This window comes from Stigmatopora nigra, chromosome 20, assembly GCF_051989575.1.
Source record: "Stigmatopora nigra isolate UIUO_SnigA chromosome 20, RoL_Snig_1.1, whole genome shotgun sequence".
Classification (NCBI taxonomy): Eukaryota; Metazoa; Chordata; class Actinopteri; order Syngnathiformes; family Syngnathidae; genus Stigmatopora; species Stigmatopora nigra.
The window spans coordinates 3,127,302-3,189,720 of record NC_135527.1 but is presented as its reverse complement, the minus strand read 5'-3'; the positions used below and the strand labels follow the sequence as shown (position 1 = coordinate 3,189,720).

Sequence of the window (62,419 nt, the reverse complement as noted above, 5' to 3'; positions counted from 1 at the left end):
TTTTCTTCCTCCATTTTAATTTCAAGTTGCTCTTCTTTCTTTTGGTCTGGAGGAAACTCGGGCTCCTCCCCTTCGAATTGTCTGATTTCTAAAACTTGCAAAGACACAAAGATAAATTATATAGTCATACTTCTGACAAAATTAATTGGCTCCAGAACTTTTTTCGTAACTTGAAAATTTTGTAAAAAGAGGTGTACTATACATATATAAATTCTCAAATTTTTTACACGGTGTCAGGCCTCCGACGTGACTGGTGGCTGGGTGTTCCAGTCCGACCAATCACTGGCCCAGCCCCAACGAGCGGAGTGGCGCCAGGTGGAGGCAATCAACGTTCTGCCAGGATATAAGGCCACCCGAGACCCAACCAGCTGCCGGATCGTAATCTCAGCTCGCTGATGTAACCTCACGTATAGACCATTGTTCTATGTTGATTCATTTGCCCTTGTATGCCCAGGAATCACCAAGTCTGGGACCAGCAAAGGAGAACAACAACCCAAGGATAATCGACCAGGATAGGAGGAGGACGACCAAGGATATTGACAGGGTTGGACAAGAACTAGGCAAGATACAGACTAATAGAAGGAGAAGGAACTGCCAGGATTACTACCAGGACACGGACTGAATATAGTTGATGATTGAGCTAATTTCAATAAAGGTGCACAAATAACTGGACTTCTATCTCGCCTGCTTTGGGGCCATTACCAGGGTCATAACACACGGTCGTCACACAACTGCTAACTAAACCCTTTAGAATTGGTAGTAGTGTCCCAATTTTGTATTAAAGATGTGAGCAAAAAAAGCGATGAGAGAAAATGAGGAAATTATTTATTAATGTTTAATAAAAAAAACACGTGAAAATGTGCCCTGCGCCGTTGAATTAGTTCCCTCGGCGGACATTAATATGGGAGACGTAATACTCGTGTTCATCTGCCAGATGGCGGCAAGAGCATTTCCTACCAGGGCCAAATGCTGTCCACTTGTACCACATTTTCACTTTTACCTGTGCCCTGTGCCTGTATGTGAATATATGTGCCACATTGCATTTGTATGGTATTTAATGGCTTAATAGGGGGAATTGCAGTCATTAATAAGGGGTGCATTTAGTTGAGGTGCACAGGTATTTAAGAATCTTGAAACATGCACAGTGGTAGTTGTGAGACAGAAAATTGAATTGAATGCTTTTATTGTGATTATAGAAGATAGAATGTGAGCGATGAAATGAAAGCCTAGGAGAGGGTAGATATGTTCTAAAGAGAGAATCAATGCATCCATGACAATATATATAATATAAATGAACATATAAGTAAATCCATTTTGCGGGATTTCGTAACCTGGATCTTCTTCGTATCACTCGAGTCACTCATTTGCATATAATAATTTCATAACCTGAAAATGTCATACCTAGAGGCGTTCGTAAGTAGAGGTATGACTTTTATAAACTGTCAATCCAACTAAAAATCCATTAGGTTAGACTGGGACCAATGTTCCCTCTAATTTTCCGTTGGTTTGGGCAGAAAGACAACCTCCCTGAGCGCACTGAGTACCAACCAGTGTGAGCGACATCATCATTGCTCGCTATTGGCAGACCAGTATCACACCTGCCATAAGCAGTTGCATGCCAATGTTCCCTCTAATTTAAATAAAACATGCTGTAAAACACAAAAAAACTTTGCAAAGTTGGCAAATCTGTCAAATGTTTAAAGTCAATGTGGCCCCCAGGCCAAAAAGTTTGCCAACCCCTGCAGGAGATAGATGAGCCAGGGGTCCCCATACAGTGACACTTTTTTTCCTTAGGTGGCAATATGCCACATCGCCCCCTAAATAGATCACAATTTGACAAAACAAGGGCTCGTCCGGGAGTTGGACCCGGCACCTCTCGTACCCTGAGCGAGAATAATACCACTAGACCAGTGCTTCTCAAATATTTTCTGTTAGGCCCCCCCCTAGCAAGAAGAAAAGTATTCGCGCCCCCCCCCCCCACTTCCCACCGTGACTATAAATAAAATCATTTTATAAAATTGTTATAAGTACAACATTTTATCCTTATTAACATTAAAGAAAAGAAAAAAAAGAAAGAAATATAGTCAAACTTAGAAAGAATAACTTTATTAATTCTTGTTTTAAGTCTGCAACAGAAAAGATTTTAAGTGCATCAATGCCTGAAATAAAAAATAAATGAGACCGCCACTGCCAGCTACTGTAGTAGACGCGCAATTACACTTTATACTAGTATGGTCAAATAAAATCCTGTTCCCCAGGGTTACACGCGCCCCCCCCGGGTATCGCACCACGCCCCCCCAGGGGGGCGCGCCCCACTATTTGAGAAGCACTGCACTGCCAGGGTTGCCCATAAAGTGACACTTTTTTTCTCAGGTGGCAAATGTACCATATAACCCTCCATATTAAATCTCAATTTGACAAAATAAGAGCGCTTCCGGGAGTTGGACCCGGGACCTCTCGCACCCTAAGCGAGAATCATACCACTAGACCAACGAGCCATGAGTGCCCTATAGGTGACACTTTTTGTTGTCAGTAGAAGCATGTGACCTATCAACCCATATAATAGATCACAATTGGACAAAGCAAGGGCTCATCCGGGAGTAGGACCCGGGACTGTGGGATCTAATCCATTTACATTCAATAACTTCGGATCAGAGGAAGCACACAGAGTCAGTCATGATGAGATTTTCTGGACTTCAGCTGTAGGAGGGGGTCTGAATAGCCAGCGCTGGGAGATGCGTCCATCCCCCAGCCTGACCAGTTCGAATCCCCCAACAGGTGAGGTAGTTTTATTAACAGAACGTCATGTGACATAGGTACAAACTTTAAGCGGGAAAAGGTGAACAAAGAAATGGGTGTGTCATGGTATATGACGCCCCCTAACTCATAGGTGTTATGATGGAAATTTCCACTAGGCTATCTAAAACTCTATCCTCGTGACTATACTGAATAAAATTATAAAGAATAATTTCTATACTCCACAATTCCCCCCTATAGTAACTTTGAAAGAATTGTCATTAAATACATCAATTTATATCCCTCCTATCCAGGTCCTAGAATACAAATATCATCAGCAGTTATTAATCAATGGGTTTGGAAAACAACAAAGTAACTTGTCAAGGCAGAGACAAAAAACTCGAGGTAATTTTAGTGTTATTCGAGAAAAAATCCTCTGCGTCCCTTTTTATGAGCGAACACAATTTTTAAGTCAAGACAAGTACAATTTCCCGGAAGACTCGACATACCGAGACTCGTCACAATTTGAAAGAGTGGGAGAATCTCCATTATGATTTGCCATGCAGTGATACTGAATGTCACTGTAAGCTACCAGCGTGTGCTAAATAGTATTTTGAATCATGACTTTCATACAGGGGATTACACACATAGAGAAAATACAGAACAGTAACAAAATCGCAAGTGAGGGAGTTGCAAATTTAAACAGAATTGAGAACCACGACCCGTGTTGGCCAAGGCTTTCATTTCAGCTATAGCACGAGTCATGTACTGGTTTCATCTGCGATGAAGGTGCAGCAGTGTTCTCCCATCATGGCACACGCACCTCCATCCTTGGCTGTTATCAGATCCAGGACCATCCGGTCCTGCAACTCCATTCCCCTTCGGGCTTTTAAATCATCTGCTATACCCTGTAGGGCCTTGACAGTTTGGGTAATGCACACATGTAACTGTTCAATGGAACTTTGCCCACTCAAAGTTGGCAAAGTTGCGACAGTATGGTTTTCTGGGGGGGTGGACCACAACTTATGGTCACGTGGAACACCGACACCCCAGATTGAATCATGTTGTTTGAATTGCACTGATTTTGATCTCTTATCGCTTACTGTTACGTTCATTACTGATAGTGTCAGGTTTAGAACCATACACATTCAATAACTTCGGATCAGAGGTAGCACACGCAGAGTCGGCTTGATCAGATTTTCAAAGACTTCAGCTGGGGGAGGGGTCGGCAGTAGCCAGCGCTGGGAGTTTGAAAGTTGAGGTATTTTGCTTCTGCAAAAAAAGAAATGATTGTAAGTAGCAGAGAATGGTTTCGATCCATTGACCTCTGGGTTATGGGCCCAGCACGCTTCCGCTGCTCCACTCTGTTTCTTCTCAATTGTGAAATGACAAGCTGACACACAAATTTAATCAATCTGACTAATCCAAGCAGACATACAGAGGCACATGACAATTCCCTCCTGCTGACTGAGCTCCTGAGGACCACTAGCACAAGCATCTCGGTCTTGGATGTGGACTGTCACATCCACGGTGAGTTCTGCAATTTACAGTTATCCATTTTTCAGTTAAGAACTTCCATTTCAATGAAAAACACAAATACAAGACGTTCGGCGGCACAATTAACATAATCAAGATAACAGCTAATAGCTAATGTTACTATACAAATTGAGCAGGAAGACATTTTTTGTTTGACCAGTATGAGATTTTGTGTGTTTTTTAAAGGTGTTCTTGTGGATTGAATGTTTGACCACACACTGGGCAGGGGAAACGTTTTTTTTCCTGTGTGGATTTGTTCTGTGATGCTTTAAATTGGCCTTCCAAGTGAATTTGTAAATACAAACTGACAAAGAAAATATGTTTAACCTATCTGGGTTCTTTTGTGTGATTTTAAAATCTTTTGGCAACTGAATTTCTGACAACAGACTGAGCAGGAAAAAGTTTTTTCACCTATGTAGGTTCTTGTGGATTTTCAATATTATAAAAACAGTTAATCATACCACATGTCAGAAAGCTGTCACAAGCATACTACCCCTGTACATCTTCCCAAATTAAAACTTTCTATAAACGTTACAAACGTATGCCGCACAATGTTTGCAGTTGTTTAAATATATAGAAATCATCTATCCTGTTTAGTTAGTCTGATAAGATTCATGTCAGAATCTGTATTGTAAGATAAATTCAACATTAACATTTTGATATTGAAAAGGGGCCTATATTTATTGCTTGACATGTGCAATTGTCTTTGTTTCATGATTTAAGATTTCTGCTGCTAAATCTCTGACGCCAAAACTTGGGGGTTATGCTTCTAAGTACTGTGTTCCTAAATTGTTTTGTTGTGATTTGGAAAAAAAGAAACATTTTCAATGTGAAATTGCCTATGACATTCTAAATTAATATTGTCGCGTATATTTTCATAGGTTAAAAAATGGATTAACTTAATACAGTTGAACCTCAGTTATCGCAGTTAATGGGGACCGAGACCACCTGCGAAAACTGAAAATCCGCGAGGTAGCGGCGGCCCTTCAAAAATGCTTTAAAAAAGCGTATCCACGTGCACAAAAGCACCAACAAACTATATGCTGTTCATTCAGGTGTTTAATTCTACATCAGAATGCAGGTGCCATGTTGAGGCATACAAACAAATCAAATACAGTATATTAAAAAACTGTAAAATATGTTGTCTGTTTACGATGACAATTGAGGGTCTAGAACACTGTTCTTACAAACAATTTACCAATTATCGATATTCAGCTTTCAAAAACAAGCAAACTTCAATTAACTAACACAATTAGCTAACATAATAGTCCGGATGGATGATCTTCTGCTGATTTTTTGCGCATAAGAAACAAGGTTATCGGAAGTTGTGAACGTTGTTTATTTTTTTGGTTGATGAAGATGTGCCTATAAACAGCCATGACGTCATCAATACGATTGCTGAATTTGACAGCTCTTACCATGTATCATCAATTTCTGGGCTCTTCAATGGAGGAGATGAGACCCTCCATTGTCGACCAGATTGTCGGGCTACGCTCGCGTAGCTATTTCCTGCTCTCAACCTGTCCAATAAACTCACTTTTCCGTTAATTGTTAACATCTTTCGCTTTTTATTCGGAACTCTCTTGGACTTTCACTTTTTCTTCGGTTCACTAGATGCACCAAGGGATAAAGATCATTTGGGAGGCATCACGAAGGGATTCACAAAACTTTTACACTTTACTTGGCGGGAAGCTTACTGTTTAGCACGAGATAAGCGTGGACTGAGAATGGGCATCGGGAGAAGCTTGAGCTGCTGTAGGGAATGGGCCAATGGGAAGTCAAGTATTCAGTTAGTATTCAGCTGGCCAATCAGCTTGCGTTTATGCAGGTGATGCTTTGCGCATACGTGCATTCATTGTGTCTTAAAATCTTGTAAAATGATGCAATTACTATTATTTTGTAAAATAATGTAATTTCTAATTTCAATTTAATATTTTTCATTATTTATTTTTTTTTTCATTAAAAAAACGCGAAGCTCTGAAGCCGCGATGGGTGAACCGCGAAGTAGCGAGATCCCAATGTACTTTCATGAGTCTATCATCCAAACTGCATGCTTCTACTTGATCTGGATCAGCAGCCCATGGCATATCCCATGTGGTCTAGCGGTAAGGATTCCTGGTTTTCACCCAGGTGGCCCGGGTTCGACTCCCGGTATGGGAAACCTCATACTATGTGGATGGATTGAGAGCTATTGAACTACTATAATTTCCAGAAACAAATCACTACTGTTTTGCACAAGCCTTTCCCACTTCTAACCGAGTAGATGTCTGTTGCTAATGATGTGGTATTTTAATGAGTCTATCATCAAAGCTTCATACTTCTACTTGATCTGGATCAGGATCCTAAGAAATATCCCATATGGTCTAGTGGTCAGGAATCCTGGTTTTCAGACAAGTGGCCCAGGTTCGACTCCTGGTGTGGGAAACTTTGAATTAAATGTCTGGACTGCACCTCTATACTTTCCGGAAACAAATCCCAATTGCCTATTACCTGACCTCTCCGAACTGAAATCCCCCACCTGAAACAGACTCTCTACCATTCCTATGTTCATTCACCCTGAATGCCTGTGAACTTGATGGGAAGAGACTTGTTGATATCTATTGGAGCTACCATCCTATGTGGGCCGGATGGCCTCACAGTGACTTTACCAAATGGCACAAAGATTCTGTGTTCACAACCAGTATGAACTCATGGACAACGGTCCTTTGCAACAAGAATTGGAGGTAGCAACAGTCTATTGGTCACGTCTTGAACCTGAAGCTCCGGCCACTGCGGGACTGTTGTCTGTTCATTACCCGTGGAAATCATTCATTGACTCAATCCGACCTCACCATTCGCCCATGGATTATTTTCATTGTCCGTTATTTTATGACACAGACGATGACATAATCTATCAAGACCGTTTTCAGAAGGTTCTTGGAACCATGCGGCTGACCAGTTAGCAAAGTCAATCGCTGGATACGTAGTAGATAATCCTTCTAATCTGGTTCTATTGGCCACTGCCCTTGACTCTGAGACTGTGCATGAGAGTTTGTCTGTGGGTGTGGTTCTGCAGGCTCAGCAGTCGGCCTCTCCAGAGGAACGGACTGTGTGGGCACATGCGGGTGCTGTAAAACGAGGGGATGGTGTATGGGTGGGTCCCATGGGATGCCCTGTACTTCCCATGGGGCCATTATCGGTGTCTGTCTTGATGGAGGCCCACTCACCCACTCCCGTGGGCCCCCAGGCAATGATGACTAAATTGACTAATCGGTGGCACCCACCTGCTCCTTTACGTCCAATACCCATCATGGGGTAACCCTTTGAACACATTCTAGTAGCTTGTGTTGGTCCCCTTCCACAAACCAAATCTGGCAACCAATACTTGCTGACTGTTATGTGTATGGCCACGCGCTATCCCGAAGCCATTCTGTTGCAAAATATTACATCCCCATTTGTAGTGAAGGCCCTGATCAAGTTTTTCTCTACTTTTGGTCTTCCACGGATTGTGCAGACAGATCAAGGGACACATTTCTTGTCGGGATATTTGCTGCAAACTTTCTTCCAACGATTGGTTGATGCCTCTCTCACTCTGAACTTGGCAAAATTTGAATTTGGAAAAGCCAAGGTTACATATTCGGGTAAGGTGGTGGGTGGTGGCAAGATCCGTCCCTTGCAGTGAAAAGTGGCTGCTATCCAGGCTTTTCCACCTCCTACCAACAGGCGAGAACTACGAATAATTTTAGGCATGACAGGTTACCACTGGGGTTTCTGCCAAAATTTCTCGTCTGTCTCCGCTCCCCTGACTGACCTGATAAGTCACTCCGTGCCATTTTTATGGTCGACTGAGCGCCAGTCTGCATTCGAGAACTGTAAGGCTCTCCTTTGCAGTGCCCCAGGCCTCAGGGCTCCTGATTTTTCTTCACCATTCTCTATTGAAGTCGATGCGAGCGGTCTTGGTGTGGGCGCGGTATTGACCCAGCAGGACCCAGATGGTTTAGTCCATCCCGTTGCGTACTTCTCTAAGAAGTTTAATGCTAGTCAAAAGTGCTATTCTACAATTGAACAGGAGACGCTTGCTCTGCTATTAGCGCTCCAATTATTTGATGTTTATGTAGGATCTACTTCAACTCCAATCGAGGTGTACAATCTGGATAAAATGTTTAACCACAATCAGCGGTTGATGCGCTGGGCGCTTGTCCTTCAAAATTATAATTTGAGTATTCATCACAAAAGAGGCTCACAAAATGTTATGGCTGATGCCCTGTCTCGGGTTTAGGAGGAGAGTTGTATCAGGCTTGTATTGGTTGATTGAGGCAGTTTGGTGGTTCAATTTCGTCAACAGGTTGACTCTTGAGGGGGGAGGTGTTACGGCTGTCAGCCTGGACACACACTGTGTAATAGGGTCTGTGGTTTCTTTTCATCTGCAGGTACATGGAGCTGTGGCTGCACCCCTGTGACAAAGCCCTGCCCAGGCCAACACCGCTGTGACTACTTCCCTATCATCCTATCTCCAATCAAGATTCACTTCTTGTCCTTATTTAAACCCTTTTATTTGTCAGTTCATTCTTGATTCTTGACTTTGACTCAATGGGCTGCCTGTGATTGTAAATGCTGAGGCAGTGGAGTCATTTTTTTTCTTTAGAAACCACATTGTTTAGTGTTGAGTAAAGTTTGAAGGCCCCAGCTTCACCTGATATTGTGAGTACGTTACTCCTTGTTATGTTTAGTATTTATGTTGACAAAGATTTTGGGGTGTATAGGGGGTCTTGAGATAAGTTTAGACACCCCGGGGTATGCATATCGTTTGTTGCATTTATACACGTAGTTTATTCCCCTGTCTAGACTTTGATTACATCAGTTCTGACAGTGGCACCCTTCGGCCTTGTTTCCTGAATTTTGTGGGTGTTCATTTGAACAACTGTCTGGGAGGGTGGTTTTACCGTGTTTGAGGGTGCCACTTTAATATCTTTTGCTTCCCCTATGTTATCCTGTAGTCCAGGTTTTGGTAGACTTTGTTGTAAATAAATTATCACTGAAGGCTACTTGCAGTATTTGTCTGACTCATCCTTGACTGAACCCTTCTGCTGTGGTAGTTGCGACTCCCTGGTATATCTTACCATCAAGGGGAGTCGTAACATGGCTAATCTCCCATATCACCCCATCATAGGTCATCTGGGAGTTGGACCCCGGACCTCTCACGCTTAAAGAGAGAATAATACCACTAGACCAACGAGCCAAGGATGCCCATACAATTACACTTTTTTCCAAGTGATGGGCATACCAGGCTCGTTGGTCTCGTGGTATGATTCTCGCTTTGGGTGCGAGAGGTCCCAGGTCCAATTCCCGGATGGGCCCGTGCTTTGTTGAATTGTGATGTATTATGGGGGTTGATATGTCACAGTTGCCACCTGAGAAAAAAAGTGTCATAGCAGGAAAGCCCCTGTCTCATTGGTCTAGTGGTATGAATCTTGCTCAGGTTGCCATGGGTCCTGGGTCCAACTCCCAGTCGGGCTCCTGCTTTGTCAAACTGTGATTTTTGGTGGGGTGATATGGGACATTAGCCATCTGAGAAAAAAAGTGTCATTCAATGGGTACATCTGGCTCGCTGGTCTATTGGTATGGTTCTAGCTGAGGGTGTGAGAGGTCCTGGATTCAACTCCCAGACGAGCCCTTGATTTATCGGGTGATATGTGACATCCGCCATCTGAAAAAAAAAGTTTAATTGTGTGGGCACCTCTAGCTCGTTGGTCTAGTGTATGTTTCTTGCTTAAGGTGCGTGAGGTCCCAAGTCTAACTCCTGGATGAGCCTTTGTTTTGTCAAATTGTTATCTATTATGGAAATTTAATATACATCTATACTCTTCATTTGAATTTGATCATTAATCAGAAAGTCGGCACTCATGATTGACTTTCCCAGGCCACACAAATTGATGTGGTGGGCTAAATTTGCCCCCCGGGCCGCCACTTTGACACATGTGCTCTGCAGGGAAACAAATTCATACGCGATGACATTGTGATGAAACTCTTAACAAAGGCCCACATGCGACTTCACCCGACCAAGTAGAGCAATAATAAGGATTTACTACTCAATGGAGTGGAGGGACCCTTACCAAACCAACACATTGTCACGCGGCCAGTTCACGGTCATAACTTTGATTGGTTTGTGAGAGAGTTATGTAACAGTCATGGCAAAACTCACAATGTGAGCAGAAGGCAACAACAAGGAGTAAGCTTGTACTTTCTCTGGCAAGTAAAAAGCCGCTTTTCTCTTTTTTGGCAGAGAAAGAAACTCAGTGGTTAAAATATTCCCCGACAAACGCTATTTCGGCCCATTTTTGTTTATTTTGTCTATTTTATGCAAGTTTCTAATTTTACACAAAAGAGTATGTTTTTCCAAAATTTCTTTTGGTGTTTTTTTTCTGAAAAAATGTTTGCTGAATTTCTTCCAACGATTGACTGTCTTCCATGATGGCTTCAAAACAGAACGAATGAATTTTGTGGATGTTAACAAAGACAGTGATGGGAATCCACAAGGCTCCTATTTATGAACGCGGGACTCTGCTCTCTCACCAGTGGTTTTGACATTTTTGTTTAAATGTCAGGGAAGAGGCATTTCCTTTTAAAACAGAATATTGGCAGTGGTGGGATTTGAACCCACGCCTCTTGAGAGACTGGAGCCTTAATCCAGCGCCTTAGACCGCTCGGCCACACTACCTTAGGTAAATCTGTAGTGGGTTTCCACAAACCTACAGCAATCAATCCCAGATCTCTGTGGGTGCAGTGGGACACCCGGCTGACTTGCAGGCAGGCGTGGCCTCAATTCCCAATGGTGCCGGTATGATTGGGAGTGCAAATGGTTGTTTGTGCCCTACGGCTGACTGGTGTTGTCTGCCTTTTGCTTGAAGTCTGGTGGGATAGACTCCAGCAACCCCCGCGAAACTTGCTAGGATGTGTAGTATGGAAGATGAATGAATGAAATTGACATTACTGTGGAGTATAGAATCTATTCTTTATACTTTTATTCAGTATAGTCACTAGGATAGTATTTTGCAGAGCCTACTGGAAAGTTACATCATGACACCTATCGGTTAGGGGCGCGTCATATACCAAGACACGCCCATTTCTTTGTTCACCTCTTCCCACCTTAAGTTTGTACCTCAGTCACATGACCCTTTGTTAATAAAACTAGCTCAACTGTTGGAGATAAGTAGGGATGTGAACTGGTCAGGCTGGGGGATGGACACATCTCCCAGCGCTGGCTACTCTGACCCCTCCTTCATCTGAAGTCTTTGAAAATCTCATCAAGCCGACTCAGCGTGTGCCTCCTCTGATCCGAAAGTATTGAATGTATATGGTTTTATACCCGACTTTTTCTGGTGCCAAAAAACCTGGGAATTCATTTCTGAATTTTTCGGACCGCGGTGGACTGAAAGCTAAAATTTCTGACGTCAGCTACTCTTACTTTGAAAGAGAGGGCATTTTTCGGTCGATCGCGGCCCGTTTGAAGAAGGAACCCGGCCAGAAAGAGGATGCACGCACAAGAGACGGTAGAGCTGTTTAAAATCAAAGTATAACAAGGCTGGTGAAAATCCCATTTTTCCTCTCGTGAAGAAATCGAAGAAAAACGTTCCATAAATGGGAAATATTTGCATATCGTTGGGGAGTATGTTTTTCAAAAAAAAAGGGAATACACAAGAAATGCGGCGAATGTACACTTCGGCCATAGGTGACGTTCGTAAGGAAAACTGGTGATGCGGTTTAGACTAGGGGGTGAAAGAATCCCTCGTAAAAGATTTTTGGAGATTGTTAAAAATAAGGGAAACCTTCCAAAAACACAGCACCTGATGAGTAAAAGAGCGCTCAATAAAAGTAATCTTCATATTAAGTATATATATATATATATATATATATATATATATATATATATATATATATATATATATATATATATATATATATATATATATATATATATATATATATATATATATATATATATAGAGAGAGAGAGAGAGAGAGAGAGAGAGAGAGAGATTGAGAGAGAGAGAAAGAGAGATATATATAGAGATATAGAGAGAGAGATATAGAGAGATATATAGAGAGATATATAGAGAGAGATATAGAGAGAGATAGAGAGAGAGATAGAGAGATAGAGAGAGAGATAAAGAGAGAGAGAGAGAGAGAGAGAGAGATAGAGAGAGAGAGAGAGAGAGAGAGAGAGAGAGAGAGAGAGAGAGAGAGAGAGAGAGAGAGATAGAGATAGAGAGAGAGATAGAGTGAGAGATAGAGAGAGAGAGAGAGAGATAGAGAGAGAGATAGAGAGAGAGATAGAGAGAGATAGAGAGAGAGATAGAGATAGAGAGAGAGATAGAGAGAGAGATAGAGAGAGGGATAGAGAGAGAGATAGAGAGAGAGATAGAGAGAGATAGAGAGAGAGATAGAGAGAGATAGAGAGAGAGATAGAGAGAGAGATAGAGAGAGAGATAGAGAGAGGGATAGAGAGAGAGATAGAGAGAGAGATAGAGAGAGATAGAGAGAGAGATAGAGAGAGAGATAGAGATATATATATATATATAGAACAAAAGAAGAGATGCGAGGGGGGGGGGGGGTAGACGAAAGGATGAGCACATGGCAGGGAGAAGATGGCCGATCAAAGTGGAGCCACAAAACAAAGAAGAGTGTAGCTCAAATGCTCATCCTCCACCAGTTAAATCTCCCCTGACGCAGCGAAACGGGGGTAGCACCAACTCAACCACGCCCTAGGCAAAGAGAGGGGGGTCGCCCCCTCAATAAACTGCACAATGCTCTTAAAGCACCACACGGTGGGGAAATAGAGAGCGAGAGCCCCAACCAGCTCAAATCAACCTCCCCCTGCACAAACAGGGAGGGGTGGGGGACTGAAAGAGACAGGCAGAGAAAGAGAGTTGACAAAGAGAGAGACAGAGAAAGTTGACAGGGTGAAAGACTGTGATGTGGATAGAGACAGAGAGCTGGGGAGAGAGAGAGAGAGAGAGAGAGAGAGAGAGAGAGAGAGAGAGAGAGAGAGAGAGAGAGAGAGAGAGAGAGAGAGAGAGAGAGAGAGACAGATAGTTGATAATATTATGATATATTAGTGACAAATTATGGGTCCTTTATTAAACACTGAAATTTATATTAGGAAATTCCTGAAATGTTAAAAAGGTTATTTTTCCTAAATTTTAATTGTGGTAATAGTGAGCCCAGAAAATGTCTCTTATTTTAAATATAACTGCCTACTTGGAGCGGATAGGAATTCAATAGGAATTCCGCTAGCGCAATTTAGCTATCCTCATAGCTAATTTAGCAATATGAGAGTGATTTGTGATTTAGATTTAAGTATTAAGAATAATCCAAATTATTAAATGAAGACAATGCAGAAATGGCATTCATCCAAATTATTAATGATATCATATGAGAAGAAAACAATGCAGAAATGGCATTGATCCGAATTATTAGGTAAATTGTACCCGACAAGTTTAGATAAAATAATTAATTTAGGATAAGCACAATTTCTATAGGATGGAATAAGATGAATATGTTTAGTGCACGAAACATGATTCATTGTTTTTTTCCAACACTAGATCAAATATGCTTTAGCGTGAGTCATGTTAATGACTATTAAAATATCACGGATTGCATTAGCATCAAATAATTGATGGCAACCAAATGCATTTAACCTAGTTCTTTTGAGAATGATTAGTGCTGATAGGACAGCAAAAGGTGGTTAGCTGCCAAGAAGCCCCAGACTGGGGATGGCGCTCTCCACTAGTGACAAAAATTGCAGACCACTGATGTCTGATTATGAATGAGTGTGAGCGTGAATGGTTGTTTGTCTTTTTGTGTTTTTGATTGGCCATCCACCAAGATATAATCAATCTGTTAGATATCAAGGTGGAAAAGGATTTAGCAAATTGGAATTGATTTCCGAAACTGCCAATAAGCCCTTTTCAGGGATGGCAACAACAAATTATGGAAACATATTTTGTCAAATGACATTTTTAATGAAAAAAGCAGTACTCCAAATGGCGAACTTGAAGTGGAGGAATAAATCTGCTATGCAGAATTTGGGAGCACTGAGAAAAAAAAACTAAGACAGTGACTAAAACACGATATGAAATTCCAAATCACCATTGATTTATAGTGATAATGGCATCCAAATTGTGTTAACAGATTAATTGACTGAATTGACAAAAGGTTCCGTATTTCATTATGAAATCTTTGCGCCTACATAACAAGGTCATCCGGACAACAAAATATGGAGAGCCTATTTAGTAGAGCATACAAAACGCCATTATTCACTACACGGTTGGAGCTGGATGATTCGACTAACCTGGCTATCTGCGTAAAAGAAAAACTTTAAAGAAATGCATTGAATTTGGGTTAGCAGAAGGAGACTGTGCTTCTCAACAGGAAACATGGAGAAGACGCACAAGCAACCCAAAATGAGAACGTCCGTACAAGTGTTGCTGACCAAACAGCAAACATGAAAATAGCTGAAAAGGAGGATTCAGATCCACCTTTGCACTGTAAGGAAGTTCTCTCAGTTGAAACGTTTGAGGAGAGAGGTAAGATAAGATTATTGACGCGATCAGACGTAATGGAAAGCATCCAATATTGATTGGAAAGATTATTGCTCGAGGAGCAATGCCATAAACCATAAGGAACATTTTATATTAGTTGAGAACATTTTATATTAATTGAGAACAAACCTTCTTACAGATTTCTAAAATAAACGATTAGACCGAAAAGAGAAACTACAATGGATAGATATGTACCTAAATTTTAATTTATGTCTGACTATTGGAAAATGTTGATTAAGAAAGACCCTAGGCACACTTAGCAAGATTTATACCACTAAACATACCCATGAATGGGTGAAAAATGTGACCACAATCCTCATCTATAAATATTTTGTGATGTTGTAATATTGATAGAACATATACCAATTGTGTCTCATCTTGTATTCGTGCTTGCTAGCAATTATTATGAAAAGCTAAGGTTCAAAATGTTAGCCGACTAGCATTAGCAAGGTAGCTCAGTCACCTTACCTGACAGATAAACAACTCTGGTACTGCATTTTGTTGATTCGAATTTAAGAGTTTTTAGATTTTTAGTTAGAGATTTTTGCACTTGTGACAACTATTAAGAGTAACCATATTGTGATTTTCTACAGGCTTCCTCATTGGAGTCTAAGCAAAGTTGAGAAACACTGTTCTGCCCGCTTGAGTATGAAGACAAATTTTATTTCAAAACAATTTCGGAAGAGCAGAAATGTGGTGGGAACGAACCAAGCTAGTATTCCCTCACTGAGATGATTCACATCCAGAGTGGCATCTCCTTCCTTGTGGAGCAGAGAAATTACCAGATCACAGAAACTGAGGAAACATCAAAATGGTTATGGCCCGTGTGGGGGTTGAACCCACGACTTTGGCGTTATTAGCACCACACTCTGACCTACTGAGTTAACAGGCCATGTTCTGCAAAATTCAGGTATTTGAATGATAACGCAAATGCAACACGTCAACTAGCTAACCACTGATGTTACGGCAAAAGTAGTTGGACAAGATAGTTTTATCTAACTTTGGAGAGGTCATGGCCCTTGCGGAAGTCAAACCCACGGCCTTAGCATTATTAGCACCACTGTGACCAACTGAGCTAATCAGCCATGTGCAAAATGACCATGATTTTAGTGTGATGACCGTAATTGCAAATGTCAGCTCGCTAAACTGTTACGTTACGGCAAAATGAATCATTGTAGGCAATCTTAACTTACTCTAGGGCAAGGGTGTCAAACGGTACAAAATGATGCAGAAGGCCAGATTTGTTCCCCGGGCTGCCTCTTTGACAACTGTGTTCTAGAGAGGCCGTGCCTGTTGAGCGGTCTAACCCACGACTTTGGCATTTACAGCACCATGCTCTGCCTAAATGAGATGAACAGCAATGTGCTGGCATTGGCTCGGGTGCGACTGTTGGGCCAATCGGCATGGAGATGCGGGGATGGACGGGCGAGGTCGAGCGGAGAGCTTGAACGGATGAGGTCGAGTGGGGAGCGGCGAGTGGAAATTGAATGTCCTTCAAAAAGGGGATCGAAATGTTTAAGTCTACCAGACTGCACTGGCATCTGAGCAAACCCACCACCAGGTTGTGATTGGTTGAGAGCTCCATCCCTCTCTATACCCGAGTATCCAAGACATGCGGGTGTCCTGGTGCCAAATGCACATATGGACACCCTTATGCTTGAACATGGTGTTCATTATTGTCAATCCACTACGAGCGCAGAAATCCAACAATAGAAAACTACTCGGGTTTCAATCGGGGGGGGGGGGGCGTTCTTCCCAATCACCCCCTCCAGGTCTCACATCAACATTGAAGTCGCCCATCAGAACAAGTGAGTCCCCCTAAAGAGCACTCTCCAGCACCCCCTCCAATGACTCCAAAAGGAGTAGGAACTCTGAACTTCTGTTTTGTGCATGCACACAAACAACAACCAGGTGCCGTCCCCTCACCCGAAGATGTAGGGATGCGACCCTTTCGTCCCGCGGGCAACTCCAGAGCCAAACTATGTCGAGCCGGTATTTCTCAACCTCACGCTCAGGCTTTTTCCTAGCTGCATCCGGGCGAGGGAAGATTTCGTCCAATAATGTTGCTCAGCATAAGAGGTCCTCTGAGCCATTCTTTGTCTAATGCCTCACAACAGACCAGTTGGCTATGGGTAAGCCTACCAGGGCTACAAGGCCCCGGACAACATTGCTCCAAAGATCACTGGGGCTGATTAACCCCACCACCGGGACACACAAACTTCACCACCACGATAAGTTAATGACTCATCTGTGCGGTAATATTAGCTTAAATTCAACATGGTATATTGTTTTGTAAATCCTGGCGCCGAATGTCTCGTACCGAGTTTTTGATTGGAATGGAAATTTTTAAATGCATGATGGATGACTCTGTGAATAGCAGGACTAACTCATGACGGCTGAGACCGAGGTTCTTGTGCTGGTGGTCCACAGGAGCTACGTCAGCAGGTGAGAAAACCCACGATTCCTCAGTATGTGTGCTTCGATTTGATGCTGGAAGGTGGAAGAAGCAGAGTGGAGCAGCGGGAGCGTGCTGCGCCCATAACCCAGACGTCAATGGATTGAAACCATTCTCTGCTACTGACAACAGTTCTTTTTTGTAGAAGCAAACTAGCCCACTTCCAAGTGTTACATTGCTGTAAAAAAAATGTTCTTGAAAATTATTGATTCTGCTAAAGTTACCTTTTCTCACTTCATATTCTTCTGATCAAAATTCCGATAGAAATTGATCGGGAATCAGACCTGATCGCATGATTTTCACAAGATCGGAATCTGACAAAAAAACTAATCATTTTTCTGAAACACGTCCCGCAAATGCTTTGACATTTTGATGAAGGCAGAAGTAATACAGTAAAACATGGTCAGGCCTAAAAATCATTGGGAAAAAGGAACAGAAAATCGTCAAATAGGAAAATTCCTTTTTATTTCATTCCATTTTTCTTTTTGTCATCTATTTAAATACTAACAACAAGTGTTTAATTGCCTTCTAGTTTCAAACACATATTTGAGAGCATGTTCTCACCAAAAAGAAAATGCAGTCTCAGTTAAAAAAACAAATGAAAAAGACAGGTAAAAAAGTAAAAACAATCGAAAATTACATCTAAATATGGGAAAAGAAATTCTTATTGTTGGGTTTATTCTGTAATACTATTATATATGTGTGTATTTAATCATTGTTGTATTAAATCATTCTTCAAATTGTCCAAAGAGAACTCAGGGTCATAACCAGTCACCAAGTCCTCATTCCAAGGACTAGTTTCTGGACCTTTACTTTAGAATGCAGACCTAGAGCACTTAAGAAGATGCTGGTGCAGCAGGATCGCTATCCGCTCAACCTTTGTGATTACTCGCATATTGTCGTAAATTTTCAACATTCTCTATCTGAGCCAATTTTGGTCATGGAGGTGACAAGAATAAAACTTGACTGCAAAACCACTCATGGCCTACAAGGAAGACAATTTCAAACTGACTGCCTCCTGAATTAGAATTGGTTTGTAAAGTCCAATGTGTTGCCAAAAGCCGGGATTGAACCAGGTACCGTTACATCCTCAGTATAACACTCCCATCTGAGCTACTTTGGCTGATTATTATGATCACCAACCAACTTGGACTGCAAATTTACTCCTGGCTTACTAGTACAATATTGAAACTGGAGCATTTCATTTAGAGAGTCCAATGGACTGACAAAGACGACGGTCGATCAGGGGAATGTTCTCCATCATTTCTTATCTGAGCAAATTCAGACCATGTTGGTGACAAGAGTAAAACTTGACTGCAAAACTACTAATGGCTTACAAGGAAACAGTTGATTTAGGACACATTTGCCTAGTGCAATGTGCTGCCAAAACCCGGGCTGGAACCAGGGACCTTCAGATCTTCAGTCTAACGCTCTCCCAACTGAGCTACTTCGGCTGATTGATAAAGAATGCAACCAACTTGGATTGCAAAACGACTCATGGTGTGACATGCTAAAGTGATTCAGTTATTAATGATTGCATGTTGGGGATTACAGTAAAAGTTGGATTGAGGACAACAACTAATTACTGTGATTATTTCTCCCTGTGTTTCAAGCAGTATGAAAATGCAGGGTGCAATATTCGTAGGCACCGCTGGGATTGCAGTTCAGATGACCAGTGTGTCGATGACCTGCTCACTAAATTCTGAGCCAGCTAAATCCAAACATTACAAACCAGGAAGAAGGCAGTGAGGAGAGGTGCTGTTAAGAAATGGAAGTTGGCAGTTGAGTACTCGTCTTCTGAGGCCAAGCTGAGATCATCAGAGAGACAGTAAAGACGTGCCAGAAATTTCCGTGTTCAGCGGAGGTGTAAAATGGTCAGTTTGGGGCGACTGAGCATACTCAACTTTAGGGAGTGGTCCCCCTACCCTTTCATTAAACAAACCTTTCCAGGCAGGTGATGCTCTCTTGTTGTGATGTAAGAGATCCACTTGGGAAACAGAAACTGGAAGCAACAAAAACACAGTAGAACACACCAGAAGCAACTTATCACTTCCATACCATAACCAGATGCAAGCTTGGGATCAGGGGCATGGCACCGGAAAAGACAGATTTACAACACACTAGTCAGATGGAATGTTACCCAACAATTTTCCAGTCCTTATTTGAGATAGGTAAAATTTTGGTGGGCTACTGATTTGTCAAATTATTATTATTATTTTTATTTTGTTTTTCGCTGGCATCTTGCTCTGCCATTAACAGCCAATTGTTAGATACTACCGTAATACCTGTAGTCATCCTAAACCAATCGTCCACCGATGGGTCACCATGGATTATACGGACCAGAGGACCACACACAGTGTCAGGAAGCCAGTGGTGTCTCATTTGTTGGACATTGCGGTGTCATTGGAGCCACATCCGTCTGATTGGGGATCGCCAAACAGGAGTATGACATACCCATGTGGAGCGCTCCTTCACAAAATAACAAGAGAACAATTAGAAGCAAAAACATCCTGTACCCTACCTCCCTCTCTTGGACTGGGATAAGCCCAATCCGGACCAGGAACCATGTCCAGGAACTACGTGTCATGTTAAGGCAGGGGTGTCAAACTCCCTTTGGTCTGCGGGCCGAATACAGTTTAATTTGAGATCAAGCGGGCCGGTAAACTCATTGCAAAATTACATAGAACTAACAACAAGCCCACTTTTTTCCTTTGTATAAGTCACTAATAGCAATAATTAGTGCAAAGAATGAGTACATTATCAAAATGTTTATTAGAATAATTTTCCTTTTACATTATGAACAAGAGAAAAATATAAGAACATAAATAAATGTCAATTCACGTTGTCTGCACGTACTAAAACACTGCGCCCCTAGCGGATAATACAAGAACTACAGATTTTAAAGATTTTTTTTTAATACAATGCAGCTTTCTTCCCCGAGCCGTACCAAACCACCAGACGGGCCGGATCCGGCCCGCGGGCCGTATGTTTGACACCCCTGTGTTAAGGTGTATGTGACCTGTCCCCAGGAGAATCAAATGCCACCTTTGGGGGATCACGTGCAGCTGCAGCAGCCTCCTGTACCTGTGAAGAAATACTAGATACAAGAGAATGCAGTTGAGACAAATATGCTGAATGTGAGAGATCTGGTAATGGAACCCCTTCAGTAAAGCCAATGGGAGAGCTTGGAGCCAAAATAATGACTACTGCCGAGTCCTCCCTAGCACATGGTACGCTTCCGGCCAATCTACATTGACCAGAAGGTATCATTTTCCTGTTTACATGTATCATGTCCATGAAGTCAATGGTGATCTCATCTCAGCCCCTGGCCATAGGGCTGTATGAAAATCACCAGGTCTTAGTTTAAGGGTCAGTTTGGCATTGTCAGCACATCAAGATACAAGGGTTTGTCAAAATTCAGGTTTGCCAGGGCAGCCGCCGGGGCCAGTTCTTGGACCAGAGACACATAGGCTGCATCGGTTTCCTCTTTTCCAATCATGAAGATTGCTTATTGACCTCCAGACAGATTTCAGAAGTAGTTAGCGCAATACAAAGGTCATCCACATACTGTAAAAGAACAGTACCTTCAAGTCCTCTGTCTGGTGGTGATCAGTCAATTCCCTGCCATGTTCTCGAGTCAAGATTATTTCTTCCAAAATGGCGTGCATTTTGGAATAAGTCAGTCCTGGGATGTCAGTGGTCTGTCACTCAATGACTTTAAGAAGTTTTAATTTTTTTATTATTATTTTTTTAACATTGGACCTAGTTAGTGAGCTACATGACCATGAGAAAGAGCCAAAGAAATGTGTGGGTCAGCTTTATCTGACATTTTGTACCACACTTTTTGTGATTTATCCAAATCAACATATGACGCTACACCTTCCAGACCCACAACAATTTTGGTGGATTTCAACTACCAGAGTGTTCCAAGAACCTTCTGAAAACGGTCAGGATAGATTAAGTCATCGTCTGTCATGAAATAACGTACAATGAAAATCATCCATGGGTGAATGGTAAGGTCAGAGTGAGTCAATGAATGATTTCTACAGGTAATAAACAGACAACAGTCCCCCAGTGGCCGGAGTTTCAGGGTCAATAGATTCTTTCTACCTCCGAATCTTGTTGCAAAGGACACATCAACCATTGTCCACGTGTTCGTACTGGTTGTGAACACGGAATCTTTGCGTCATTTGGTAAAGTCACTGTGAGGCCATCCGGCCCACGTTGGATGGTAGCTCCAATAGATATTGTGAAGTGTGAATGTATTTTATGCTTATTATTATTATGTCTTTTGGTTTATATAGTGTAGTCACTAGAATATAATTTTGCATGACCTAGTGGAAACTTCCATCATGATACCTTTTAGTTAGGGAGGTGTCATCTATCACGACACCCCCATTTCTTTGTTCACCTCTTCCCGCCTAAAGTTTGTACCTAGGTCGCATGACCCTTTGTTAATAAAACTAGCTTGACTGTTGGGAGTAGTCAGGGATTCGGCCACCAGAGAAACCGCGCCCGCGACCACCGTACCCACCATAGAACTGACTATCATCTCGGGCCTCATCATAACCCTGGAACATCTGAGCAGATTGCCCGTCTTGTTAAGTGTAATTTAGAAAGTTGGAGTTTTAACAGGGCAGAGGTCAAATTGTGTTTTGTTTTTTTCTTTGACCTTTTTCTTCATCATACATCTTACAATGGTGAGTCAGGTTATGTTTAAATCTAGGTTCGTCACCTGTCAACAAGTCTGGGTCCTTCTTCAATTCCTTTTACACAGGTTCCGGAAGACCCTCTGACAACAGCTGTTCTGAACAATATTTCACTCTCAAATATGCCAGATGGATGGAAGCCGGTGCTTTCTATCCAGTTTTTAACACATTGTTCATAGTGCACCGGACCTCCAGTTCCATCGGTGTGTGGAAACAATCATGAGGTCTTGGGAAGGCATTTTAAATTGCCTTAAATAAGGCGTCTGATACCTGGGTCAATGGAATTTCATGAGGATATCTAGTAGTTCCTGCCTCTTCTTCTATCATTTGTAGCTGATGTTGAGTGCAGGAAGCTGACTTGGCCTGTCTCAGGTCACCAAGCGCATAATTCTGTCCACTCATTAAGGCCAAGAACTTCCTCCGCTAGCCAGAGGAGGGAGTTGTTCAGTCAATGACACCACATCTATAAGAACAAGACGGTCATATGTATCGCTTTTCGTCAAATTGTGTTGTGTTTTGTTGTCATTCATTTGAAAAAGAAAAAAAAACTTGAGACCATAAAAAGTTGCTTGTCACAACACATCTAATTACAGGTGTCTAGTATAAAGTTTCCCATACCGGGAGTCGAACCCGGGCCACCTGGGTGAAAACCAGGAATCCTAACCGCTAGACCATATGGGATGTTTCATAGTAAGCAGATCCAGATGATTTAGAAGCTTGGACGATAGACTCGATAAATTGCCACATCATTAGCAACAGACATCGACTTGGTTAAAACCGGGAAAGGCTTATTGCGACCAATTGGCATTTGTTTCCAGAAAGTATAGAGGTCCAATGTTTCTTAGTCCAGATATTTAATTCTAAATTTCCAATATCAGGAGTCAAACCCGTGTCACCTGGGTGACAACCAGGAATCCTAACCGCTAGACCATATGGGATATTTTACCTGAAGCTGATACAGATCAAGTAGAAGTATGAAGCTTTGATGATAGACTCTTTAAATTACCACATCATTAGCAACAGGTTTCTACTCTGTTAGAAGTGGGAAAGGCTTGTGGAAAACAATAGGAATTTGTTTCTGGAAATTATAGAAGTTCAATAGTTCCCAAACCATCCATCTAATGAGAAGTTTCCCATAACAGGATTCAAACCTAGTCCACCTAGGTGAAAACCAGGAATCCTGACCACTAGACCATACGGGTTCCAGATCAAGTAGAAGCATGAAGTTTGGATTATAGACTCATAAAATTACATTGGGACCTCGCTACTTCGCGTTTCCACCATCGCGGCTTCAGAGCTTGGCGTTTTTTTTAATGAAAAAAATAATAATAATGAAAGATATTAAATAAAAATTAGAAATTACATTTTTCTTACAAAAATTTGAAAACAAAATATTCAATTAGAATTATTAATTGCATCATTTTACAAAATTTTAAAACACAAATAATGCAAAAATAAAATATTTCAATATTTATATATAAGGATGTTTAAGGTTCATTTACAATTTACTGATGCCCAATCCCCCTTCCCTTGCCATTGGAGGTAGTATGGCCGAGCAGTCCAAGGTGCTGGATGTGGGCTCTCGACTTTCACGAGGTGTGGGTTCAAATCCCACCACTGCCAACAAATCGTGGGCCTTGCACTCGTCTTTTGTTCCTAGTTTTATTGGCTCTTCACTAACCTGGAAGATAAAATGCAAAACCATTGGTGAGAGAGCTGAGTCCCAAACACACTAATAAGATTGTCACGTTTGCACACCACTGTGCCACTGAGTGTGCCTCAAGCTTTGTGTTAATCATAATGATTTTTTTATGAGACTTCTTTTTGCATATCAACTGTGTAACAATGTTAAATAATTCAGAGATTTATGTGTTTTAGGTGTAGGATTATAAGATTAAGTGCACACATTTCCAGTTGTGTGGCCTAGTGGTATGAGTGTTTAGTGTGTTGGCTTCACATCTCTGGGGTCCTGGGTTACTCCAATTACATCCCACATTCCAAAAACATGCATGGTAGGTTGATTCGACTGGTTATGGCTCGGAGGCAGCTGGGATTGGCTCGAGAAGGCAGGGGTTCCGAGATCCTAATGAGGATATATTGGTTCAGAAATGAGGTACGAGATGACATTTCCAGGATTTTTACTTTTAAATTCTGGATCTAAAGAATACTACAGTGTAAAAATATAAATTGTTTATGACTTTGTCAAAAAGTCTGATTTCCTACGATATGCGAGTAATCACAAAGGTTGCTTAGATAGCCATCGGCTGCATTGGCATGTTCTTAAGCGTCCTTCCAGATCCGCATTCTTTTGGTAGAAGTCCAGTAAACAGTCCTTGGAACGAGGACTCGGTGACTTGTTACGATCGCAAGTTCTCCTCAGAAAAAATGAAGAAGCTTTCATACAAAAATGGTTAAATACACACATATATAATAGGATTACAGAATGCTGTCCAACACTAAGGATAAGAATTTCTTTTCTCATATTTAGATGTACTTTTCGATTTGTTTCACTTTTTTTTACCTGTCTTGTCCAGTTGTTTTTCTTAACTTATACAGCATTTTCTTTTTGTTGATAACCTGCTCTCAAGTATGTTTATGAAACTAGAATGCAATTAAACACTTGTTGTTGTTAATATTTGAAATAAATGACAAAACAAAAAATTGAAGCTTGGAACGAGAACTCGGTGACTTGTTACGATCCCGAGTTCTCTCTATTTTGCTATGTCGAATTGTGATCTATGATGGGGTGATATGGAACATGAGGTACCTGTGAAAATATTTGTCTAAGGCATCCCTGGCTCGTTGGTCTAGTGGTATGATTCTCGCTTAGGGTGCGAGAGGTCCCGAGTTCAACTCCCGGACGAGCCCAAATTTTATCCAATTGTGATCTATTATGGGGGTAATATGGCACATTGGCCACTTGAAAAAAAAGTGTAAGCAAATGGGCACCCCTGGCTCATTAGTCTAGTGATATGATTCTGGCTGTGAGAGGTCCTACTCCCGGACGAGTCCTGGTTTTGTCAAATTATGATCTATGATGGGGTAATATGGGACAATAGCCAACTAAGGAAAAAAGTGTTACTGTATGGGCGCCCCTGGCTCGTCTGTCTAGTGCAGAGGTGGGCAAACATTTCGGCCCGGGGGCCACATCAACTTTCAAAATTTGACAGATCGGTCGGGTCAGCACAAGATATGATACATATAAAAAAACTGCATCCGTTAACAGGACATGTTAAACATAAACAGAAAAAAAGGACTGAATTATTAATGTACTCATCACTCATCATTAAAGTATAAAGTATAAAGTAAAGTAAAAAGGAATGTATTAAGAAATATTCAAATGTAATTTAAAAAAAAAAGAGAGGGGCTTTAAAACACGAAAAACTAATAAAAGTGGACAGAGCTACTGGCTTCCGGGTGACGGCGCCATCTTGGGGGGAAAATAGTATTATCTTCAGATACAAGCTTACTGCGGCATTGAGCTAGTATGTCAATTTACTTGTATCTCAAGTCAATTCTTCCCATGAAAATGAACAAAATACAAATTTATCCGTTACATCCTGAAAAAAAAATAAAACAGGATGTTACAACAGAAAAACCTCTTTATCGTTCTAATTTCCCACCGACTCACAATCGGAAACCATCTGTTGTGCTCGTACCTCAAATTTGTCTCGTATCTCAAGGAAAAAAAAATGTTCCGAATTTTCCTAGTATCTCAAAGTTCTCGGGTCAGCACAAGATATGATACATATAAAAAAACTGCATCCGTTAACAGAACTTGTTAAACATAAACAGAAAAAAAGGACTAAAGAATTAAGATAACCATCACTCATCATTAAAGTAATAAGTATAAAGGCCAAACTAAAGTAAAAAGGAATGTATTACGAAATATTCAAATGTAATTTAAAAAAAGATAGAGGGGCTGTAAAACACGAAAAACAAATAAGAGTGGATAGAACCAAAAAATATTAATTTTTAGATTTTATTTTCAACAACGCACTGGTAAACGGAACAAACAAATTTGAATGAATTTGGATTAAAATATCAGACACACTTAAACATACGTTTAACGTAACTTTACACAAAACTGAATTCTATTTTTTTAAAAATATTTTTCTTTACCTTCGTTCTGGCCGGGTTAGATGTTTTCCACGCCTCCAAACGCACGTTTGCTATTGATGGGATGTTTGCTGTTGTTCTGCGTATTCCCTTCAAAATATTCCAAAAATGATGCACACAAATGTCCTCACAATAGGATAACCCACGACCATTTGCCAATGAAAAGTATTCTTGTAGTACTAGCGATCGCTCCCCTGCTTATGGAACAACATTGCATCTGGCTCGCTCTTTCTGCCCAGACCAACGGGAAATTAGAGGGAACATTGGTCCCAGTCTAAACTAAAGGATTTCTAGTGGGATTGACAGTTTATAAAATAGTCATACCTCTACTTACGGATGCTTCTAGGTATGATATTTTCAGGTTATTAAATTATTATATGCAAATGAGTAACTCGACTTATACGAAGAAGATGCAGGTTACGAAATCGTGCAAAATTGATTTCCTTTTATGTTTTCATTTATTTTATATTTATTGTCGTGGATGCATTGATTCTCACTTTAGAACATATCTACCCTCTACCAGTCTTTCATTTCATCGCTCTAATTCTATCTTGTATAATCACAATAAAAGCATTCAATTCAATTGGCTGTCTCACATCTACCACTGTCCATGTTTCAAGATTCTTACATACCCATCCACCTCAACTAAATGCACCCCTTATTAATGACTGCAATTCCCCCTATTAAGCAATTAAATACCATACAAATGCAACATGGCACATATATTCACATACACACACGGCACAGGTAAAAGAGTAAAATGTAGTACAGGTGGACAGCTTTTGGCCCTGGTAGGAAATGCTCTTGCCGCCATCTGGCAAACGAACACGAGTATTACGTCTTCCATATTAACGGCCGCCGAGGGAACTAATTCAGCGGTGCAGGACACATTTTCACATGTTTTTTTTATTAAACATTAATAAATCATTTCCTCATTTCACTCATCACTTGTTTGCTCACATCTTTAATACAAAATTAAGATGCTACTACCAATTCTAAAGGGTTTAGTTAGCAGTTGTGTGAGGACCGTGTAAAAAATTTGAGAATTTATATATGTATAGTACACCTCTTTTTACAAAATTTTCAAGTTACGAAAAAAGTTCTGGAGCCAATTAATTTTGTCAGAAGTATGACTGTATATCATTTATCTTTGTGTCTTTGCAAGTTTTAGAAATCAGCACCCCCAATTCGAAGGGGAGGAGCCCGAGTTTTCTCCAGACCAAAAGAGAGAAGAGCAACTTGAAATAAAAATGGAGGAAGAAGATGTCACCTGGTCAACTGGTTAGGAGTCTTTTAAGATAGAAGAGGATCTGGGCAGGGCTAGTGGAGGGGCGGAGTCTGCAAACACCTCTGCATGCCCCCATACAAGCGAGGAAGCAGCGCCGCCTCGACAGCAAAAGAGAGAAGATCCATCTCCAATCAAAAAGGAGGAAGATGTCACCTGATCATCTGGTGAGCTTTTCAAGAGTGAAGATGATCTCGTAATGGATTTGATTGCAGATTTACTGTCAAAGCCCTTTTCAAGTCGGACTTTTCAAGAAAAGCTGGACATCATTAAGAATGGTCAGACAACTCCAAAGCTTGCTAGCTTTGGAGTTGACCGCTCTTTCTTAATGTCCATTTTTTTCTGGAAAAGTCTGTCAGGAAAAGAGCTTTGTGAGATAATCTGCAACCAAATCAATTTGTTTTCCTCCGTCTGCCATTGTGGTTGGAGTTTACGACCTGTGGCTGGCACACTTAGGCTTTGGTCTGCCTACCAGCAAATCATACACTGTAAAAAAGACAACGACAATCTATTCGGCAGAGTTGGTATTGTGATTTGTTTGAATATGAAAGTTAAAATAGCTGTTCTTAATGTGAAAATACACATCAGACCAATCATGTAAACCTCATGGTGTCTTAATTTGTAATTGTGAATAGCCTGACTTTGAAATTTGTGGTTGGTACAACAAAGTTAGAAAAAAGATACGGGGTTTCCCTGAATGTTTATATAGCAAGGGCAAATCCTCATGCTTTAACGGGACAACAATTCATGGACAGAAGACCTATTTCAAAGGAAGACCCTCAACTAAGCTTGTGAATGTAAGTATTTTGCATGCATCGATATGTATTGTATGAAATAATAGCTAGTGACTTGATAATAAACGTTTGCTGCTTTGACCAATGTACTACAGTAAATTCACAACGTTTGCTGCTTTGACCAATGTACTACAGTAAATTCACAACTTGGTTAGTATATGTTAACAATGCTAGGTAAACTAGCTACGGTACAGGCCTGCGCTTAATGATTGATTTAACGTAGTTTATTTAAGTCTGTACTGTTTCTGTTAAACCGTGAAGGATCGGTTATCTTCTATTGTACTGCAATTGGTTAGTCTGAGATTGATTGCTTTGGTCTCTTTCTCTCTCTCTCTTTTCTTCATACCAGGAACCTACACAAAATCGCTGTTGTAATTATTTCTACACATTTCTAGGTTTATTTGGTTTTGACTAGAGAAATATAATAGTAATAAAGTGTCATCGTGTTTGGAGTGTCAGAAATGTGTTTGAGTTGTATTTTGAGTGCGCTAAATGCGATTTTTGTCGAATGAAAATGAGCGCGCACATGCGAGCGTTTGCTAGCATGGTGTAACTTTAGTCTGGTCATGACTTGCCAAGTGTGTTGTGTGAATTTTGTATGCATTTCTGAATTTGGGATTTCTGCTTTTGCAACTTGTTCATTCTGTTGGAATTTGTATTTTAAATGTTATTTTAAGTGCTTATATACGGAGCCCTGGAGGTGACATGGCTGGCTGTGATTATTTCTCCCCATTTTCAAGGGCATACTTGCCTATTGTTATTACACTACAGTCTATGTGGGACCCTAGTTAATATTTGGCACTAATGTGTATCAAGTCAACATATATGTAAAGTGTTTTTTTTAATAATAGGGTATCATTTTCTTAAAAAGTGTTGACTGTATTTTTTTTAAATTTCTTTCAGGTATGAAAGTTAAGACCACATGCAATGCAAGTACTGCAGTTTTAACAAAAAAGCGAAGACCAAATGGGGATGAAACAAAATACACCCTTAAAAGAGCTAAACGTGGAGAAGGGAACCAAGTTCCTGAACATCCAGAAAAACAAAATGATGCCTCACTTGAGATTTAGCTTCTTCAATTTGTCAGAGAACTCGCGATTGTAACAAGTCACCGAGACCTCGTTCTAAGGATTGTTTACTGGACCTTTACCTGGACCGAGAAGGACGCTTAAGAAGATGCTGATGCAGGGGGATCACTATTCGAACAGCTTTGATGATTACTCGCATATTGTCGGAAATTTTCAGCATTCTCTGTCTGAGCCAATTTGGGTCATGTAGGTGAGAAGAATCAAACTTGACTGCAAAATGACTCATGGCTTACAAGAAAACAGTCTTCAAACTGATGACCAGCCAAATTAGAGTATATGAGCAAAGTCCAATGCGCTGCCGAAACCCGGGGTTGAACCAGGGACCTTTAGATCTTCAGTCTAACGCTCTCCCAACTGAGCTACTTCGGCTGACTGATTAAAGTAAAAACCAACTAGGACTACAAATTGACTCATGGCTTACTAGCACAATATACCAATTGGAGGATTAACTGATATTGGTCTGGTTTACAAGTCCAATGGACACACAAAGCCCGAGGTCGATTCAGGGAACGCTCTCCTACATTCCCTATCCAATTCGGGTTATGTTGGTGACAAGAGTCAAACTTGACTGCAAAATGACTCACGGCTTACAAGGAAACAGTTAGCAAACTGACGGCCAGCTGATTAAGGGTGGGTTTGCAAAAGTCCAATTTGCTGCCGAAACCCGGGGTTGAACTGAAGATCGAAAGGTCCCTGACCTTTGGATCTTCAGTCTAACACTGCCAACTGAGCTACTTTGGCTCATTGATAAAGACAACAACCAACCATCCGTTTTTGCAAACATTGAACATTACATTCCCCTTGTAGTATGTCTATCATCTATATAACTTTCTTACTCAATGTTTTCCAATAATTAGAGATAAAATAAAAATCTAGTTACATTTCTACCAATTATCCCCTTCAACATAAAAAAGATAAAACCAATTTACTGTTAATTTCAGAGATGAAGTTACCTTATTTTCACACCTGTAAAAAGAAAACAATCTTTTATATATTATTTTGTCAAATTGTTCAAATTAATGTATTCATTCAATCTGAGCAAATAACACCACTTCTTTTGTCACCTTTGAATTTGGAAGGCTTATTTTGTCAACAAAAAGACCCAAAAAGTATTTTTCACCAAAAGAGAGCTTTATTGGAACTACACAAAAGATGACATGTTTAAACGGTTTAAATGTTATATGACAAAAGTATGACATTGCACTACTTATTTATTTAGAGCAAATTTATTCTTATACACCATTTTTCTATTAAAGTTTCTTAGATCCTTGATTCTGTATATGAATTATTTTTATTAAAATGTATCATGTTTGAATAACACTCAATATTCTTATTGGATTTGCTAGCAAAAACAATGGTCAAAAACTATTTTTTCAAATTTCTTAGGCATGTCTTTAACTGTGAAGACATTTTCCATATAATTTACATCACATTATTGATTATTTACTTTGTAATTTCCTCATTCAGGCTATATTTTGGATAGAATTGTGAAGTAAATAAAATATTCAACGACAATCAATTTTCTTATACAGTACCTTGACATACAAGTGTTCCAGCAAATGAGAAATTTGAGATGTGAGGAAAATTCTCAGAATTCTTTTTGCCTTGAGATGTGAGTCGGTAGTCAATTAGAACCAATTTTGGTGGGGATTTTTTAGGACAGAAACGGACTAATTTGTATTTTGTTCACTTCTATAGGAATAACTGACTCGAGATACAAGTAATTTAACATATTGGCTCGATCCCACAGTAAGCTAGTATCTTAAGGTATTACTGCATTTGAATAGTGTGGACCGATTGACACATCATAAAGTTTAAACAAGATTTTCAGAATGCAAAATACAATTATACTTCGATTACAATGATCTTTCATACAGAAATTGATAAAGCGGGCAAAGCCGTGATTGGCCACTGCTTATCACACCTCATTTGCATCTTTTAAGTCTATCCTTACGACTAAAACTTTGGCAAGAAGATGAGCAGGAAAAGGGTTTCAGATCGTTGTGGGTAGTTGTGTTTTTAAGATATTCCTGCCGAATTGAGCAAAATCAGGCTTTTCTCCTATGCGGGTTGTTAAATCTTCTTTTCAGGTTTTTCCTAAATGTGTAGCTTTTTAATTGGGCTGTTGTAGCGAATCTGTGTCCACAGACTGAACAGGAAAACGTTGTCCAGTGTGGGTACTTGTGTGTTTTTTTAAATGTTGCTTTAGAGAATAGTTTTTACCACAAAGTGAGCAGGAAAATGGTTTTTCGCCTGTGTGGGTTCTTGTGTGGGTTTTTAAGTGTCCCTTCTGTGTGAATGTTTTACCACAAACCGAGCACGCAAATGGTTTTTCACCTGTGTGGGTTCTTGTATGCATTTTAAGTGTTCCCTTTTGTGTAAATGTTTTACCACAAACTGAACACGAAATCTTTTTTCCGCCAGTGTGGGTTCTTGTGTGGCATTGTAAATGGTGCTTTAGAGAAAAGGCTTTACCGCAAACTGAACACCCAAATGGTTTTTCACCAGTGTGAGTTCTTATGTGGATTTTTAAGTGTCCTTTTTCAGTAAAGGCTTTACGGCAAACTGAACACGAAAATGGTTCTTCACCAGTGTGGCTTCTTATGTGGATTTTTAAGTTTCCTTTTTCAGAATAGGCTTTACCGCAAACTGAACACGAAAATGGTTTTTCACCAGAGTGGGTTCTTATGTGGATTTTTAAGTATTCATTTTTAGAATAGGCTTTACTGCAAACAGAACACGAAAATGGTTTTTCACCAGTGTGGGTTCTTGTATGTATTTTTAAGCATCTCTTCTCTGTAAATCTTTTACCACAAATTAAGCACCCAAATGGTTTTTCACCAGTGTGGGTTCTTGTGTGTATTTTTAAGCCTCTCTTCTCTGTAAACCTTTTACCACAAACTGAGCACGAGAATGGTTTTTTACCTGTGTGGGCTCTTGTGTGCATTTTAAATGTTCCCTTGTGTGTAAATGTTTTACCACAAACTAAACATGATAAGGGTTTCTCATCGGTGTGGCTCTTCATATGGATTTTCAAATGAGACTTTTTCCCAAAAGTTTTCCCACACTCAAAGCATTTGCAGAGCTTGTCGCCACAAGGATATTTCTTAACATCATCAACATCATCAAAAAGCAAGTCGTTACCATCTGATAAAGGAGCAATTACATTTTCTGCTCGCCATCCTTCTGTTGAGCTGCCGTTCAGAATCCCCGCCCCTCTGTTGGTCACTCCTAGATCTTCTTCATTCTGGAAAGGCTCACCAGTTGAACATTTGACACATTCCTCGTTTTTTATTGGAGACTGCTCTTCTCTCTTGTGCTCTTGAAGGAGCTCTAGCTCCTCTTCCTTTTTAATTGTGGGCCATGCTGATGTTTTTCCAGGATCTTCCCCTTCGCTGGCCACGCTCAGATCATCCTTTTTCACAGACACACATGGTGACCAGGGAAAATGATCCTCCTCCTTTTTGATTGGAATTTTCTCATCTTTCATTTTTTGTTGAGGGAACCCTGCAAAGACAGGAAGATAAATGATAAAATATTTTCCAATTCAGATGACTGAATTGTTAACATAAATGAAAGCAAACAGAACGGGTTGTCATCCCTCCTTCAATCACAGTCCACATCCTTCCCTTACTTTAACCCTCCTATTTTGCAGTTCTGGGCTAGACTGTCTGGCATGCAGGTGCTAAGGCAGTGGAGTCTTTACTTGCTTTAGAAGACGCCCTTGTCCAGTTAAGTAAGTTTTGTTTGCCGCAGCTTCACCTTATTTGTGAGTACTATATTCATTGTTATATAGGGTACAGTGGGACCTCGGTTATCACGGTTAATGGGGCCTGGGACCACCCGCGATAAGTGAATTTCCACGAAGTAGGGGTGCCCCTTCAAAAGAGCTTAATCCCCCCGCTCTATACAGTAGACCAGAGGTGTCAAACTCCCTTTGGTCTGCGGGCCAAATACACCTCAATTTGAGATCAAGCGGGCCGGACCCGTAAAGTCATTGCAAAATTACATAGAACTAATAATAAGCCCACTTTTTTCCTTTGTATTAGTCACTAATACTAATAATTAGTGCAAAGAATGAGTAAATTATCAAAATGTTTATTAACAGAATTGTCCTTTTACATTATGAACAATATATTATGAACAAGAGTATAACTTAAGAACATAAATAAATGTCAATTCATGTTGTCTGCACGTACTAAACCACTGCGCCCCCCTAGTGGATAATACAAGAAACTACATCTTTTAAAGAAAATTCATATTTATTATACAATGCAGCTTTCTTCCCCGGGCCATACCAAACCACCAGACGGGCCGGATCCGGCCCGCGGGCCGTATGTTTGACACCCCTGCAGTAGACCATAAGGAATACGGGTAGAGAGAGTGAAATACATGTTATAACAAAAAAACTAAAATATGTTGTCTGTTTACAATAACAATTGAGGGTCTAGAACACTGTTCTACCAAACAATTTACTGTATTAAAATAGACCTCCATAAAAGGTCAAAGTGTATTAGAATAGACCTCCATAAAACGTGAAGGTGTATTTAAAGTGGATTTCCTGGTTCTCATGAAAAATGTCGAAAAAACGACTAAGTCAAACGGTGGTGTCTCAGAGAAATGTATCCAAAGATGCACTATCCTCGGAAAGACTCGGGCGAATGTTCCACTGAATTTCCTGGTTCTCGAAAATGTTCTATGTCCAAAACATTTTCTGAGTCAAACGGCGGGGCGTCAGAATGGTTCAGTCCGAAGCATGCACTATCCTCGGATTGGCTCGGTGGAAAAGCCCCGGGGAATTTCCTGGTTCTCAGAAAAATAGGATGAAAAAGAGACTATGTCAAACGGCGGTGTCTCATAAAAATAGGTCCGATGTGGTGCACGGTCCAACGATCGGCTCGGAGCGAAAGCCCCGTTGAATTTCAATGTAATATTTTTCTTTATTTTTTACTTTTTTTCCCAAAAAAACCTGCTAAGCTCTGAAGCCGCGATGTAGCGAGATCCCACTGTATTTATATCCTGATAGTTAATTCAATGATAGTTAATTATTTTGCGGTGCAGAGGGGGACTTTAGGTATGTTCAGACACCCTGGGGTATACATATACAGTGGTACCTCAACATATGAACACCTCGACATACGAGCAATTCGAGATACAAGTAAGATTTCAAGCAAATAATTATCTGTAGATACGAGACAAATTTTGAGATACCAGAAAGCCAGGTGGCCAAAACATGAGAGGCTGTTTATGATTTTAGCACACTGTCTTTTTAGCCTCATCTCTTTCATGTATGACAGATATCTACGAGCACTGGGCAGAGCGTTGCATCTTTTTCAGTATCTTTTTTTTCTGCCACTCAGCACAAATGGTGGAGTGCTCGCTACGAGTATATATTACTTCTCATTGGCAAGTGGTCATGCGTTAACCTATTGTGAGGACATTTGTGTGCATTGGCAATATTTTGAAGGGAATACAAAAGCAAGCAGCCAATCGATAGTGAAAGTCATGGTGGAGGCGGGGCAAATAGCCAAACAGGGTATCAAACTATAATAAAAGAATAGGATTAAGTTTAGTGTATGGTTGGATTAAACGTATTTTTGAGTGTCTGCATCGTAATCCATGTTCATTTGAATTTGTTTATGTTATGAAACGAGCATGTTGCCGTGCGAAAAAGTGCCCCCTTCCTCTGTCCTACTCTATCTGTCCGTCCGTCTCTTACTCCCCCTCTTCGAAATCTGTATAGTTTTTACTCTTTAAGACATTTTAGTAAAAATAAACCACTAATTATGTGTTACTTTGGTAATAGGTGGCAAATTAGAAGAAATAAAACATTTTTTCCAATTCAATATCCTGCTTTTGGTGTTTTTTTTTCAGAGGGTAGCAACAAATTAATTTCTTTTTAGGTCATTTGCATGGGAAATGTTCGTTCGAATTATGAGAATGTCGAAATATGAGCTCAGTCCTGACAAACTTCTCTGACATCTCAAATTATTAGAAACACTGAAATGCTTGAAGATAAGGTGGAGTTGAAAGAGCCCTGCTCACCTCAAAGCTGCCGACCTCCGTCGACCCCTTTCTGGAGTTTTTACGGATTGAATAGGATTCAAGCAAAATCAAAATAATGTGTAAAAAAAAATATAAAGTAGGACAATTTAAGTCGAACTGTTAATATCACGTTTTACATTAATTGCTTTTACGGGTAAATGCCAGAAATTCCTGAGAAGTTGGCAGCTCTGCATGTTATGTACTGATTTTTTTCTATCACTCATTTTAAGAAATACTATTTATAAAATTTTAATTGGTGGTTTAAAATAAACTTTGTGAAATATTAGTGGTTGAACTGGTTTAAAAATGAATTGATACTACGTAATATCACATCAGGAATACTTTTTTAAACAACCCCACGAAGAGACAGCATTGGTGTCCGCCAAATGTATCAGGCCGGTGGCCGCTACCATAAACAAGCTAGCTCTCGTTCTCCTTTAGCGTGCCAACCTTGATTCCGGCATCATTCAGTCAGAGCTTTCTGTTATTTTACCATATAATTAATGACACAAATGTATTGCATTGTCAGGAAAAAGCAGATAACTTGAGTCATGGATGCTTTTCAAGGAGGTGATCTAGTCTCTTCAGGGCAGTGAAAAAGCAGTAACTGTGCTTGGACGCACGATACCGCTGTTTGAACGCGCAAGTCCCATATACCGGCCTAAGCCTGTATTTTTTTTAATGGGGCATTCGTAATGACGTAGGCCGTAAATATATATTTTAAACAATGTTATTGAAATTGTCCAACCCTAGCCTCCTCTCTATGTAAGTGAATTGATACTCACAGATTTGCAAGAGTGATGAGGCATCGTAGCTAGCTGATGGTGGAGCCATGAGGTTGTCTGCTAGGGATTCTTCTGTTGAGCTGCTGCCACTCAAAGGCTCCGCCAATCCACTGGCTTCACTTGGACCTTTATATTCGCTACCTAGGAGCTCAACAGCCCCCGTAGGGACGTCCATCGCCTCCTCTTTAACATATAGAGGTTCTTCCTCCATCTTTATGAGGGGATACTGCTGCTCCTCAATGCGGAGTTTCCCAACAGTAATGAAATGCTCCGTTTGTTGCACTTTAATGCGTTTGAACTGTTCATTGTCGTCATCTTTCATGGGAGTCGACTCTTGGTGCTCAGTTTGATGCACTTTACCAACATCTGAAACACAAAGATCAATTCTTATTTCTTTATTTAAAGTCTTGTGTCCCCAAAATGATTCAACAAAAAAACACGCTAGCATCTTCTAGCATAACATAGGTACGCTATCGACTAGAATAACATACACTAGCCTAGTGTCATTTTAGGGCCTTATCAGACGAGGCGTCGAATGTGTTCACAAAAAAACAGAAAATATACCCACAAATGAGACTGTGCCCTATCACACGGTGAGTGAGTGATTGTAATGAGTAATTGTTATAATAATGGTAAGATTTTTTGTTTTTTTTTCATGGGAAAAGAGAAGATGCAATGTTTATTTAGACTTTTCTGCTGTCAACTGAGTGACCACCACCCTCTAAATCAATGGTGTCAAACTCAGTTTGGTTTGCGGGCCAGATTCCTGCCAACTAGACCTCATGCAGGCTGGAACAGGACATTTTGGGCCAAAAAAAAGTTATTTTACTGGCCGCTGTGACAGGCTAAAGTGAGTTAAGTTATAAATGAGTCCATGTGTGATGTAAAAATGGTTTTGGGATTGGGGGTTTATCATTCTTCGATTATTGATGCCTCCAGCCAAATAGCAAGGCTATGGAGGGGTATTCGAGTTTATGTGTCTGGACTCATGGAGCTGACACGTGGTAATCACGTAGCTGTCACGCAGGAAACATGCAGCTGGCACATGGTAAACATGTAGCTGTCACGCAGGAAACATGCAGCGGTCATGTGGGAAACATGCAGCTGATACGTGGTCATGTAGCTGGGTGTCGATAAAGCAGGGGGAGTTTTCAGGCATATCACTAAAAGTTGGCTTGAAGATAACAACAACTGACCTGTCTGATTATTTCTCCCTGTGTTTTAAAGGCAAATACATTGCCCAGAATTCAGGGGTACAACAGCCGCCATTGACAACGCCAGATGTCTGTCAATCCAAACGGGTTGGGCGTCCTGCGCAATCAATAACACTGGGAATCCACATTCATTTAAATCAAATCAAAAGCCTTTCTCATTATACAAAAGCTGCATATAACGCAATTAGTTGTGCTACTCCACTAAGTGTGTGTTTCCCAGTAAAAAAAAAATTAAGTAATATAAAAAGTCACGTCTGTGCAAGTTAATTCTAAAATATTGTATAATATAAGATATTGCACAATGTATTGCACACCCCTATATTATTGCAGAGAAGGAATTGTGTGTTGTGCTCGTGCAAGTTCAGGGGGGAAAAAGCTGTCCCCGACCAGAGTCAATTCGTCCGTGTTTTGTTAGACCTGTAGTGTCTGCCAGAGGGCAACAGCTGGAACAGGTTGTGACCAGGGGGGTAGGAGTCCCTCACAATGATGAGGTAGCAAGGGCTGGCAATGTCATCCAGTGAGGGCATGGAGTGCAGTCCATGATTTTCTGGGCGGTGTTAATCACTCTGCATGGCTTTTCCTGTCTGCTGCCGATCTTGCAGCGTACCACACTGTAATGCAGTATGCCAGACTGCTCTTCACAGTGGCTCTATAGAAGGTTACCAGAATCTTAGGATCCAAGTTGTTCCTCCTGAGTATCCTCAGGCTCCAAACCCTAATTGGCTTTTACGAATCCCGATTATTAAATGAATGCCCATATAAGATACAAACGTAAAATATATATTGGAGTCACACACGTATTTAGTTTCCCGATTTCCAAGTACTACGTATAGACCCCGTCTCCCACCACCAGATTCATTTTTCTCTCACCCCAAGTCTTTGGGGGAAAAAGGCGGGAGCGCGCCCAATCTGGCAACACTCGCTGCGGTGGGGGAAACCCCGTGCATCAAGTGAACGCACCCAGTATACACGTGAAAAAACATATCCAAAGCAGTACTATACAGAAATAAATCCATCACGCACAGTATATGTTATACAAATAAATGATCACCAAAAGTCAACTAACCTTCTAGCCTGTGAAGAACAACTTTGGCATGCATGATTTTGCCAAGAGTCGAGTGACGCGAAGGCTCCAATTTGACGCCACAAAGTCCCTCCTGGAAGTTTGCCGCAGTCTGTGTTATTCTCGCCATTTCCTTTGTTAGCCACCCACCAGGCTAGGTCGCAACACTTCAACAAGTTCCGAGATAACTCGAAAATGGACGTACTGATGTCCGAGTAAGTCACGCTGGAAAGTGAATGGATAAAGACGAAAGCGAGAAGCGCACAAAGAGGAAATTGCGTAAACAGAAAACCGTTCCACGTTTGTCATGCGTTCATATTCTACATGCATTGCATGATGGGTAAGGCAACGCCCAGCCCCATTCACGTCTATAATCCCGCCCCATTTTTTAATTCGTGTCCACCTAATCCAGGGGTCGGGGACCTTTTTGACTTGAAAGAAAAAAAATAGGACATTTATTTCAGTGAGAGCCATATAATATATTTTAAAAATGAATTCAACTAAATGTGGATTTTTCTGGTTGGTACTTGGTGAGGTTAAGCTTCATGCAAGCGTTGAGGCTTTCATCCGTTAAACATGATCGTAGGTTGGAGTTGATGTTTTTAAGATGTGAGAATGACTGCTCACATGCATATACGTAGATCCAAACATGGTCAATACAGCAATACTCACACGCTGCAGTGTGTGGTATTTGCTTGCTCGCCAACTCCGCTTTCTGTCGTGGGATTCTTTCTAAATCTTCATTCAGTGACTTGATCGTTTGTCAGTGTTCGATTATTGATTCCTTAAAGGGAACTTAAAATAATGACTTAATTGCTGATTTCCTTAAAGGGAACTTTAAAAGAATTACTTAATGACCCAAGTTGGCAAAAACTTTTTTTGTTCAATTTGTGGTCCATCATAACCCACGTTGGTCGAAAATCCTTATCCCGCTAAATTTGTATTCAAAAGGAAACACTTAAAACACACAAATGTGGCAACATTTGTTGAATCTGCCAATTGACAATAATGATGAAATTCCCTCAAGTGTCTTTTTTTAAATTAAAACGAGTCTTCCGTCAATTTGGCTGTGAATGAAAAGGAGAAAAAAATCATAAGATATATGTTGTTTTATGACATTTATTCTCCAGAATTTTCAATTAGTAGCTTTGTAAACTGCACCCATTTCGTTGTTTTTTTTTAACTAGAACCGACTTTGTTGTTTTATTGTATATTTTGTTTGTTTTGTGGTGGTTTGTAATTTTGTATTCTGGGTCTATATGTTTTCAATTTGCTTTTGGTGTCTTTAATTAAAACTATTTAATATATAGCATTGTGATGGGACGAAGCTACCTCAAGGATTGTAGTATTGACACACTGTCAGGTTCATTAATAATTACCTTCGTCCGTAATTATCAATAACTGCAGGAAGACATCTTATTCAATTATTGACATTTAATTAAATAGAAATGGATACAACAGATAAAAGCCTCCGGAGGGGAGCGTTACAGCAAGTGTCACCTTACAACTTCCGAACGTCTCCTCGAATAGACGTTTTCGTCCCATTCTTATGGTCACAAGTTACAGAGTTGTTGATCATTCCATCACGTATGAGTAAAAACAACATCTGGGACTACAATAACAATCAAAGTATTTTACTAATAACAAAAACAGGGACTAGACCTAACAACATTTAGATTAGAGTAATTATACAACCTCCTTGACCTAAGAATCATATAATATAATCATAATCATATAATCGTTACATACAGAAAAACCCGAAGTGTACGGTTACATAACGATAACAATATTCTTGTTATTGTCCGAATAGCCCTGTCCTCGTCACCAAGGGCCCACCAAATCTCAAGGACCCAGATTGGGTGGATTGTTTGTATAACCATCCTGGAACAGGCTGTCTAGGTTAAAGATGACTTGGTGTGACCTCAACACTTTTGAAAAACAGAAAGAGAATGATTTAACAAAGTAATGAATTAATACAAAGAAAAGAAAGAGAATGATTTAATAAATAAATGAATTAATATAACTATTATAATAATAAAACAGAGTAAACCCAACATTCCCCCGTTTTTATAATATGTATGTTATTAATCATTTCTTAGTAATCACTAAATGGTAATGTCGGGTGACTGTGATTTTTCCCGCCTACTCCTTACTCCCATGGCTGGTCTGAAAGAGAAAGAACATAATTATATTCGTCCAATTGGTCCTCGGATTTACCGTACTCCTGGACCTCACTGCTTTCCCCAAACCGTCCCATAAGATACAACTCATGTACTTTAGAATTTGTAGGGGCAATTGCAGTAGTTATAAGTCGGCTTAGCAAGGAGCGCAAACAGGGGATACTACATCACCCACACAATGTTAGGATAGCGGTAATTGTGCCGATAGTCCAAATCTTTAGATTTTCCAAAGGTCTTATCCCACCAATCTGACAATGCGGACGTATCTACTCCAGAGTGCTCTTGCATATTGCGGTTCAGTGTTTGCAGGCCAGTAATGGCCCTGGTGAGAGATCCACTGGGTGACACGTTGTTCGGTATGAAGGTGCAACATTGTTTTCCTAACATTGCACACACGCCCCCTGTTTCAAGGATCATATCCACCGCTATGCGATTCTGGAACGCCATCAGACTGGTAGCTGCCAGTTGTTCCTTCATGGCCACAAATCCCTGTTCAGTATAATTTCCAAGTTTTGGACATTGTAATGTAAGTAATTTATTCTATCCACATTTTTGTTTGGGGTGATTAGAAGGAAGATAGACTCCCAACCTGCTGCGATCTGATTAGCCAGCTTATACTCATCTGGTACGCCCCGGGGGATGCCAATCGCATCAATGTATGTTGGATCTCCTTCCCTCCATGCCTCTCGACGATGTCGGGAGGGTCGACCCTTCAGCCGAATTATGAGCCGCCAATTGTATCTCCTCCACTGTGGATGGAAAAACAGACATCGGTAAGAGCAGTGAGACCAAAGTACCTAGTCCTGCCGCGTTTCGGCAGGAGTCGTATAATTTATCTACCACCCCGCCACCATAGGCCAGAACGTGGTATCAGGGGTGTAGTTTGTTTTAGAACGCCGGTACACCACGTCTCATTTATCGCCCCCAGCTTCAGACCATGCCCTGTAAGGTTTAAGCAGGTAAAATGATTAAACAGTGGAAAAATTGACTTCCTATTTACCGCGTAACAGGATAAACACTGCTTCAATATTTTTTCTTGCCAAGTAGGACACGTTTTTTCATTTGTAAAAACACTTTTCCCCAAAAGGGAATGGTGATTGAGGGAGTTGTTAGATCCCATCGTATTTTCCCTTGTCTGGTAGTTTATCCTAATCCTTTGTAAGATGGTTTAGTCTCAATTGAAACCATATGGAGACGTCAAACCCAATATAAAAGAGTTCCCTATAGTTTTATGGTATTGCTTGCTGAGCAATAATCTTTTCAATTAATATTGGTGTTTCCCGTATTTTATTAAGTCAGAAAGTTTATCTTACCCGTCCCCCTCAATGTATCCCCCGTTTGGGAAATCCCTGTTTCAGAAATAATTTTCACAGGTTAATATGTCAGTCCAAGCTTTCCAATCTTGACCAATTTCTGCAACAAGGCTTTTCCCAATCTTCAATTTTCTGCTGTTAATGTACCACACATATTTCCCACCATAGAATGCCCCTTTGTATGGCAACCGGGACGTCGCCGAGTCCAAATATATATTTTCATTTTGGAAATTTGATTTAGTAGGTAATGTTAATTAAATGTAAATGTGTATGTTTCTCGGTTTACCCTCCCGTAAGAAGGTGTATCCTCAATTGAAACGCCTCCGCCTTTTTCTCCAACTGGAGAAAACAACCCTACCGTGGAAAGGAACAGAATCACAATCATCATTAATCTCATTGCCCCAAAAGCAATAATTGTTTTCAACATGACTTTTTGTCTTTGTTTAGGGAGTTTTCCTCTTGAAACGTTTCAATTTAGACAACCTTCTTACTGTGGGAAAGGTGCATCCGTGTCCCCTTTCAGTAACAAGGACCCTCCCACTTTGCGTTGCTCCGATGTTTCTTCTTTTATGCTGCTTATCAGTATCCAGTCTTCAAGAATCACCGTCGCTTCGTCCGTTTCCTGTTGAGAAGCAAAATCTCCCTCTGATAGTCTAAATTTGGTGTGTGCGTTTTTTTTCTCTGATAGATTCGCCTCATCATCCAATTGTCATTGTGTGGTGAATAATAACAATTTGTAAGGTCTACCAAACAGGACTTCATATAAGGTCCGCCAATTGTGGATGGTAGACAACTATTATATTAACAAAATGGGAGCCATTATCACTATAAATAGTTTCTGGAATTCCATATCGTGGAATGATATCCATATGATCTAATAAAAATAAAATAAAATCTATATGTATTTTTTGAAATGGATATGTGGGTATGCATATAGATTTAAACCCTAAGCCTTGTAGTGCCGTTGTAGCAAGGCCACCTCCCCCTTGTCGAGACAAAGGTCTTCCCTTGACTCAAGCCCAAATTATTTTCTTTATTGATCTTTTATTGATAGATTATGTCTCGGTGGTCTGCCAATCAAAAAACACAAAAAGACAAACTATCATTCACGCTCACACTCATAAACAGAAGAATTTAGTGTGTTCAACCAGTCTAGCATCCATAATTTCATTTTGTGGGAGTAAACTGGAGTACCCGGAGAAAATCCACAAATTCTCGAGGACGCCATGAATACCCCACATTCCGGAAGGTCTGGATCCACCCCGCATTCATTAGTAGATCCTTTAATATACACACCCCCACTCTAGCATTTTAACCGTTTGTAAAAAATTACCTTCAAGTTTCACACAAAGTTATATCCTCTTTAATGCTATCAGTTTAGCTGTTTGTTCCCCGAATTGAGGTGGGAATAGTTTCACATCTAAAGTTTTTATTTTTTACAGCCGCCATGACCTAATGGCCCCCTATCATGTTTTTGGAAAATCCCAATTCCCTCTAATAGCATGCCAATCACCTTTTAATGCGGCCATCCAATTTTGTTTCTACTTGTTTCAGGTGATAAGATAATCTCCCCCATTTGTAAAACAAATTCATCCACGCCTATTTTATACAACATGACGCCTATGGCCTTTATTACGTCGCCTTGACTCCAAATTCTATGAACCAAGATAACACGACGAATTTGTAAGCGAATTTCGCCCATCCCATTTTGTTCATAGACAACCCATCTACCTAAAGCGTCACTTGTTTCAAAACATGAAAGGCCCCACTAGAATTCGTGCATCCAGCGCCAAATAGAGCCTATTTACACATTTGTCTCAAATTTGTTTTAGATATGGGGTCCCCAATTTCCCAAAATTTCCCAGAATTCATGTACCACCACATCCTGTCAAAAACCCAAAACGACTAACATAACCTGTTTCTAAGCCAGATTCTGGAATTTGGAGAATTTCTCCTTTCCCTCCCTTATCTAAGCTTGTTATTGCCACTCGTTATCACGGTAACATTCAGGCGTATTAACCCCATCGTTGCTAAAGTTCTCACCAATTTGCATGCCCTTAAAGCCGTAAAAGCAACGTTATTTGGTTGTATCAATTGACCAATGCTTATCCAATCCGTAATATCCTTAAAGTCATCAATATGACCTGTGACAAAGCATATTTCCTCCCGCCAGGACAACAGACAATGTTCTTTCAAGTGCACTTTGAAAAACATTCCATGTTACTCCATTCTTAGGGAAAATATGCTCATCCTAAACCAATTATTTTATTTACAATTCACCTAATTATTTGGATGAATGCCATGAATTTTATCATGCCACTATTGCATTGTAAATTTCCCATCTGATGTCGTTAACAGCCAAATAATTCAATACCTACTATATACTTTGTAAATCACCTCATATGATGTTTACTTAAGACAAGAGTCATTTCCCATAGCCTGTTACCAAAAGAAAAATCTACAACAATTAAATGAGAGAAATCAACCTTTTGTTAGGCAATTCCTAATTACAAACTTTAATGTTTTAAAAACCTTATTGTCACCAATATACCATAATATTGTAAATTTTGTCATCCTGGCCTTTTTTTCTTTTAACCAGCCAACCTCCTGGATTAAAGTATTTTGAACAATCAAAATATTCTGAAATAGTATTAATATTATTTTATCCTCCAAAAGCTAGTTTCCTTTAACTAAGAGCCCTTTGAAATCCACAATTGCTCAAAAATGACTATTTTGGTCTATTTCCCAAATCCAAAGCTTTTTACCAAATCAACCTTTTACTGAACAGATTTTCTATCCTCTTAATACATTTCATTTTAAAACCCAAAATATCAATGCGAAAGCATTCGCATAACCTTGCATTTCTTGCAGCCCATGTATTGTTCTTATTCTGAAAAGTCCAAACAGAAAACGCAATTAGCCGTTAACTATGACCTCCACTCTTGCTGCGAAAACAGCATTGTTATCTTATGTTTACAAACCAGTTTTTTCCCTGTGCCCAAATACAACGCTTTTTAGAGAAGACAACCATTACAACGTCAAATTAACCCCTCTTCCGATATTCAACTACATCACAATATTTTTCCAAGACCCCATATATCCAGAATATGTATGCTGCAAGCACAACAATATGGCAAAAACCCATTTTCTGCCCTCAAGTTTGCTTCAGCACCCCCAAGGCCAATTATTATTATTATTATAATGTCTTCACGGAAGGGATCACAAAATTTTAGTCGTTTACACGGTCCGAACGCTCCCGAAAGCCCAACACAGTTAAATCGTCTGCCCCGCGGCCCACATGTTTCACTCCCATCTAATCAGCAGCCGCTGCACCAGAAACGCTTCCCCCGCAGTCGACACATTTTTTTTTTTTTTGCAAGTCTAGAGCATAATAAAAACACAGGTGACATTCCCTGCTAAACATTTAAATGATCATTTTGTATATATTCTTTTGTCTTTTTAAACACCATCTTCCCGCTAGCGGACGGGATCAAAAACCAAGCTGGAATAAGCCATCACATTGCTGTAAATTGACAGTACATATAGGTTATATTAACAAAGCACCACCAGCACTTGGAAATAACCATTCTAATTGTTGTTATACAAGCCCAAGCATCACAAAAAAACCCAATTTAATTGTAATCACAAAACGTCATACCTGGATTAACCAAATCAAATACCAGTGTCCCCATTAATTTTCTAGTTCCCTTTATTTTTGTTAAACTTCCTCCGCGCCCGTCACCTATCTCGGTAAATATTTTCCCCGTCAGCCGAGGAGGCCCCGCTATTTTTCCTTACCAAACAGTACCTTCCCGCCGCCACGGTCTTAAATATATCCCCGTTATCCGAGGGAGTCCCCACTATTTTCCCAAAATAGTATTTTTAACTGCTCCCCGGTCTTATTTCGCCATTAGTGTCTGTGGAACAAGCTGTTACACTTTTATCCACTCGCATATTATTTATAAATGTATATTACCTCTATGCATTAGTGCATATATTATCCTGCATTTTATGCATTTTAAACTGGCCAGCAAACCCATATTTATTTATCCATAAATATAGCTGTGTAATATTTTTAAAGCGCTTTGTCTTTCCAATTTTTTTCAATCCTTACAAGTTAGACGTATTTTTTGGATCGTCATCCAAACCCGCCTTACAACACGTGTTTCCCATATTTTACTTTTTTGTAGTGAGTTCGTGTGCCTCACACAGTTGACTTTATTATATTTATTATTAATGATATCACCCCTTCGACTGTATTTCCTAGGCTTATCTTAATTTTACTGCAGAAACCACACAAACACCATACAACATTTACAACATATTCGTGCCTACCCTTGAGACACAGGACACTTTCCAGCCCCAACATTGTACCTCCAGTACAATATATTCGTGCCTACCCCTGAGACACAGGACACTTTCCAGCAAAGTGCCCCACCGTACCTGCCATTGACTAGTATAAACACAGGGTTTTGTCGCCGTCACCCAGGACGCGAAACCAGCCCACAATGGACCTCACATACAATGTCCCTTTAACGCATTTGGAAACACCGTCACAACATGCAGACATTAATGTGGACTTACCCGAGATCCATCAGATATCTCCCTCCAGCAGGAAAAGTCTTCAACCGCCGAGAATCCAGGCGCCCCCGTCGAAAACTCCGGCCCACCAAGGGTTTTGAAGACGCCGTGCGCACGGTCACTTACTAGATGTCGAACAGCAGCGCCTGGGTTCTCGCTCCGGTATATTGACCTCCATGGCTCAGAAGGACCAAAATGTTGGGTTCATTAATAATTACCTTCGTCCATAATTATCAATAACTGCAGGCAGACATCTTATTCAATTATTGACATTTAATTAAATAGAAATGGTTAACAACAGGTAAAACCTCCGAGGGGAGTTTCAGCAAGTTTCTCTTACAACTTCCGAACGTCTCACCGAATAGACGTTTTCGTACGACTCTTATTGCCATGAATCAAAACAATTTACAGAGTTGTTGATCATTCCATCACGTATGAGTAAAAACAACATCTGGGACTGCAATAACAATCAAAGTATTTTACCAAAAACAAAAACAGGAGACTAGACCTAAACAACATTTAGATTAGAACAATTATGCCTTCCTTGACCTAAGAATCATATAATAATTACATAAAGAAAAACCCGAAGTGCGTCACGAGTGTTATGGACGTGGCAGAAACAATATCTTTGTTATGGGCTCCGTTGCTGGAAATGGCAGATATCCAGTCCTTGCCCGATCAACAACCCTCTCAGCTCGATACTGGGTATGTGGATGTAGCGTCAACAATCCTTGGAGAAGTCCATGTGAGAGTGGACTAGGCGGCAGTTTATGACCTTGCAACACTTTGAGAATAATAAGAGAATGATTTAACAAAGAAATGACTTAACACAACTATATTTATAATAGTAATACAGAATAAACCCAACAGGTATTAATTTACAGAATTAATAATTGTCAAGATCAGGTATTTTGCTTCTGCAAAAAAAGGAAATAATTGTAAGTTGCAGAGAACGGTTTTGATCCATTGACCTCTGGGTTATGGGCCCAGCACGCTTCCGCTGCGCCACTCTGCTTCTTCTCACACCAATCCCAGCACAAGCAGTCCAACTCCGCTCCTTTAGAGCCCTTTTCCGGTCTCTTTTCCCTATCTGCCTCCTCTACCACAACTGAATCAAATGATATACTCCTCAGAAAGCTGCCCAGAAGCCTTATAATGATCCTAATTATTTGATTCAGGCGTGCTGATGGAGGGAGACATGGAAAACAAATTTGATGCGGGCCCCTGGGGGCTGGAGTTGGGCATGCCAATGTCAACATGCATTCATTCATCTTTCATACTGCACATCCTAGCAAGTGTTGTGGGGGTTGCTGGAGTCAATCCCACCTGACTTCAAGCGAAAGGCAGACAACACCAGGCAGCCGTAGGGCACAAACTATTTGCACTCACAATCAAACCGCCACGATTAGGAATTGAGGCCACGCCTGCCTGCAAGTCAGCCGGGTGTCTCACTGCACCCTCAGAGATCTGGGATAGATTGCTGTAGGTTTGTGGAAACCTTCTATCACCCCAATTTATGGTATTGTGGCCGAGCGGTCCAAGGCACTGAATTTAGGCTCCAGTCTCTCAGGACACTCTCTTGTGATTTATTCATCAACGCTGCTTTGTCTACAAACCTCCTGGGACTTCTTCCATTAAGATCTTGATGAAAGAGGGGAGCCCAGACACACAGTCCCTTGTGCAGGCAGATTTCCTTGTGGAGCGGCTGGGAATAACTGTCCAAGGAGTGTTTGTTAGTGGCTGTCAAGTAGAGGGACAAACAATCCACTCACGTGCTGTCCTTTTCTGGAATCTCCTAGATGGCGATGCGCACTTGGTAACTAACGTCCCTGCCGGCATAGAGCACCCCGTACATGCCTTTTCCGAGGACCACTTGGTCGCCGTTTTCGTTGGTCTCATACAAGTATTGGGAAGGGAAATGTGATCATGAAATCATTATGGATGGCCATTTAAGATTTAATTACCTCTTTAATTACCTCTTTATGGTTGTAAAAATTACATTCAATTTTGAAAAAAAATGTGTTGTCATCAGCTTATGCACTTTTTGTTTAGCATCTTGGACAAGTAATTGCTCTCTAAAGAAGGGTTCTATGTCGTTTGTGGTTATCTTAGATTTTTGCGTAAAGTTAAAAAGATATCCATGAATGAGTGAAAAATGTGACCACAATCCTCAACTATAAATATTTTGTGATGTGTTGTAATATTGATAGAACATATACCAATTGTGTCTCATCTCGTGTTCGTGCTTGCTAGAAATATTATGAAAAGCTAAGGTTCAAAATGTTAGCCCACTAACATTAGCAAGGTAGCTCAGTCACCTTACCTGACAGATAAACAACTATGGTACTGCATTTTGTTGATTCGAATTTAAGAGTTTTTACATTTTTAGTTAGAGATTTTGCACTTGTGACGACTATTAAGATAACCACATTGTGATTTTCTACAGGCTTCCTCATTGGAGGCTAAGCAAAGTTGAGAAACACTGTTCTGCCCGCTTGAGTAGGAAGACAAATTTAATTTTAAAACAATTTTGGAAGAGCAGAAATGTGGTGGGAACGAACCTAGCTAGTCTTCCCTCACTGAGATGATTTTAATCCAGAGTGGCATCTCCTTCCTTGTGGTGCAGAGAAATTACCAGATCACAGAAACTGAGGAAACATCAAAATGGTCATGGCCCATGTGGGGGTTGAACCCACGACTTTGGCATTATTAGCACCACACTCTGACCAACTGAGTTAACAGGCCATGTGCTGCCCAGTGCAGGTATTTTCATAATGAAGCAAATGCAACACGTCAACTAGCTAAACATTTATGGTAAGGCAAAAGAAGTTGGACTAGATAATTTCAATTGAGTTTGGAGTTGTCGTGGCCCGTATGGAGGTTAAATGCACAACCTTGCGGTCGAACCCACGACTTTGGCATTTACAGCACCATGCTCTGCCTAAATGAGATAAAGAGCAATGTGTTGGCATTGGCTCGGGTGCGACGGTGGGGTATTATTAACTTAAATTCAACATGGTATATTGTTTTGTAAATCCTAGCGCCGAATGTCTCATACCGAGTTTTTCATTGGAATGGAAATTTTTAAATGCATAATGGATGACTCTGTGAATAGCTGGACTAACTCATGACAGTCCCCGGCCGAGACCGAGGTTCTTGAGCTGGTGGTCCACAGAAGCTCCGTCAGGAGGTGAGAATACCCACGATTCATCAGAATATCTGCTTTGATTTGATGTGTGAAGCTGGAAGCAGAGTGGCGCAGCAGAAGCATGATGGGCCCATAACCCAGAGGTCATTGGATTGAAACCATTCTCTGCTGCTAACACCAGTTCCCTTTATGTAATGGCGAACTACGCCACTTCCAAGTGTTACCATTGGTGTGAGAAATGTTCTTGAAAATGATTAATTCTGCAAAAGTTACCTTTTCTCACATATTCTTCTGATCAAAAATCCGATCGAAATTGGTCGAAAATCGGGCCTGAACGCATCATTTTCACAAGATCGGAATCTGATAAAAAAACTAATCATTTTTCTGAAACAGGTCCCCCAAATGCCTTGAAATTCTGATGAAGGCGGACGTAATACGGCCTATTTAAATTGATCTCACTCGTTCTTAACCTGCTCCTGAAGTTGTATTTTCAGACCTATCAGAAAGCTTCTTCAATTGGTCTGAGGAGAACTCGCGATCGTGATTTTAGTTGAGTTTACAGTCCAATGAACTGCCAAATTGTGGGGTTTATTCTGGGACCTGTAGATCGGAGGTGGCAAAGTCCGGTCTTCAAGAGCCCCTATCCAGTCTGTTCACCATATACCCTCCTCTACCACACGTGAATCAAATGATCAACTCATCAGCAAGATATCCAGAAGCTCTAATATGGATCCAGATTATTTGATTCAGGTCTGTTGGTGGAGGAAGTTATAGAAAACAGACCGGATAAGGGCTCTCGAGAGCCGGACTTGGCCACCACTGCTGTAGATCTTCAGGCTAGTACTGTCCCATCTGAGTTACTTTGACTCACGTAGGTGAACAAAAACCAACCTAGACTGCATATTTACACACTGATTACAGGACAATTGATCACAAATTGAGTTGTGGCTGATTTTGGTTGGTTTGATACAATCCAACAGACTGCCAAAGCCTAAGGTTGAACCAGGGACCTTTAGATTTTCAGTCAAATGCTCTCTCACCAAAGATACTTGCGCTTCAGTAGGTCAATAAAAATTAACATGAACTGTATATTGACTCTAGGGTCCCTAGTAAACTGAACTCAAATAGATTATTAGCTGATTAGATACAGGCCAAGGGAGTGCTGAAGCCCATGGTTAAACCAGGCAACTTTAGATCTTAGGTCCAATGCTTTCTCATTATGCTGTACTTTTTCAATAGATTGCAAAAATGCAGTATTTAAATTATGGACAATTATGTTTGATTTAAATGTCCTATGCTTGTTTTTTTTTCCATTTTATAACAATTTTGCCTGAATCGCATTACCTTTAGAAATACTCTGGCTGGCACCTTTGATATCTGTTCGATTGATTTGGTTGATTAGTTTTGAGTCAGCTTGTGAAACCTGAAGTGAGAAGAAGCAGAGTAGTGCAAGGGAAACATGCTCGGGCCATAACCCAGAGGTCATTGAATCAAAACAATTCGCTGCCACTCATTGAATCAAAACCATGCTTTGCTACTAACAGTCAGGTTTTTTTGCAGAAGAAAACTATCCCCCTTCCAAGTGTTACTTTGAATTTGGAATATCGAAGTTACCGTATTATTTTGTCAAATTGTTAAAATTAATGTATTCATTTTACTCTTAGTTTTAAATCTTAGCAAATAACGTTTCTATTTTTTGTCACCTTTGAATTTGGAAAGCTGATTTTGTCATCAAAAAGACCAAAAAAGTATTTTTCATCAAAAAGAGAGCTTTATTGGAACTTCCAAAAAGATTACACGTTAAATCAGTTTAAAAACATGATTCATCTTTTAATATGACAAAAGTACATTGTACCACTTATTTATTTTGAGCAAATTCAGTCTTTCACACATCATATTTTTACTAATGTTTCTCAGATCCTAGATTCAATATATAAATTATTTTCATTAAAATGTATGTTTGAATATCACTCAACTTTTCATTGGATTTCCTAGCAAATAAAAAATTTCAAATTTCTTAGGCATGTCTTTTACTGTGAAGACATATTTTCCATGTTATTTACATCGCATTATTGATTATTTACTTTCTAATTTCCTAATTTAGGCTCTACTAATTCGGATAGAATTGTGAAGTAAATAAAATCTTCAACAACACTCAATTTGCTTATACAGTAATACCTTGACACACAAGCGTTCCAACATATGATAAAATTTGAGATACGAGAAAAATTCTGAGCAAATTTTTGCCTTGAGATATGAAATATTTGAGATATGAGCACACCAAATGGTTCCAGATTGTGAGTCGGTGGAAATTTTTAACAATTAAGATTTTTTTTACCGTTGTTACATTCAGTTTTTTTTTCTCTCAGAAGGAAACCGATAGATTTGTATTTTGTTAATTTCCATGGGAAGCATTGACTTGAGATATTAGTAAATTGACATACTAGCTCGATCGCGCTGTAAGCTCATAGCTTAATGTATTACTGTATTTGAATTAAAAAAAACATTTTCAGAATGCAAAATACAATTATACTTTGATTACAATGATCTTTCATACAGAATTTGATAAAACAGGCTAAGCCGTCCTTGGCTATTGCTTGTCAAAACACATTTGCATCTTTTAAGTCAATCCTTACAACTAAATCTCCGGCAAGCAGCTGAGCAGGAAAGGGGTTTCTGACCGATGTGGGCAATTATGTTTTTAAGATATTCCTGCCACAAATTGAGCAAAAAAGGGCTTTTCTCATGTGAGGGTTGTTGAGTCTTCTTTTTGGGTTCCCTTATGTGAAAATGTTGGAACTTTAACAGCGCCTGGAAAAGGTTTTTGAATTGGGCAGCTTTTTAATTGGGCTGTTGTAGCGCATCTGTGGTCACAGACTGAGCAGGAAAACATTGTTCTCCAGTGTGGGTTAATAAGTGTTCTTCTAAGCTTCTCTTTTGGGAAAATGTCCGACCACAAACTGAGCAGGAAAATGGCTTTTTACCTGTGTGTACTCATGTGCCTTTTTAAGTTTTGCTGTTGAGAAAATGATTTACTACAAACTGAACATGAAAATGGCTTTTCACCAGTGTGGGTTCTTAGGTGGGCTTTTAAGCTTTCCCTGTGTATGAATCGTCGACCACAAATTGAGCACGAAAATGTTTTTTCACCAGTGTGGGTTCTTAGGTGGGCTTTTAAGCTTTCCCTGTGTATGAATCGTCAACCACAAATTGAGCACGAAAATGTTTTTTCACCAGTGTGGGTTACTACGTGTCTTTTTAAGCTTCCCTTCTGTGTGAATCCTTGACCACAAACTGAACATGAAAATGTTTTTTCACCAGTGTGGGTTATTATGTGTTTTTTTTAAGCTTTTCTTCTCTGTGAATCTTTGACCACAAACTGAACATGAAAATGTTTATTTACCTGTGTGGCTTCTTGTGTGCCGTTTTAAGTTTTCTTTAGTAGAAAAGGCTTTACTGCAAACTGAACACAAAAATGTTTTTTCACCAGTATGGGTTACTACGTGTCTATTTAAGCATCCCTTCTGTGTGAATCTTTTACCACAAGCTGAACATGAAAATGGTTTTTCACCTGTGTGTGTTCTTGTGTGGGTTTTTAAGCTTCCCTTCTGTGTGAATCGTTGACCACAAACTGAACACGAAAATGGTTTTTCACCAGTGTGGGTTATTAAGTGTTTTTTTAAGATTCCCTTCTGTGTGAATCCTTGACCACAAACTGAACATGAAAATGGTTTTTCACCTGTGTGGGTTCTTGTGTGCCTTTTTAAGTTTTCTTTTGTAGAAAAGGCATTACTGCAAACTGAACATGAAAATGGTTTTTCACCAGTGTGGGTTCTTGTGTGTCCTTCTAATTTATCCTTCCGTGCAAATGTCTGACCACAAACAGAACACGAAAATGTTTTTTCACCAGTGTGTGATCTTGCATGAATATCTAAACTTCCCTTCTGTGTGAATCGTTGACCACAAACTGAGCATGAAAATTGTTTTTCACCTGTGTGTGTTCTTGCATGGCTAATTAATTTTGCCTTCTCTGTGAATCTTTGACTACAAACTGAACATGAAAATGTTTTTTCACCTGTGTGGGTTCTTGTGTGCCTTTTTAAGTTTCCTTTTGTAGAAAAGGCTTTACTGCAAACTGAACACAAAAATGGGTTTTCACCAGTGTGGGTTATTACGTGTCTATTTAAGTTTCCCTTCTGTGTGAATCTTTCACCACAAACTGAACACGAAAATGGTTTTTCACCAGTGTGGGTTCTTGTGTGTTTTTTTAAGTTTGCCTTAACTGTGAATCTTTGACCACAAACTGAACACGAAAATGGTTTTTCACCAGTGTGGGTTCTTGTGTGGTTTTTTAAGTTTGCCTTAACTGTGAATCTTTGACCACAAACTGAACACGAAAATGGTTTTTCACCAGTGTGGGTTCTTGTGTGGTTTTTTAAGTTTGCCTTAACTGTGAATCTTTGACCACAAACTGAACATGAAAATGGTTTTTCACCAGTGTGGGTTCTTGTGTGCCTTTTTAAGCTTTCTTTTGTAGAAAAGGCTTTACTGCAAACTGAACATGAAAATGTTTTTTCACCAGTGTGTAATCTTGCATGAATATCTAAGCTTCCCTTCTGTGTGAATCGTTGACCACAAACTGAACACGAAAATGGTTTTTCACCTGTGTGTGTTCTTGCATGGCTAATTAATCTTGCCTTCACTGTGAATCTTTGACCACAAACTGAACATGAAAATGGTTTTTCACCCGTGTGGGTTCTTGTGTGTATTTTCAAGGAAGACTTTCTCCCAAAGGTTTTCCCACACTGAAAGCACTTGCAGAGTTCGTCACCGCTGGGATTTTTCAAAACATCTTCATCATCATCATCAAGCAAATTGTTGCCATCTGATAAAGGAGAAATTACATTTTCTGCTCGCCGTCCTTTTGTTGAGCTGCCGTTCAGAAGCTCCACCCCTCTATTGGCCACGCCCAGATCATCTTCACTCTTGAAAGGCTCATCAGTTGAACATTTGACACATTCGTTTTTGATTGGAGATTGGTCTTCTCTTTTACACTGTTGAGGGAACTCTGGCTTCTCTTTAATTTGGGGCCATGCTGAGGCGTTTGCAGGCTCCGCCCCTTCACTGGCCACACCCAGATAATCCCTTTTAACGGACTCACCTGGTGACCAGGTGAAATGATCTTCCTCCTTTTTGATTGGAAGTTGCTCTTCTATTTGTTTTAGAGGGAACTCTGGCTCCTCCTCTTTAATTGGGGGCCCTGTTTTGGTGTTTGCAGGCTCCGCCCCTCCACTGGCAACACCCAGAACATCTTTCTTCTTCAGTAACTCACCAAGTGAACAGGTGAAATCATCTTCCTCCCTTTTGATTGGAAGTTGCTCGTCTCCCATTTGTTGCTGAGAGAACTGTAGCTTCTCCTCTTTGATTTGGGGGAGCTCAACTTCCCCTTCAAGGTCAACAGACTCTTGCCCATCAGCACTAAGATCATTTCTGAAACCTGCAAGGACACAAACATAATTGATTAACCATTTTCTAATTATAAAATGACTGAATTTCTTGTTCCCAGAAATGAAACCAAAGGGAAGAGGGCGCCATACATTTTGTCTCAATGCAGTACTTACTACTGTAATATTCTCGTCAACAGCAACATGAATTGAAAACTGTTTATAGTTGCATTTTTCAAAGTAAGGCACTATTGGTCAGAAAAGTTTCTCCACTGGTAATGTAGCTCCTTAAAATTAGTCTAATCTTTTTTGAAGCCCTTTTGTTGTAAACATTCTCTTTTATGTTTTAGATTTTAATTTAATAAAAATGCTTTCACCAAAAGGGAGACATTAAAAAGCATTGACTTTTATTAAATAGCAGGTCTGTTATTATTTGGAGGATTAATGAGAATGAAATGGAGGTAAAGTCTGATTGGACACTCAATTTCCCCTAGGTACGAGTGTGAGCGTGAATGGTTGTTTTTCTCCTCGTGCTCTGCGATTGGCTGGCCACCGATTCAGGGTGTTCCTCGCCTCTGGCCTGAAGGCAGCCGGGATAGGCTCATGCACCCCCATAACAAGATTTAGCATGTCAGAAAATGAATGAATGAAGGGATCAAAAACAGGGGGAGAAGCCCAACGTAGCCTCAGCAGCAAATCTCGACTGGTTAGATCAGTGCTTCTCAATTATTTTCTGGTAGGCCCCCCCTAGCAAGAAGAAAACTATTCGCCCCCCCCCCCCCCCCCACTTCCCACCGTGACTATAAACAAAATCGTTTTATAAAAGTGTTATAGGTACATGTGAAATGTTGCACTCTCACAAACATGACAGAAGTAACAATGAGAGCGCCACTGCCAGCTACTGTTGTGGATGCGCAATTACACTTTATACTAGTACGGCCAAATAAAATCCTGTTCCCCAGGGTTACACGCCCCCCCCCCCCCAGGTATCGCACCGCGCCCCCCGGGGGCGCGCCCCACTATTTGAGAAGCACTGGGTTAGATGGTGCATTTCCAGACAATTTTCTGGCACTTGGCTGCCAGATTCAAGTATTCGGCCTTCTTGCCTTCGAAGGTGGTGTCGATCCCCTCCTCTGATGGTACTGGTAGTTCTATGAAGTGAAGCGCTCTTGCCTTGGAGGACCATACCTCAATGTCTGTGCGGATTGATGCAGTGAATATCTCTAAGGATAGTTAATATTCTATTTATTTATAAGCTGCATTTGAATTTTAGCATTAAATGTTGAACTACTTTCGCAGGTCGCACCACGGAGTGGTAGTGGGCCAGGCTTGTCCTTCGGGCCGCAACTTTGAGATCATTGTTTGATCGTTGCTCTCGTTGTTTTGTTCATCTTTATTTTTTTCCAAGATGGCGCCTTTCACACCGGCTGCCGGTGGAGGTAGCTCTGCTTACTCATGTCTTTCAGGTTTTACAGCCCTTCTATCTTTTTTCATGACATTTTAATATTTCTTAATACATTCCTTTTTACTTTACTTTGTACTTTATACTTTAATGTTTTTACAACTTTCCTTGTTATGTTAGCCTGGATTCTTTCTGCTACTTATTTTTTGGAACCATTCAGCCATGCCTACGCTCTCATACACATGGGACTAGCTGTTACAATACGCAGCAAAAGGAGCAACACTTCAATACCGGTGGATATTCGGCGCAGGACAAAAGTGGCGGGAGAAGAAGCAACACCTCTGACCAATCATTCCATCATGGGCTTCATAATTACCAGGCCAGAAACGGAGTCGAGGAGTTCTACTCTCCTACTCTTGTCTTCAGCTCCACACTTCTGAGGAACTGTGTGGATAAGCTTGGAAAGTGACTCTGCATATTCTCTACCTCGGTCACAGTCTAAAGAAGTTCCCCATCTTTTGGAAGACTTCCTGTGTGTTGTTCCAAAAAAGACTGCGCTACAATGGTAAACAGCCGCTCATGTCATAGCCACCTGGCTTGATCGCATCTCGACACTTTGATCAGATCGCGGGCGGACTATTCGATCTAAATTTTCATCGTACCACGAGCATGTCGTAGGTTGAGGTACCACTGTACAAGAATATTTCATGTTCAGAACAATACATCTTGGTGGGCAGCAATGTTTTATCTGAATACAAGGTTACTTTAAAGTTACAGAACACATACCTGTCAACCTCTGCCGTTAACTGCCCTTATAAATGATTATGATTCCCCGTACAAACCCCCCAAAAACTGTACACACACCGTACGACGTATGTTTACGCGCAGTAACTCATTTTTTACTATGTGGCTCATCCAAGCGTGTTTCCACGATATTTACCCCATGTATATCTACGCATGTGCATGTCATCTTTTACCGATATTGCCGTACCCACCTCTAAAACAATACATACGATTGAGGATAATTTTCGCTGGTATACCGTGACAATAGTAACGATCGATGACAGTAGCGTTGTTGGCTACCAGCCTACGAAACTATCTAGATTTTAGCCAAAACGGTCTCCTTGAGATGGGTTGTCATAAATATTGGCGATTTTTTTTGTATTTCCCCGTACAAAAGTCGATGTACGGCGTACATGATTTGAAATGGTAAGAAAACGTAAACCATTCGTATAAAACGTACAAGTTGACAGGTATGAGAACAGTAATCTAAAGGAAGATGTTGCAGATTAAAGGCATGAATATTGAGCAGCTGGCGACATCTAGTGGTTTATCATTGTAGCACGTTCTCAGTTCTACTAATAATGCTAAGCGCTGTCATGCTTCGATTCATTCAATAAAGTCACGATCAGAAACAACATTGCCCACCCCGTTAAATATTTCATTATGAAATATTAATCGTGTAACATAAAGTACAAATTGGTCTATTATGCAATAATGACTAAAGTGAACGTACCTTCGAGTTTGTGTAGAACAACTTTAGCTTGCATCATTTTGCTAACAATAGAATGTTGATGACATGAGGGATCCTCTTGCACGCTATTAAGTTCCATCTGAAACTTTGCAGCAACCGGCGGCGTTCTCGCGGGCATTTTTCCACACTTTTTGTCTTCGTTTGACGACGTACTGATGCAGACGACGTGTTCCTTTGTAAGCTGCCAGCTAAGCTAGGCTAAAGTACGACTCCCAAAACGGATTGAAGAAAAACGGACTGGCCTCCGATTCCGAAAACTATTTAATGTTGAGCATGTTGTCGAGGTTTAGTTTCATTTAAGTTCAATCAAATTGAGGAGAAACAAGAGGCGCACAAACAAAAAGTTAAAATCCTAGCCATGCAGAAAAATGAACACCCCACCCCTTCTTCCTCTTTAGGTTTTCCGGTTGGAGGCAGCCAACGTACTGTAGCATTATCGCCCTCTACTGTCTTAGTACCACATGCCAGGTTCTCAATTCAGATTTTAAACAGAGGGGGTGATAATGTTAAATTTGGTCTCCTAATGCCACAGGGTGAAGAGAGCAGCTCGAAGTCCAGTTCGAGTCTAGCTAGCCGTGACACTAAATCGAAAAGCTACATTTTGAGAAAAAGTTAGGTAATTTTAAGAACATTTGCTTTAAATGATACATTGTGTTTAATCTTATTGCAAGTAACAAATTACATGTTTCAATATTTAAATATAAGGTTGTTTAAGGTTCAATTACAATTTATGCATGCACAACATGTATTTCCAAGGGTAGTGTGGCCGAGCTTTAAATGATACATTGTGTTTAATCTTATTTCAAGTAATAAATTACATGTTTCAATATTTAAATATAAGGTTGTTTAAGGTTCAATTACAATTTATGCATGCACAACATGTATTTCCAAGGGTAGTGTGGCCGAGCGGTCTAAGGCGCTGGAATTAGGCTCCAGTCTCTCAGGAGGCGTGGGTTCAAATCCCACCACTGCCAATAATTCATTCTGCCCTGAATGGTTGCTTTGATCCAATTTCTTCATGCCCTTCTCTAACCTGGATGGCAAAATGTGAAACAATGGGCGAGAGAGCTGAGTCCGAAACAGACGAAAATGAGTATCATGTTTGCACATCACTGTGCCACTGACGGTGTCCCAAGTGTTGCATTTGTTATACTGTTAGGTTCATTAATAATTACCCTTGTTCGTAATTATCAATAACTGCAGGCAGGTATCTTATTCAATTATTGACATTTAATTAAATAGATCTGATCCCGGATAACATTATCTTAATAAAGGTAGATAGATCAGAGCCTCAAGACTTCATCTTGATCCCCAAAGTACATCCCCGAACAGTAATTCCCGTACAGCTTTTAAGGCCATAAATCAAAACAATTAAAAGGTTATTGATTAATTCTACATGTGTAAGCAAAAACAACATATATAACTAAAATAACAATGAAGGTATTTTAACAATAACAAAACAGGAAACTAAAACCAACCTTCATTTGGATTAAAACAATCACACCTTCATTTGACATAACAATCATATAACAATTACATAAAGAAGCCCAAAGTGCGTCACGGGGTATGCACACTATGCGAGTGTTGCTGGAAGTGGCAGATATCCATATCTGTTGTTAGTCGGTGTTAGGTTCATCAATAATTACCCTCGTTCGTAATTATCAATAACTGCAGGCAGACATCTTATTCAATTATTGACATTTAATTAAATAGAATGGATCACGGATAAAACCTCAGAGGGGAGATTCAACAAGCCAGAGTTTCTCCTACAACTTCAGAACGTCTCCCCGAATAGACATTTTCGTACGACTCTTATTGCCATGAATCAAAACAATTTACAGAGTTGTTGATCATTTCATCACGTATGAGTAAAAACAACATCTGGAACCTCAATAACAATCAAAGTATTTTACCAATAACAGGCAGGAGACTAGACCAAACAACATTTGGATTAGAACAATTATGCCTTCCCTTGACCTAAGAATCATATAACAATTACATAAAGAAAAACCCCAAGTGCGTCACGAGGTATAGTCGCTATGTTGTAAATAACAGAAGCAACATTCTTGTTTGCCCTGGCCTCGTTACAAAAGGGACCACCGAATCTCAAAGACTCAGATTGGGTGAATTGTTTGTATAAACATCCTGGAACAGGCAGTCCAGGTTAAAGATGACTTAGCGGTTATTGGTGACCTCGCAACACTTTGAGAATAATAAGAGAATGATTTAACAAAGAAATGACTTAATACAACTATATTTATAATAGTAATACAGAATAAACCCAACAGTCGGAGAGCTTGGGGTCTACTTGCTGCAAACCCAGATCAACAGTCCTCAGAGCCCCAGACTGGGTGCGATGTCAGATAAACAATCCTTGGATAGGCAGTCCTTGTATGAGAGGACTAAATGACTGTTCATGACCCCGAGCACTCTTCGAACAATATGAAGAATGATTTAACAAATAAACAATTTACTACACATTTATATATAATAGTAATACAGATAAACGCCTACATAGCAAGGGCTCATGTGGGAGTTGGACCCGGGACCTATCGCACACTAACCAGCGAGTCAGATGTGCTCACTGAATGACACTTTTTCTCACTATAGATCACCAAACAACACATCAACGACTCATCCAAGAGTTCGACTCGGGACTTATGGCACCCTACGCAAGAATCATACCACTAGACCAACATGCCATGAGTGCATTGATGAACCTAACACATCCCCAGTGGGGAATCTGGGAGCTCCACCCCCTTTTGCTGCCCGATCAGCAATATTCATTCCAGAATGAACCAGGTAATTAATGCATTAGATTCGCTTGCGACACATCTACAAATAGAAATTTGTTTTGGAAGGTAAAGTGCCGCCGTTCATCGTCCCAGTCAGTCAGCATGAGCGACTGCCATGGGAGTGGCTGTGATTAACTATCTGTTTGCCAATAATGCAATAACGGAAAAGTTGTGACACATTGAAACACACACCCACTCTAGTATTTTAACCGTTTGTAAAAAAAAAAAAAACGACCCATGGTTTTGCAAAGGTTGAACAAGGTACTGTTAGACAAACAGTTTAACGCTTTCCCAACTAAGTTACTTCAGCCAACTGATAGCAACAACCAACTCGGACTAGAAATTGACTCATGGCTTACTAGTACAATATTCCAATTGCAGCATTAACTGATATTGGTCTGGTTTAGAGAGTCCAATAGACTGACGAAGCCCAAGGCCGATTCAGGGAATGCTCTTCAACTATCTGAGCCAATTTGGGACATGTTGGTGACAAGAGTCAAACTTAACTGTAAAATGAGCCATGGCTTACAAGGAAACAGCTTTCAAACAAACTGCCAGCTGATTGCGGGCGGGTTTGCAAAGTCCAATGAAGTGCCGAAACCCGGTTTTGAACCAGGGATCTTTAGATCTTCAGTCTAACACTCTCCCACCTGAGCTACTTCAGCTGATTGAGAAAGATGATAACCAACATGGACTTTAAATCTACTCATGGCTAACTAGTAAAATATTGCAATTAGAGCATCAACTGATATTGGTCTGGTTTAGAGAGTCCAATAAACTGCCAAAGCCCAAGGTCGATTCAGGGAACACTCTCCAACATTCCCTATCCTAGCCAATTCGGGTCATGTTGGTGACAAGAGTCAAACTTGACTGCAAAATGACTCATGGCTTACAAGGAACAGCTTTCAAACTGACTTCCAGCTGATTTAGGGTGGATTTGCAACGTCCAATGTGCTGCTAAAACCCAGGGTCGTTGTCATGGGGACTTTACACTGATTAACCAGACTTTTGCCCAAAGTTTGGTCATTGCCATTGAAACTTGCCACTGATTAATCCGACTTTCCCCAAAGTTTGGTCGTTGCCATGGAAACTTGCCACTGATTAATCCGACTTTGCCCAGAGTTTGGTCGTTGTCATAGAAACCATACTATGCTTTCTTTTTCTATATAAAGATGAACCCACTGTTCATTTGTGAGAGAGCTGCAAGAACATTGCGCTGAACAGGACTCCACTGTTTAACCTCTCTCTCCCCCCCTTTGCAGTTTGATAATAAACCTATTTCCTATTAAATTGATCTCACTACTTCTTAATCTTCTCCTGAAGTTGTATTTTCAGATCTATCATACTTGGTTGCCGAAAACCTGAGACCCAACAGCCAACAATTGCCGGAGCGACGACGGGACACGACGACAGCATCCTCCTTTGACGTTCCCTCGCCACTCCTGTAATCTGGTGACGGGTCCCCGGACTAGGGCAGATTCAGAACGAGAAAGATCGTGAGTTCACCCTTTGATTTCTGTCAATGTGAAGTGTAATGATTTGAATGAGTATTATCACTGCGGCAGTATTAAAAGTTTGCAGTCTGGGACCAACTTACGGTGAACATAATAGTT

The 62,419-nt window shown here is 40.3% G+C and overlaps 2 protein-coding genes and 10 non-coding genes across 13 annotated transcripts in view; 3 read left to right on the top strand and 9 right to left on the bottom strand.

The window, feature by feature from the left end:
* Positions 1-6,360: 6,360 nt before the first annotated feature.
* Positions 6,361-6,432, top strand: trnae-uuc (transfer RNA glutamic acid (anticodon UUC)). The gene has a single exon. It is a non-coding gene; the product is annotated as a tRNA-Glu (tRNA).
* Positions 6,433-10,887: 4,455 nt separating this feature from the next.
* Positions 10,888-10,969, bottom strand: trnal-aag (transfer RNA leucine (anticodon AAG)). The gene has a single exon. It is a non-coding gene; the product is annotated as a tRNA-Leu (tRNA).
* Positions 10,970-15,670: 4,701 nt separating this feature from the next.
* Positions 15,671-15,744, bottom strand: trnai-aau (transfer RNA isoleucine (anticodon AAU)). Its single transcript has one exon. It is a non-coding gene; the product is annotated as a tRNA-Ile (tRNA).
* A 2,944-nt stretch (positions 15,745-18,688) lies between these two features.
* On the bottom strand, positions 18,689-18,761 carry trnaf-gaa (transfer RNA phenylalanine (anticodon GAA)). The gene has a single exon. It is a non-coding gene; the product is annotated as a tRNA-Phe (tRNA).
* A 3,864-nt stretch (positions 18,762-22,625) lies between these two features.
* On the bottom strand, positions 22,626-22,697 carry trnae-uuc (transfer RNA glutamic acid (anticodon UUC)). The gene has a single exon. It is a non-coding gene; the product is annotated as a tRNA-Glu (tRNA).
* A 2,115-nt stretch (positions 22,698-24,812) lies between these two features.
* Positions 24,813-24,884, top strand: trnap-agg (transfer RNA proline (anticodon AGG)). The gene has a single exon. It is a non-coding gene; the product is annotated as a tRNA-Pro (tRNA).
* A 4,714-nt stretch (positions 24,885-29,598) lies between these two features.
* trnaf-gaa (transfer RNA phenylalanine (anticodon GAA)) lies at positions 29,599-29,671 on the bottom strand. Its single transcript has one exon. It is a non-coding gene; the product is annotated as a tRNA-Phe (tRNA).
* An 850-nt stretch (positions 29,672-30,521) lies between these two features.
* On the bottom strand, positions 30,522-38,840 carry LOC144213373 (uncharacterized). Its single transcript, XM_077741801.1, has 3 exons — positions 38,413-38,840; positions 36,133-36,498; positions 30,522-32,809 (listed from the first exon to the last, which is right to left on the bottom strand). The coding sequence occupies exons 1-3, from the start codon at positions 38,537-38,539 to the stop codon at positions 31,416-31,418; spliced, it is 1,887 nt and encodes a 628-aa protein (XP_077597927.1). The 5' UTR covers positions 38,540-38,840; the 3' UTR covers positions 30,522-31,415.
* A 10,314-nt stretch (positions 38,841-49,154) lies between these two features.
* Positions 49,155-49,228, bottom strand: trnai-aau (transfer RNA isoleucine (anticodon AAU)). Its single transcript has one exon. It is a non-coding gene; the product is annotated as a tRNA-Ile (tRNA).
* A 2,152-nt stretch (positions 49,229-51,380) lies between these two features.
* The window catches only part of LOC144213351 (uncharacterized), a 231,123-nt gene continuing 220,084 nt past the window's right edge, over positions 51,381-62,419 (bottom strand). The window contains exons 1-2 of one of the 2 annotated variants that reach the window (XM_077741771.1): positions 57,994-58,398; positions 51,381-55,128 (exon numbers count right to left, since the gene is read on the bottom strand). In XM_077741771.1, the coding sequence (XP_077597897.1) occupies positions 53,027-55,128; positions 57,994-58,129 (2,238 nt within the window). In that variant the 5' untranslated portion in view covers positions 58,130-58,398 and the 3' untranslated portion in view covers positions 51,381-53,026. Of the gene's footprint in view, positions 55,129-57,993; positions 58,399-62,419 lie in introns of those variants that run through there. The other variant, XM_077741772.1, reaches the window with a different exon arrangement.
* On the top strand, positions 58,904-58,985 carry trnal-uag (transfer RNA leucine (anticodon UAG)). Its single transcript has one exon. It is a non-coding gene; the product is annotated as a tRNA-Leu (tRNA).
* On the bottom strand, positions 61,399-61,471 carry trnaf-gaa (transfer RNA phenylalanine (anticodon GAA)). Its single transcript has one exon. It is a non-coding gene; the product is annotated as a tRNA-Phe (tRNA).

What these genes read in the sequence shown, in the direction of transcription:
- LOC144213373 (XM_077741801.1), bottom strand. Translation starts at nt 38,539, where the DNA reads ATGGCGAGAATAACACAGACTGCGGCAAACTTCCAGGAGGGACTTTGT. An exon ending in TGTTCTTCACAGGCTAGAAG is followed by an intron (nt 36,499 to 38,412) that starts GTTAGTTGACTT and finishes TTTGTGTTTCAG; the next exon opens with ATGTTGGTAAAGTGCATCAA. An exon ending in CTCATCACTCTTGCAAATCT is followed by an intron (nt 32,810 to 36,132) that starts GTGAGTATCAAT and finishes CTGTCTTTGCAG; the next exon opens with GGTTCCCTCAACAAAAAATG.